At 38.5% G+C, this 72,089-nt stretch overlaps 2 protein-coding genes across 6 annotated transcripts; both read left to right on the top strand.

The window, feature by feature from the left end:
* Window positions 1-42,184: 42,184 nt before the first annotated feature.
* On the top strand, window positions 42,185-54,087 carry SLITRK2 (SLIT and NTRK like family member 2). 5 transcript variants are annotated; one of them, XM_021711705.1, is made up of 5 exons: window positions 42,185-42,389; window positions 44,933-44,995; window positions 46,310-46,363; window positions 46,481-46,624; window positions 46,871-54,087. In XM_021711705.1, exon 5 carries the CDS (start codon window positions 46,901-46,903, stop codon window positions 49,436-49,438), a length of 2,538 nt encoding a protein of 845 aa, XP_021567380.1. In that variant the 5' UTR covers window positions 42,185-42,389; window positions 44,933-44,995; window positions 46,310-46,363; window positions 46,481-46,624; window positions 46,871-46,900; the 3' UTR covers window positions 49,439-54,087. The 5 variants fall into 5 exon arrangements, with proteins under 5 accessions (XP_021567380.1, XP_008054955.1, XP_021567379.1 ...); XM_008056764.2 differs by having other exon boundaries at window positions 46,859-54,087; XM_021711704.1 differs by having other exon boundaries at window positions 45,812-46,363; window positions 46,859-54,087.
* TMEM257 (transmembrane protein 257) lies at window positions 52,146-54,212 on the top strand. Its single transcript, XM_008056762.2, is given in 3 exon segments — window positions 52,146-52,319; window positions 52,321-52,380; window positions 52,382-54,212. Coding segments are annotated over 3 exon segments (369 nt in total). The 3' UTR covers window positions 52,517-54,212.
* The last annotated feature ends 17,877 nt before the right edge of the window (window positions 54,213-72,089 follow it).

Here is a 72,089-nt window from a genome sequence, read left to right as displayed (position 1 = left end):
GCAATAGCCTCTAAGTCCTCGAGTAAAAGGAAAAGTTGCATGTCTCTCACTTTAAATCAAAAGATAGAAATGACGAAGCTTATTGAGGAAGAAATATCAAAAGCTGAGAGGCCAAAAGGCAGGCCTCTTGCACCAGTTAGCCAACTTATGACTGCAAGAGAAAAGTTCTTGAAGCAATTAAAATGCTACTCCAATGAACACACACAAATGATAAGAAAGTGAAACAGCCTTTTTATTAACATGGAGAAAATTTCAGTGGTCTGGATAGAAGATCAAACTAGTCATAATGTTTCCTTAAGCCAAAGCCTAATCCAGAGCAAGGCCCTAACTTTTAAAAATTTGATGAATGACTGCCAAGTGAGGGGGGGACATACTTCGTCTATAAGGGTACCCGATCTCAAACCAGGTGAAGCGGGGACCAAAGTGAGGCCCAGACTTTACCTATACAATGACCATTTGTATATATGATTCTGAATTGCACCCACACATCCTTAAAATTAAAAAATTAAAATAAATAAAAATAAAAATTATATGAATGCTAACAGGTGGGGAAGCTGCATAAGAAAAAGTTTAAAGCTCACAGAGGTGGTTTCAGGAGGTTTAAGAAAAGAAGCTGTCTCTAAAACAGGTGAGTGACAGGCAAGTGAGCAAAGCTTCATTTGTGTCTATAGCTGCTCCTCATCACAGCCATTACTGCCTGAGATCTGCCTTCTGTCAGGTCAGCGGAGAAAGTGCAAGGTGAAGCAGTAGCTTCTGATGTAAAAGTTGCAGCAAGTAATCCAGAAGATATAACTAACATCATGGATGATGGTGGCAAAACTATAAAACAGATTTTTCAATGCAGATGAAGATGCCATCTAGGACTTTCATAGACAGGAGTAGTTGAAGCCTGACTTCAAAACTTCAAAGGACAGGCTGACTCTCTTGTTAGGGGCTAATGCAACTGGTGACTTTAAATTGAAACCAATGCTCATTTACCATTCTGAAAATCTCAGGGCCCTGAAGAATTTTGCTAAATCTATATTGGCTATGTTCTATAAATGGGACAACAAAACCTGGATGACAGCACATCTGTTTACAGCATGGTTGAATGACTATTTTAAGTCCAACTGTTGAAACTTTGTTGCTCAGAACAAAAAGATTCCTCTCAAAATATTTCTGCTCATTGACAATGCACCTGGTAACCCAAGAGTTTTGATGAAAATGTACAAGGGGATTAATATTGTTTTCATGTTTGCCACACAACATTCATTCTTCAGCCATGGATCAAGGAGTAATTTAGACTTTCAAGTCTTATTATTTAAGAGATACATTTTGTGTCTACAGTTGCCATAGATAATAATTCCTCTAACACAGTGGTCCCCAAACCCTGGGACATGGACTGAGTAGCACAGCAGGAGGTGAGTGACAGGCAAGTGAGCAAAGCTTCATTTGTGTCTATAGCTGCTCCTCATCACAGCCATTACTGCCTGAGATCTGCCTTCTGTCAGGTCAGCGGAGGTATTATATTCTCATAGGAGCATGAACCCTGTTGTGAACTGTGCATGTGAGGGATCTAGGTTGTACACTCTTGATGAAAATCTAATGCCCGATGATCTGAGGTGGACCTGAGGCAGTGATGCTAGAGCTAGAGAGTGGCTGAAAATATAGATTAACATTATCAGTGAGGTTTGACTGCACATCCTCCCTTCTCCCCAGTCTGTGGAAAAATTGTCTTCCATGAAACTGGTCCCTGATGCCAAAAAGGCTGGAGACTGCTGCTCTAATGGACCTGCATAGAGAAAATTGAAATTTTTCTGGAAAAGATTTACTATTCTAGTTGCCATTAAAAGCATTCATGATTTGGGGGAGAAGGTCATAATATCCACAGTAACAGGAGTTTGAAAGAAGTTGACTCCAACCCTCATGGATGACCTTGGGTGATTCGACTTCAGTGGAGGAAGTCTGCAAATGTGGTGAAAATAGCAAGAAAACCAGAATTAGAAGTACAGCATGAAGATGTGACTGGATTGCTATAATTGCATGATAAAATTTTAGCAGATTAGGAGTTACTTCTTATGGATAAGCAAAGAAAGTGTTTAATTGTGATGGAATATACTCCTGGTGAAAATGCTGCAAACACTGTTGAAGTAACCACAAAGGATTTAGAATATTACATAAAGTTAGTTGACGATACAGCATCAAGTTTTGAGAAGATTGACTAAAATTTTGAAAGAGGTTCTACTGGGGGTAAAATGCTATCAAACAGCATCACTTGCTAAAAGGAAATCTTTCCTGAAAGAGAGCTGGGCACATGACAACACATTGATACCTGGTCTACTAACAGGGGGAGTGAGGGCCAGCTAGAAGCCCAAACTTCACCTGCTTTCATCCTACTTATGTAGCAAATCCTCACTTCTACCCCAGAACTCTAAAATAAATTTTAAAGAGTCAATTGATGTGGCAAACTTCATTGTTGTACTATTTTAAGAAATTGCCACAGCCACTCTAGCCTTCAGCAAATACCACAGTGATTAGTCAGCAGTCATCAACATGGAGGCAAGACCCTCCACCAGCAAAATTATTATGACTCATTACAAGCTTAGATGATAGCATGTTTTTGCAATAAGGTATTTTTAAATTAAGGAATGGACATTGTTTTTAAACATAGTGCTACTGCACACACACAATAAGCTACAGTATTGTGTAAACATAATTTTTATATACACTGAGAAAACAAAAAATTTGTTTGACTCCCTTTATTGTGATATTCATTTTATTGTGGCAGTCTGGAACCAGATCCCCAATATCTCCAATGTATACCGAATCACCTCACACCTGTTAGAATGACTTTTATCAACAAAAAAGAAAGCTAAGTATTGGCAAGGATGCAGAGAAAATAAAACTCTTGTACATTGGTGGTGGAAATGTAAACTAGCATATTAATCATGAAAAACAATATAAAGGCTCAAAAAAACCCAACTAAAAACAGAACTACCATATGATTCAGCAATCCCACTTTGGGGTCTATATCTAAAGAATTTTAAATCAATATACCAAAGGAATATCTCCACCCCCATGTTCACTGTGATATTATTCCTGGTAGTCAAGAGACGGGATCAACTTAAGTGTCCATCAATAGATGAATAAATAAAGAATATGTTATGTATATGCACAATGGAATACTATTCAGCTTTGGAAAAGAAGAAATTATTTCATTTGCAGAAACTTTGGATGAACTTGAGAATATTATGTTAAGTGACATAAGTCAGGTACAGAAAAACAAATGCCACATGATCTCACACTTGCAATCTAAAAAAGTTGGACTCATAGAAGTAGAGAGTAGAATGATGGTTACCAGAAGCTGGGGAAAAGATAACGGAAGAGAATGAAAAGTTATTGGTAAAAGGGTACAACGTTTCAGAGTGATAAAAGAAATAAGTTTTAAGAGCTGTTGCATAGCAGGGTGACTGCTATAGCTTGGATATGGTTTGTTTGACCCCTCCAAATCTCATGTTGAAATGTGATCCCCAATGTTAGAAGTGAAACCTAAGGGCAGGGGTTTTGGCCATGAGGGCAGATCTCTCATGAATGAATGGTTTGATGCCATCTTCCTGGTAATGAGTTCTCACTATACCAGTATCTGCGAGAACTGATGATTAAAAATAGTCTGCTTCCTCCTCCACCCTTTCTTCCTCTCTCACCTTATGATCTCCACACACATAGGCTCCCCTTCACCTTCTGCCATGAGTGGCCCTCTCCAGATGAAGATGTCCAATCTTGAACTTTTCTGGACATTATAGTTCTGAGCCAAATAACTTTTTTTAAATAACTTAATAATTGCCCAGCCTCAGGCAGTCTTTTCTAACAACATGAATGGACTAAGGCAGTGACTATAGTCGGGAATACATTGCATATTTCAGAATTGCTAAAAGTAAATTTCAAATGTCTTACCACATAAAATGATAAGTAAGTATGGTGATGGATACATTAATTAGTTTGATTTAATTACCCCTCATTGTTTACAGACAGCAAAACATCATGCTATACCCCATAATTTTAACAATTGTGATCTGTAAATTAAAATAATATTTAAGAATTTTTTGAAAAGTATTAAATTAAAATTAAACGGTTCTTACATATATCAGCCAAAAATATCTGATGCCTCACCAATTTTACATGTGTTGCTTCACTTTGGGAAATATTGGTATAATACAAAGTTCACAGACTCTAGAATGACACAGCACTCACTTCTAATTTCACCTTTGCCACTTCTTAGCTGTGTGACCTCAGGAAAATTACTACCTTGTTGAGTTCCACCATACATCAAGGTGCTGTACATGCAGAAAATGTTTCTTACCTTTTGTGGCTGCATAGAGGATGTTGGAAATACAAGTATGACATGAATTTCTGTCTTCATCAGGTTCACAATGTAATTAAGAATATAAACGCATTTGCATGTAACATTCTGTGACACATGCACAAATCTGTGATTTTTTTTTTTGCAATTTAGAGCATGAGAGACAGGAGTTTTTACAGTTTAGGCACAATGTGCTTTATTTCTCTGTAGATATGCTAGTACAAACTGGAACGTTTTCTTTTGAGTTAGTTTACAATTGTTCACATTTTTATTTTTTCAGGGTTCATTATTTGGATCATTTCCAAAAACATTTGAGACAGGTTAGAAGTTTAAAAAATGCAAATCTGGACTACCAGGGAATAAAATGGATCAGGAATTATTTAGAGTCAACATAGAGGGAAAACTCTACCAGACAGCTGAATCAAGCCAGTAACTATAGTTTTGCAATGAATGGGGTACGAAGATGTCTAGCAATAAAATTCCAAAGGGAAGAAAATGGTAGATCTTTTCTCTAGCCATTGTCTGAAGAAGGAAAGCACACACACCAGTCTACAGAAACAAGTTTTGTTTCTGTAGAAAAAAAATTCTGATGATATCATGTGAATCTCTGTGTAAGGGGCACTGAAGAGCACAGTAGGCAATATTTTCAACTGTGGTACTACATAAGACCCAGAAGCACTGTTCACAATAGGCCATTCTTGTCTGGACCTTTTAAAGAGCCAGGGGGCATAAGATTCCATCATAGCTGAAGGAAGGCATCTCCTTAGAGCAGAAAACGTAGTCTGAAGTATTAAGGCACCAAAACAGATTTGGGCAAATCTGCAGTGATGGACCTAGCAGAACCCAGAAATGACAATTTGCATACCTTTTATAGCATTTCATTCAAGTTGCAGCTGTTTTACTTCAGCCTGAGATATTTTGTGGTTACCTGAAATGAGCACCATCTATTTGAGAGATGAGATGTGCTAGATTACATGGTTATAATATGTGCTGTCCTTGACCTTACCCAGAATGTTACTATTGGTTCTTCCCTACAGGAGGATTCCACTTCTCATTTCACTGACATCAAACTTAGGCATGTAACTTGGTTTGATCATGCATTTTTAGCAATTAGACTCTGATAAGCATGCCAATTTGAGTGGTGAGCTAGTTATAACCCCAGAGAAGTAGGAGAGAGAGAGAAAAGACTGCTAACATTTTTTGAATATTGCCTGTGTTTGCCGGAAGCCACAACCCCTAAAGATGCAAAATGGAGGTTACCTGAAAATGGGAAAAACGCTGACTGGGAGCAGAGCCCCAGTGGGAAGTGGCCATGCTGGAGGCAGAGCCCCATGGATCCTATTGAAGGACTCCTTTTGGCCTTAAAGGAATGCATGCTTAGGCTTGAAAAACATTTCCCTTGATAAATAAAACAACTAGCTAGAATGTGCAAGGATGTGGAATTAGCAGTAGACCTATGTATGGAATTGCAAAAAAGGCTCAACAGCGAAAGTCTCCCCCCTGAAGGGACAAGGGAATGCAAAGTTTGAAACCTTTAGCTAAAAAGGAAAAACAAGTACTTCCTTATATCCTTTATAAGTAACAACATTGACAATTGTTATTGATGAGGAAGTGGGAAACTGAGACAGAGTATCTCCACAAACAGGTGTTTTTGGGAAAAACAAGTCACAGACATGCCTTTTGATTTAAGAAATATTATAGTTTAATTAGAGGGTTAAAATTAAAGTAAGGATTAGATAAATAGCAGTTATAATTAAAAGATAAATGTTTATTATAGATGTAGGTATTAGTTAAATAGAAGGAATAGGAAATAATTAAGTTTTAAGGTAAACTTAAAATTATATATACTTAATGTAGGTTTAAAATTAAATACATTTAGGATTCGAAGTAAGATTAATTTCATATATAAGTGTAGATTTAGACATAAGTTTTGTTTAGAAATATAAAATGTAAAATGGGTAGAATTAAGAAAATAGATTAGTAAAAGAAAAGAAATAGAATAGTGAAGGGAAGAGATTCAGTTGGCCTAAAGGTCACAGGATGTGGCTGATAAATTGGCAGCTGGTATTTTGTTACACCACTGGTAGCAGGAAGGAACAAAATGAAACTTGTAAAGGTCAACTTCCCCATAAACAAAAGAAAAAACATGATGTAAACATTTAATGTGCAACATTTTGTGGGTAGGGGGGGTCAGTAAAAAACTATATAAGCTTGTAAGAGTTGAATAAAAACTGGCAGAGTCTTGAACTCTCCCCAGGAAGAAGGATCCTGTTGTGTTCGTCTTTTCTTTTTGCCACTTCCCGATTCCCCTATCTCAAGCCCTGACTCTCTCCTGGAGCTGGACTCCAGCGTGTGTTGGTAGATCTTTTACATATATTATTTCACTTAATGTTCATGAAATCCTAGTTTTGCCCCATTTTACAAATACAATTCAAAGGGGCTAAATTACTCACAATCAAAGAGATAGTGAGTGATATACCTGAAATTTGAACCTAGATCAAACTGATTCCAAAGTCTATACTTTTTCCATCATACTCTTTCTACTGCAAGCTTTTCATTGCATAAGACAGGATGGATTGATGGCATAGACACAAATCATTATTTCAGGAACTGCTAGAGAAGTATTTAGAAGTCCCATCTTGCATTAAGTATCAAGAGAAAGGGATCAGGTTGTGAAGGATTATCCAACATGTTTATACATCTCTAATTTGGGCTTAATATTAATTTCATATTAACGATAGTTTATATTTTAGTCATAAAAATAGACATTTCTAGAAAGTGTGGAAGGTATGAAAAGCACAGGATCAATAAGGGTAACTGATCTCAAACTAGGCAAAGTGGAGACCAAAGGGAGTCCCCAACTTCACCTGTATGATGACCACTTGTGTACCTAATCGTGAATTGTACCCCACATCTTTAAAATAAAATTTACAAAAAGGAAATCACAGGTAAATGTTTATCAACTCTCTTGAAAATCAGGAATCTACAAATGTAGAAGCAGTAAAGGAAATATAAAATAAAAAAATTCAACTATATAAATATTAACTAAATGCTATATCTCAAGTGTAGCTTTTACATTTTGGCAGACACATTTATTTTGATGCATTCAGTAGTATTCCATTAGTGGGTAATCTCATATTTCGATTCATTCTTGTGAAAATACTACACTTCTAGGTTATGGTTTAGCAGTGTTTTTTTGATTTGTTTTGCACTTAGCTTTTTAACACCTTTGGAATATATTTCTGTAAGGCAAGTAAGGCAAATATCTAAATTGATCTTAATCATTTTTTCCTAAGGATTTAGTTTTCTCAGCATAATTAATGAGTGATGCAGCTCTTTCCTATTCCATTTTATGCGTAGTTTTGCATATTTTGATGGTTAATTTTATATGTCAACTTGACTGGGCCAGCATGAGCTGAACACAGTGAGCTAGGGAAAGAGTTGGGAATTGATGTTGTAGAGGCAGAGTATCCAGGTTATGTAGGAGTTTGTTTGTAAGTCTGGGTAAATAATTTGGATTTTATTCCAAGAAAATGGCAAGCCACCAAAGGATTTTAAGCATGGGATTGACATAATAAGAATTACCTTTTTAGAATATCACTCTGACTACTGTGGGTAAGTGAGACTATGGGGAATGGGAGCAGGAAGATGAGTTAAGAAAACTTTGTTTAAACATATTATTTATTTTTAAATGGTGGGGTACAGTTAAGGGTTAGGTATACAAATATGCATTGTGCACGGACCCTTGTTGATGAGGTGTGCCCCCACGTCCACAGACAGATATCAACTACCATTAACCCCATCTCCCTTCCCCTCCCTGCACCCCCCCATAGTTTCCCGCCACTGTCAATCCTTTTCTTATAGTATTACGATAGATGTTCAAGGTTCACTATATGAGTGAGAACATGTGATAATCAGATCTTTGTTTCTGTGAGATCACTCAGTATTCTAAACTCCAATTCCATCCAGTTTGCTGCAAAATTGATGATTTTGTTCTTTTTTATGGCTGTGTAATATTCCATTGTGTATTACAGATGCTGGAGAGGATGTGGTGAAAAGGGAGCACTTCTACACTGCTGGTGGAAGTGTAAACTAGTGCAACCTCTGTGGAAATCAGTGTGGCGATTCCTAAAAGCTCTAAAAATTGACCTTCCATATGACCCCGCATTCCCCCTACTGGAATATACCCTGAAGAACTCAAATCACTCTATAAAAAAGATATCTGCACATGTATGTTTATCGCAGCATTGTTCACAATAGCAAGATCATGGAACCAACCATGTTGTCCATCAAAAGAGGACTGGATTAAAAAGAAAACATTTTTTTTAAAGTTTAAGCAGAATATGATGGTGACTTAGACCAGGGTGATGGTGGAAGAAATAGGAGAAAGTGGACATATTCAGAAGCTATTTTGGAAACAGAGTTGAGAAGATTCGCTTATGAATTGAAAGCAGGGAGTTGAGGGACAAAAGAGAAATCAAGGATTATTCCAAGGCTTTTGGCTTGAAAAATTAGATACAATTTTCTGAGATATCAAAAGACTAGGAGAAGTGCAGGTTTAGAAGGAAATCAAAGGGTCTGTTTTTCATATGTTAGATTTGAGATGTCTATTTGGCATCCAGGCAGAGATACTGTGTAGGAATTGTATATGTCCTAATAAGCCAGAAGCTCAATGGAAATATCAAGGCTGGTGATATCATTTGAGGTCCTTGGACTGTTTGTTATTTAAAGTCATACAGTGAAATGGAATCACTTAGGAAGTGAGTATAGTAAGAACAGTAAAAGTAACTGAGGATTAAACCTTGGGACACTCCATTTTGTAGCAGTCTGATAGAAAAGGAGAAACCAGCAAAAAGAGGCTGAAAAGGATCAGCCAGTGAAGAAGAAGGAAAACAGAAGAGTGTGGTGTCATAGACACTTATAGAAGAAAATGTTTTATATAGGGAGTGGTCAAATATGCTTAGTGCTGCTGGGCGATTGCTAAGTGGAAGATAAGAAGGGATGATTGGATTTAAAAGCAATCTCAATGGAACAATAAAATATTTGATTTGCCTTTATGATTTATATGAATATAATCTGTGATTACAGACTATCAGAAGATGTTACTGGAGAATGCAACCATGTTTATAGTATTTGCCAACTTTGGTAATTTGTGATATGTTGTGTTTCTTAGTCTAAATAAATATTTTCTTTCATACCTAAATTTGTATTATTTTTCTTAAATGGATAAATTAAATTGTAAAAACTTCTGACTGTACAAACCCTGAGTGCATGCATGTATAGGGTAGATATATAGATATAGGTGTATACCATTTATTTCACAGATGAACACAAATTTGGTACTTTAGTCTAATTTAAAATTCTTAACTTACACCCTTTCCCCCTCTCAGCTCTGTGGTTGGTATTCTATTTTCTTCTTTAATTTTGAAGGAAACTAAATATTCTGATCTTTATCACAGTCTGATCTTGCACTTGTAGATGACTATTATTAGGTTCATTTGTTTGTTTTGGGTTTTGATGGGATATAGAGGCTTGATGACTAGAGAATTTTCTATTTGTGGCATTTGATATTTTACCTGATGTGAATCTGTTTTTATTAACTTTCCATATAACCTAGTGAATGCTCTTAGTTTCTAGATTTAATGTCTTCCTTGAAATCAGAAACATTTTTCCCATGTGTTTTTCTTCAATATTGCTTTGGTTTCATATGTCCTTACTTGTCCTCTGACTGCCTTTTATTCGCTGCATGTATCTATTGTACCTCTCCACCATATTTACTATCACTACTCTCATTATTTTTATCTCTCTTTTTCTCTGGGTTCTGAAGAGTTTCTCAAGTTTGTCATCTTATCCACTAATTCAATCTTCTGACATGTCAATTCAAATCACTACAATTCCACACAGTTATTTGTTCACTATGTTATTTATCTCTGAGTAGTCTTTCTTCTATGTCTATTTACACAAACAGCAAGGGGAAGTATGATAGGAACTTGAATTTGGGCAAGAAATAGAACAGAGTGCTAGCTCTGTATATTATATATATTCTCTCTTTTCTCAATCTTCTCAAGGAGATAGGTCTTAAAAGTTATCACTGAAATTAATTTTAATGTTGATAACATAATAAAACATTGAAAGGGGGCAGTTTTAGAGAACTTAACAACAGTTTTGGATTGGTAGTGCATTGGGACTCAAAGACAAGAAAAACGCTGGGGCTCTGTTTGGCCTTGGAACTTTGCTGCTTATCTACAAAGTCAGGCAAAAACTTTTTTTTTTTTGAGTTGGAGTCTCGCTCTGTCGCCCAGGCTGGAGTGCAGGGGCACGGTCACGGCCACCCCAGTATCGACCTGCTGGGCTCCCTCAATCCTTCTGCCTCAGCCTTCCAAGTAGTCAGAACAACAGGCTCTCACTGCCAGCCTGGCTAATTATTTTATTTTATTTTATTTTATTTTATTTTATTTTATTTTATTTATTGTAGTGATGAAGTCTCGCCAAGTTGCCTGGGCTGGTCTCGAACCTGCGGGCTCAGGCAATCCACTTGCCTCGGCCTTCCAAAGTGCTGGGATTACAGGCTGAGCCACCAAGCCCTGCAGCAAAAACTTTTTAAAAGGGAGAAAGTTCAGGAAGGAAAGAACTAAAGACTTTAGTCAGTACATGATTGCTTTTGTACCTCACCATAGTTTAGGGGTGTGAGAAGGCAGAAACGCCTAAAAGTGGAAGAAAATGAAGTCCAACCTCAGAAATCTAGGCATGGTACACAATGGGGAGCTGCTGAACGTATCTGAGCAGGGCATAACGTGAGCAGAGCTCTGCCCACAGAATATTCAGCTAGCACTAAGGAGAGCTCTGGGGACACATAAAAGATGACCTTAGTTAAGTTTGGATGAATGCTAAATAGTGCTGAAATATTTTGCTTAATACTTACCACCAGGCTAATCATATTTCGCTTGTTTCTATTTATCAAGTGTATTATGGTGTGAGAATAGGTTGAGTTTTGGAATGAGAACATGGTGGGAAGAAAAACACCGAAGGCTCCATGGAAAATAGAACAGTTGTTTGATTAATCTTCCAGATCCCAAGTTAAAAGAGGCAGAGTTAAAAGTAGTAGATTTTTTTCTCTCTCCTTTTTTCTTATACCAGAGCACCTCAAAATCTCTTAATAACTTGGAAAGTTGTCCCTTAAGAGGCAACATATGCAGTATCTGATGATTTTTACTTCATTTATTAGGATTTACTTGCTCCCATCTCTAAATGTGATCTCATTTGCCTTTGAATTAGTTTTTAATTTTCTGAATCTAATGTTTATGTTTCTTCCTTCTGCTTCCTTCTCTGTATCCTTTTATATAATCCTACTTGACATATCCCCTGGAATTCCTCTTTTCATTCACTCCCCTTTCTTTGTACCTCATAACCATGATCCTAAACTCATTTCACAGAGATAAACAGGTTTTCTCACAAGCCAAGAAAGGCTTGTTTTTGATTACTGAAAATGTCACTGATTCATTGCTTGAGTAATAGAAGTAACTGCCAAGAGAGAAGCCTTATAATGTTACCTTACTTTATGTTAAAAAGTTTTTTAGAATTTATTTATCATTGACATTCTTATTCTAGCATAAGAAAGAAGACATCTACCCTCTTAACAAATTTTAAGTGTATGGTACAGCATAGTTACCTATATGTACAAATAACTGAAACTTTATACCCATTGAACAGCAACAACTCCACATTTTACCTTACTTAAAAACAAATTGTTTAAAAACTGTCATTTCCAACATAGGCACAAACCTGTGTGCTTACCTCTTTCCCTTTCCAAGCCAAAATGAAAAGAATAACAAATTAATAATAATTTATGATAATATAATAATAATCATTTATATTGCCAATGGCCAGAGAATTAAGAACTCAGAAACAACAGGTGTCACAGAAGGCAGGAGTGAGAAAGACTGAAAGCAGGATGATTATCTTAGAAGGACAAAATTATGAACTTCGTAGCAACTTGGAAGGACTTAGAGTCTATAATATTCAGTGATCTATCACAGACACAAAGGACTGAGTACCACATGTTCTCACTCATAAGTGGACCTTGAATGATTATCATAAAACTATAAGAAAGGGATTGGCAGTAGTGGGAAACTGCCAGGGGAAGGAGAGACACATCTGATCAACAAGGATACCTGCGTGATGAACATTTGTATACCTAACCTTGAATTAAAATAAAATAAAATAAATCTAAAAACACCATCCACCCCACCCACCTTCTCTTCTGTAGATATCCAAGATATCAGGTGGATATTTACCTTCCAGGAAAACAAAAGAGGGTTCTTTAATGAAATTGAATGAATCACCTAGAGGAAACTGGTATGGGAGTTGGTGACCCAAAGCAAAACCCCCCATATTTGACATTTATGAATTTTAAAGCTTATTATTAATTTCTTATCAGCTTAACCTAAAATGAATGCTGCTAGTAACAAGCCAGAAATACTACAAAGAACTCACAATTTTTCTACTGCCTGTTTCTTACATAGGAATATGCAAGAAGGATCAGTAGAGAGTTGAGGAAAACCTGTGATATAACAAAGAATAATCAAGATCTGCAAATGGAAAAACGGTGATGTCAAAGGAAATAGAAATGATTCAAAGAACAGAAGGGGAGAAGGAAGAAGAGGAAGAGAAGAGAAGGAGAAGGAATGGGCTGGAGAGGAATAGCATCAACAACAGCAGTCATAGCCAGTATACTGTACTAAGTTTGTGAGGAGGTGGAAGCAGCAAAGAGACAAGTGTTTCACATCAAAAAAAAAAAGAATAAGATGTTATGAAATAGGTATGATTAAAGAACAAGAAAGAGTTCTTGAAGATCAAAACTATGATTGCTGAAATGAAAAATCTAATTAAAATATAATAATGGAAATTTCCTTCAAGACACAATAAAACTAGAAGAATAAAAATGGGAGGAAAATGTAATTTAAAAAAACAGGAGTCTCAATACAGGCAGTCTAACATCCAGCAGTCACATGTTCTGGAAAGACAGAACTGAAAATATGGATGGGATGAATTGATAGAAAAAACAAAAGAGAACGTCCGGGAGCTAAAGAATTTGAGTGTTCCAAATATAGGAGCCCAGTAAGTACCCAGCACAGAAAGTTAAAAGATCCACATCTCAACACATTATTGTACATTTCAGAACAGCCACGACAGTAAGAGTTCAAGAGAAAGCAATAGTTTGTCTACAAATAAATGATAAGAAGATCTACATTAAACTTTTCATCAGCAAAAGCAGATGCTAAAAACACAGGGACAATTTTTAAGTAAGAACCCTATATGCAGTGGAAATATTTCTCACAGGGCAGAAAACAGTAAAATAAATTTTCAAATATGCCAAAATTTATGTTCCTCCCAGACAGCTAACAGAGGATATATAAGGCAGAAAGCAGACAAAGAAAAACACTGAGGCCAACAAGCAATGCAATCAACCCAAGAAAGGAGTCAAGGGATGTCCCAGTATCGCAGCTGTTCAGCAGACCCACAAAATACTATCTTACAAGATCAGTAGTTCAGAAACACTGTTTAAAGTTGTTGGAATCAACAGTAAAGTTGTCACTCTAGCACTTAAACGTACAAAGGTAACCAAGAGAGGAACGAAAAAGAGTGAAAAGGTCATAACAGAGGAAGATTGGGAAACAGAAAGTAAAGACGTATAACATACAACCCAAATAAATCGAAAAACAATGTCATATACAGATTATTAGACATTTATTCGTAACTCAGAAGAAACAGTTAAAAGAGCTTAAAGGCACATCCCTCTGAGGAACAGGATTTACAGTTGAAAGAGGTAGAGGAAGAGAATGTTGCTTTTAATTTTAAGACTTGTATTTTTAAAAGAATCAAATCTATGTATATAGTACTTTGATACTCTATGTACATATTTTATATGTGATATATACACTATAATGCTTATATTCTTTTTTAATTATCAAAAACTTTAGGAAATGAAGCATAATGGCCTTTTAAAAAACACTGTGTAGAATTTGATATTAATATGGAATCAGATTATACAGAGGGAAATGTATTTGAACCTGTGGCTCATAACAGTGTAGGAGATGCTGGAGACAGAAATGAATTAAGAACATCCTCTGTTCTCAAGGAGCCTTCAAACCAAAAGGTGAAAAAAGTAAAGAATAGAGTAAGTTAATGCCCCATGGATGTGTGAAGAAATAAATGGGTAAATCTTTTGGGGATTTCTCAAAAGGTTTCATGCAGTCTAACATCAACACAGGCAGTCTAACATCCAGCAATTAGATGTTCTGGAAAGACAGAATTAAGAATACAAATGGAATGAACTGATAGAAGAAACAAAAGAGAACGTCCTGGAACTAAAGAACGTGAGTGTTCCAAATGTAGGAGCCCGGTAAATGCCCAGCACAGAAGATTAAAAGATCCACAGAAGAGAATTTTAACTGGACCTTGAACCAGAAAAAGGCTTTTGGACTTAAGTTATACACGTGATAAGGGATTAATATTCAATGTACTTAAGAAACTCAAATAACTTAATAGCAAGAAAACAAAGAACTGAATTAAAAATGGATAAAGAACTGAATAGACATTTCTTAAAAGAAGAGATACAAATGGCCAGCAGATATATGAGGTGTTCAACATCGCTAGTCATCATGGAAATGCAAATAAAAATCACAGTATCAACTTGCACCTGTTAGATAGATGTTATCAAAAGGACAAAAAATAATCGCTGGCAAAAATGTGGATAGAAGGGGACCCTTGTTCTTTGTTTGTAGCCATGTAAATTGGCACAGCCTTTATGGAACACAGTATGAAGCTTCCTCAAAAAATTCAAAATAGAACTACTATATAGTACAGCAACCCCACTGCCGGGCATATATTCGAAGGATATGAAATCAGTATTTCAGACAGATAGCACTTCCATGTTCATTGCAGCATTCTTCACAATAAGGAAGATACGGAGTCAACCTTACTGTCCATCAGCAGATGAATGGATAAAAATTCTGATATATATATATATGCATATATATATATATAATATATAAATGTTATTCAGCATTAAAAAGGAAATCATGTCAATTGCCATAACATGGATGAACCTGCAGAACGTTATGCTAAGTGAAATAAGCCAGACACAAAAAGACCAACACAGTACTGCATTATCTCATTTATTTCTGGAATAAAGTTGAACTCAAAAAGGCAGAGAGTAGGATAATGATTGTTAGGGTCTGAATAGTGGAATGAATGAGAAGATGTTGTCAAAGGGTACAAATTTCAGTTATGCATGATGAGTAAGTTCTGAAGCGCTAATGCACAGCACAGTGACTATAGTTAACAATACTGCGTTGTATACTTGAAATTTGCTCAGAGAGTAGATTTGAAGTGTTCTCTCTCTCAGAAAAGGTATTTATGTGAGGTGATGGATGTGTTAATTAACTTGACTGTGGTAATCATTGCATGATGTATACATATATCAAAACATCTCAACATATACTGTAAATTTATACAATTTTTATTTTATACCTCAGTAAAGCTGAGAAGAAAGGAAGTAAGAAGTATTTCTGTGTAGTAAACAGTTTTTCTGTTTATGTGCTGCTCTCTTATGCAAATACTAAAGTAGCTACAAGTGGAGAATATCTCATTGATTAATTTTAATTAAGTATTGATATTTTACAATTTATTGTTTATATTCAGTAAGGTAATACTGTGTAACTAAAAAATTCCATAAATGTGCAGAGTTTAAATCACTCCAAGCAGTATGTGGAAATAGAAAGAAAATGACTTTATAGAAAGTTGTAGAAAGAGCCTTTCTTGGTAGTATGCAGAATGGGAATAAAGTCAAACTGGCTTTATCTGTGTATCAAAAAAAATCATTATTAATAGGGAAAAGAGTGCTTTTTAAATTGAAGATTTCAGCTCAACTTACCTTTAAGATCTTTCTATTGACATTATTAGTTAGGAGTGTTTTATACCTTTGTGTTCAACAGACCAATATAATGGAGCAGTGGTAGGAAAATGGATGATGCTATGATGTTCATTCGTTAATATTAAATATCACAGCTTATATCTGTAATTATGATATTTAGAAAGGATATCACCAAAAAGGATGGGGCATAAATAACCACAAAAATCCATAGCATCAGTATTTTGCATGAACAAGAAAGAAGTCCCACAGAGCAACCACTGAGCTCCAGGAGAGCCTGATTGAAAGACCATTAGCTCAGATGATAATTATGCAATCAGATAGGTTAGCTGATAATTTGTGAAGAATGCTTAGGAAGCTCCTTAAACTAGAACAATTAACAAGGTTGGCTTCTTTTTGTCAAAGAGATAAAGCATGAAATACATTCCCACTAATAGATGATTTAAAAAAGAGATAAAGAGAAAGCTGGGCTTCAAATTTTAAAAGGTGATTTTAGCACACAGATCTATTATCTTCCTTGCCAAGGTCCTTTTGAAATTATTGAAAAGCTTTTGTTTTGTTTTGTTTGTTTGTTTTGGTTAGGGGGAGGAAAAGCTCTTGCAGTACCAAAGAAATCAGAAAGGCAACAGGTAGTAGACCAAAGATTTCAAAGAAACCCTGAATGGTAGAAAGCAGATGAGATGGAACAGATTAAGAAAACAAGAATTAAAACCCTAGCCCAAACAGTCAGGAGAAAAGTAATTTTTCTTGGGGCCCCGGAAGAAGCTCCAAGCAAATAGCTCAAGTGAAGAACTAAACCATGGAGCAACAACGAATGGAATGCAATTCAAGCTATATGGCAGAGCCAGCTGCCAGTTTCTTCTATTTCTTTCAGCATTCTGTGCCGGTGACCAGAACTCAGGCTTTCAAACTCCTGAGAACTCTTCAAATAAGGTGGGCAGCTTTCTTGAAGAGAGCTCTTGGTGCAGATACTAGTTCCTGAGAAAATAGAAAATTGGGGGGTAACTCTGATTCCTCATATGAAGCACTGAGGGACAAAAATAAATAAAAAGGCAAAACAAACAACAAAAGCTCCATTCAGAGTAAGATCTTTCTTTGGGGGCACTTTGGGGCTCTCTATATGTCAATGGAATCTTTGAAATCCAAGTAAAGGAAATGGGCAATTTAATCGCTGTGAGAATTAAGGTGCTGCAGAAAGTTTACTCTGTGCAGTAGAGGCTATGAGCGACTTAAGTAGCTAAGATGAGACTGAGAAATGGCTGGGAGAGGACTCAGCCTGGAGGGTCTGTCATATATTCTAGCTCAGTACACAGCCATACTCACAACAAGCACAGAGGACATATGGGTCAGGACCCAGTGGTGTGCAGTCTGAGTACTATTTATTATCTTTAGATTTGGAGTCTCCCTTCTCACCCCGCATCTTTGTCATCAAAAAGTTCAAGTATGCATTTTAAATATGTAATCATATAAAGAAAATATTATTCTTGCTCAAAATTTAGTTTGAACAGCACTGTGCTGAAGAATTCCTCTTATAATCTACTTTTCCTGATAATGAATGTGGTCCAATGACCTTTTTTTCTCCCTGAAGCACACTTTATTTCTGGAAATGCAGATAAAGCACCACACGGGGAATCTCAATCCGAATTTTTTTTTTCTTTAAGATAAGGAGTTCAGTAATCATGAGTTACCTGTCAGAGCACCTGCAAGCATTGGCAGCTCAGGGTTAAAGACTCAAAGAAGTAAACCTGAAGGTTGCTTTCTTCTCTCCTCTCTCTTGGCACTCCTCTAGGGAATGCACGCTTCTCTGGGGAATACAGGGAAGCTGAGGTGTTGAGATTTGATAGATAAGAAAAGCTTGTGGTTATTTATAAAAATCCACTTGTATAAAATAGCTTCTAGAGTGCTTGGGTGTGTGTATTTCCTTTGAGTTCTGCCTCTGCAGCTGCAGTTTAGCATAAAGGTGAGGAGCTAAATAACACACAAGCTGAATGTTTAGGTCAGCTGGCAATGGCCGGCCTTGCTTTTTCATAGATCTCTGCACACAAATAATTAAGTGCCGTATGAGTAATCCACAGAGCAAAGATCACTTCCAGCAATCATCAGGGACTGCTTTATGGGATGGAAGCTGGATTTGAAATGAACCTCTCACAATGAATAAATTTCAGTCCCCAGCATTCTCTTAACATAACAGTCAGTTGAAAAAGCCTACAGAATGCTTTATTCGAAGATATATTCAGTACTCATTGACTGATCTTCTTATGATTAAGGTAAATTTTCAGAAAATCCAAATGCCATTAGGAGTTAAAACTAAGGGAAAAAGTGAATGATCAATCGGGGTATCATTCTTTGAGTCAAAAGCAAGGTCTGCCTAGAAAATAATAGAATTGATTTCATTTGTTCCTGGAAAAATAGTTGGGAAGGTGATTCCAAAGTAGAATGATTTGTAATAAGTGGACAGCTTCCACAAGGAATAAAATAGAAGGGCTTGCACTATTTGGGGGAAAGTGGTTCTTGTCAATTGTCACTCCTGAGGACAGAAACACATTATGGCACTTTATTGATCACCATGAGCAAGAGAGATGGACCCATAGGGGAAGAAGAATCTGGTAATACTGACAGGCAAGGGAGATGAAATGAAGATGGCTCCAGGCAGTACTGGCCCCAGGTGGAGACTCACATAAGATTTATGGAGAATTTAACAGTTACAAGCTAAGAATAATCTAGGTGACAATTCAGGAAACAAGTATATAGAGTATGATTTCAACTACAATAAATATTACAGATGTAAAAATCTATCTCTCTGTCTGTCTGTTTATCTACCTGTCTGTCTGAGGGAAAGAGATGCCTACAAGATGGCTGAATTTCACAGGTGCCCCACAGTTTTGCAAACTAGTGGTGCTCTCAGATATCTGGGAAGATTGGGAATAAAAATTGCTGTAAGGTTAATTTAGTGGGACTACAAACAGGAAGGAAGGAAGAAGATTGTATCCTAAACCTGAGCAAAATAAGGGCTATCCAGATATTGCTACCGGTATAATGTTTGTGGGTATTAGGCTCTTTGACCCTCTGATATGGGAGAGTTAAGGGGCTTTCCAAATGCTATCAGTGGTTATTGAAATATTTCTCCCCCACCTTGTTGGCCCCTGGTATTGAGATAAGTAAACTAGATCAAACTGTGAACAACTGAGATGGACTAAGTCAGACTTTAGAATGACAATTCTGGTTCCTCGAATTTAAAAGCCTTAGTACTGGTTTGACATATTCAGAGAAAAAATGCTAAATGTTCAAGTTAATTTGCCTGAAGTCGTACTGTAAACCATTAAGAAGGAATTAATTAGAGATGCCCAGAAATTTTGCGGCTTTTTAGCTAATGATCATTATTTTTAGCTGGTACAAATATTAATTGAATTTTATTTTCATTTCAGTACTTAGTGTTTGAAGAATATCTCCAAACTGGTTTTCTTTCTGGCTACTGTGGTAAACACCATTGGATTCCTACCCAATAGCCATACCTGTCCCTTCTCCCTTGCCAGCCACAACCAAGGTTTTGTTTAATGCCTTTTGAATTGAAATGACCTTCCTTAGGATTCGTTGATGAGTTTTGATTGCCCTATAAGCCAAGAATAGTTGGTCTCATTCTTCTTGGTAAGTGATTGCCTTAGGGATGGGCAAGTAATATAATTCTGGCCAATGAGATTTTAGGGGAAATCTGCTGGAGGTTTCTGAAAGAAAAATAACCTACCAGAGAAATATACTTCTGAGTGTTAAATAAGCTAATATACAAGTGGAGTGGGACCAAAAAAACACCAGAATTATATTTTGGAGGGTGAGCCTATTGTAGTTCAGGCTTTCCCCACTAGGTTAAGTGTTCTAGGAATCCATCGGCATCAGTGTACCAGCTAGCATTGCTGTGAGAGGCTGTGTTTGGCTTCAGTGAAATTTTTTAGGGGGTGATTTATGAGTACACCTGCCCACACTATGCTGAGTGTTCAGCAGTTTTTGACCAAAAACATGACCCCTCATGTCTTACCCTCCCTGTTCACCTGATCTTGCCCTGAGTAACTTTTTTTGTCTCCCCAGATGAAAAAAGTCCTCGAAGGGAAACATTTTGCTGATGTGGAAGAGGTGAAACAAAAAAAACAGCAGAAGCACTGAAAGGCATCAAAATTGACAAGTTTTAAAACTGTGTTGAGCAGTGGAAAAAGCATCTTGACAGATGTGTTGCATCAAACAGAATACTTTCAGGGTGACTGAAGTTTAAACACATAAGAATAAATACATGATTTTTTACAAATAAATTATGGTTTTGGGGGGGTTTCCCCTGTATGTAAATCACTTAGGATAGTGCCAGTCACGTGAGCAATAATTCACCACCATCTAGGAACTCAGTAATTATTAGGTATTATTGTTGACATTGCTGTTGTTATTGTTAGGGCATGGCATCCTGGAGTAGCCATGGCATCCTAGATATTGTGTAAGATATATACACTATATTTCTATCGATGTAGCTAAGACAAACACTAATATACAATGAGTTGCTGCTTATGGAGGCACATAGCCACAGGATGAGTTTTGATAAGAGCTGAGATAAACAAGCACTTCAAAATTTTTCAACTGAAACATGCAAAACTGACTCAGAGCTAATGGAATGTAGGTACAGAGCAACAGTGATGAATACTATCCTAAGTCATGAAATCTGATGTCCCCTCAATAGGAAGAAGGAATTATCTAATAATCTTGCAGAACGTGTGTTATTTTGAAATAATTTTCCATTTGTTGACCTGTTCCAACCTTCCAAACCAAATCTTTTTACATGTGTAATGTACTATGTTATGTATTGACCACGTAGTAACAATAAGATTACAAGAACTGAAATTATATAATTGTATACTCTAGAAATTGAAAATCTCAAATTTAATGCAGAAACATTTCAATTTCCAGATAATTTTTATTTTCACTCACTTGTTGTTAATATGAATACTAATGGAAAGGTTTAGAAATACTGGTTATGCAGAAGACAAATGCCATGTCCTTTCTGAACCCTTAGTTAAGATGTGAAAGTATAAGTATGAATATTAAGTATTCTAGTTTTATATCTCATGCATATTTTCTAAAAATGCTTCTTAATGTTAACAAAACTAATTAATGAGCAAAAACATTTTTCAGCACCATAAAACAATGCCACACTAGTTCCACTAGCTCATGACTTGAAAGCTAAAACTCAAATTAAAATGTTAGGGAATTACATATATATGCACCTCAGTATTTGCAAATTTGAAGCTCTCGTCATTCGTTAAAAAAGAATCAACTTTTTATTATAAGAAAGTGAGAGGTGTTGCTGAGGTAGTTATTCCTCTAGGCAGAAGTTTAGACCAAATAATGCTTAAAAGGGTCTGAAATAGCCCACTTGCTACCTAGATACTAGGTGTTAGAATATTGGCTTAGCAGTTTCTTGTTTTGTGGAAGTCTTCCCACATAATTGTGTTTCACTTTCCACTTCTGTAAAATAAGATGCTGAACCAGAAGCTCTCTTCCAGATCTTCACAAAGTGTGGCAGGGACAAATACTTCGTTTTCACCACATAGTTTCATTTTTCTCCAGGGCACACAGAAAGACTACATTTTCCAGTCTGCCCTTACATGTAGGCAGGGCCATATGACCCAGTTCTGGCCAAGGGAGTGTAGTAGAAGTGACATATACCACTTCCAGCCGATCCCTGAACTGCTTCATGCAATCTTTCATAATCTTCCTCTCTTCTCCCATCTGTATAGGTGGAAGTAAAACAATCTAAGATGTTAGAAGAAGCCCAACCCCTAAGTTTATGACTGGGAGTAGAGCTTCCCAAGACAGAGTCCTAACCAGGAACACCAATATCACATTTGGTATAAATGAGAAATAAACCTATATTGAATTAAGGTACCGTAAATTTCAGGCTATATGCTACTGCCACAAGTGAGCATTAGCCTAACTAATACAAATATATATATAATACAAAGTCAGATCTACTGTCATAAACACTGATAGCAAAAGTTGAACACTGGCCAGGGTACCTCTCTTGGCTTTAATTTTGGCTCTAGGAATAAATAAGGTAAAATAATAGCACCAATGAAAAACAGTATCTGAATACTTTATAATACCTATTGAGGAATTTTAAAATGCTTTCTATCTTTTAAATCTTATAAGTTCTTATGAGCATGCAAGCAACTAGAGCAGTTTCTACTTTAAAATTGTGTCTTTGAGTTTAATAATATAGGTTGTCTTAAAATGTAAACTGCAATCCAAGAAGGGGGTTTGTGTGTGTGTGTGTGTATATATATAAATTTCTAGTAGGTCATATTCTTAAAAGTGATAAGATCTAACAAATGCAATATTCTGCCTTAAAGGTATTTATAAGTATCATTTTATATCATTTACAACATTTATTAAAATTAAAGTCTATAAAATAACTTTTAAATGATACTTTATTATCTCAGTGTTTACATAAAAAGAAATGGAAATACTAAGATTGACCAGTATTCATTGAATGACATAATATTCCAACCACTCACAAAGTAGTCCTCAAAAATCAACTAAGTCCAAAGCTGGGGGAAGAATAAATGAAGATTTAGTGTACTATCTCTCTTTATTTTTGTGCATATTTGAGCCCTTTTTGAAAAGAAAAAAATAAAAGATGTAGGACAGAATATAGACCCTCCCAAAGGTGTTCACGTTCTAATCTCCAGAATCTGTAAGTATGTTTGATTACATGACAAACAGGAATTACGGTTGTAGATGGAATTAGGGTTGCTAGCCACGTGATTTTGAGAAGAGGAGATTATCTTGGATTACCTGATTGGGTCCAATGCAATCACAAAGAGTCTAATGAACACAACAGGGAGGAAGAAGAGCGAGAATCAGGGAAAGGGATGCATTTCCAGATGCCAGGTTATAATGGTTCAGTTTGAGAATGATTGAACCAGCCCTTGTTGGCTTTAAAGGTGTTGGAAGGCACCATGGGCCAAGGAATACAGGTGGCTTCCAGAAACTGAAAAAGGCAAAGGAATGGATGCTGTCCTAGCACCACTGAAAGGAAGGCATCCCTGCCAATACCTTAATTTTAGCCCAATGAGACCCATTTTAGACCTGTGACTTCCTGTAAGACAATAAATTTGTGCTGTCTTAAGTCATTCAGTTTTTAGTCACAGGTTACAACAGCATTCAAAAACTAATACAAAAGGATATATATAACAGCCACTTGGAGAAAGGTCAAAACAATATGGTCCTTACCCTTAAGCTGCTTACCATCTGTGTGAAGAGACAAGGCTTACACAAGGAATGCCTAAGAGATAATAAAAGATGACACAGAGTTTATAGCTAAAGTGAGGGATACAGAGAGTATGTGCTCCTGGAATTCTGACCACATAAACAGACATAAATCATTGGGCCTGACTTGCTCTTAACAAGTTCTGTAGGTACAGAAGGATGGCATTGGAGAACTGCTGATTATCTGTCATTGCATTGTGCTGCAGGCCTGACATGCTACAAATGAGATCCCTGGCCCTCAGAACGGAGCCTGGGGTGATGGGTGGGTCTCATCTCCACAATAATATGCTGTCATAGAGAAAAGAATCACTGAGCACTGCAGCAAAAATAATGTTAGCCTCCTGGCCTCCTTAGGAAACATCTTCCCTCAAAAAAAGTCCGAGCTGAAGGTGTTGCCACAGCACCTGTGGAATTCATCTATATCATCACTCATTTCCTCATTCTAGTTCACCACTCCTTGTTTCCAGGCTAACTGATATAGCTATTCACCTTCTCCAAGCCCCTACAATTTGTCTCTGCACATGGAAACTCAGCAGTAGGAACTAGGATAACTTCACCTTTCTATGCCTTGAGTTCCTAATCTGTAAAATGTCAACGATCAAAGCACCTATCCAATAGGGTAATTGGATGTGAGGCTTAACTGAGATGCTGTAAGTAAAGTGCTTAGTACAGTGCCTGATAAGTTCTCAACCAAAGTGCACTATGATTGCTATCATTCATTAACACTAATTGATCATAAGTAGAGCAATTGTATGTCCAGTTTGCATGGGACATCCCAGCTTTACACTTCTATCCCACCTTAGTTATCAATAGCACCCCTATTCACTCACAGAAATGTCCTCAAATGCTACCTTAATAATGAGGAACAAGGCAAGAAGCAAATTATTTGGATTCAGTTATCATATTAGTACCAATAAAAAGCTGATTTACAGTAAAATGTCAGGTTCATCTTATTAAATTTTGTCTGCCTAAGGAGCAGGGTTGGTGCTAGAACCGGTGACAGGACTGAGTCTCTGCAGCAAGCCAAAATTATTGAAAAAGTCATGGGCAGGAGACTTAAGAGACGTTACATTCCTTTTCTCCTTGAACAATTTCTTTTTCATCCTCCCTAATCCAGGGAGAAAGCATGGATTAGAAAGAGCCAACTCTGCTGCCATTTGATTATTTCAAGTAGGCATTTTTGTCTGTCTCTCTAGAAAGAACAAAGTCAAATCCTTTTGATATTGAATTGCCTCGATGCTTTAAAGCACCAGAGCTGTGATTATGGTCTGAAAATAGCTCTTGACATAAAACAAAGATTAAAGATTCAGGTGAGTTTAGAGATGGGTTCTCCTTAGTTCTAAGGAGGTTAAAACCAGGGTTAGACCAAACAACAATGTATTACAAGGATAAGAAAAATAGTTATATCTGAGCATTTATTCTTTATAATGGCTTTTCCTTAGAACTATCTCTTTCAATATTTACATTCATGATTTTATCCTTCTCTCTCTCTCTTTCTCTCTCTCTCTCTCTCTATATATAGATAGATAGATAGATAGATTTATAGAGAGAGATATATATATTTTTATATAGAGAGAGATATATATTTATATATATGTATAAATATATAAATTAACAGAGAGTTCCAAAAAGTGTATACACAATTTAAGTATGACATTCACTCAAAAGTGGCATTAATCAAATGAATGCTAGCATCACTATGTGACAGGCAGGACAAAGAAAATGGCAGAAGCATGGTTGAGTGAATATCATATTACACATTGCTTCTGTAACTTAATTTAATTCAACTTTGACAAGTAATACATAGATAACATCTATTCAAATGTGTATACTTTTTTGCATATGTATAATCACTGCAGAAAATAATGTAAAAATAAAATATATGAAGTATGCGTGTTTATATGCTTAATGAAAAATCTGAAAGTATACACCTCTGGATAGTGAGAAAGGGGAGGTTGATGAGGTAAGTAAATTTTACATTTTTCTACATAGTCAATGAACTTCTGTATCATTTAACTTTTTTAACAATAAGCATGAGTCACTATTGTAATTAAAAACATTAATAGCAAAAATTATTTTGATTTTTATGTATAATTAGGTTGAAAAGGCATGCAAATAGTCTTTCTAGAACTATGCACTCATAGACAAAATTGCTGAACCAAAATATTAAGATTTTAAATTGACATTATACATTAATTGAATGGCCACATTACTAAGGGGAAATAGCCTCTTGAAGATATAATAACTCCACCTTGTAACATCCCTACTCAAAAAAACCATTCATTTCTTAAAACCTATGGAGTTGTGGCAAGCAGAATTTTAAAACGCCCTATTGGTATATAACCCCTGTATAATCCTTTCCCTTTAAGCTTGGGAGAAACTTGTGAGTGGGATAGAATTTCACTCATGTGAGTATGTGGGATGTTACAAGGCAAAGATGAAGAGACTTTGCAGATGTAATTAAGTTCCCTATTGAGTTGACTTTAAGTTCAAAAGGGAGATTTTCCTGGATGTGCCTCACCTAATCAGGTAAGCCCCTTAAAACAGAAACTAGAGTTCAGAGACAGGAGAAGCAGCAGGAAATATTCTTCTGTTGACTATGAAGAAGCAAAAAGGCTATTATATGCTGAGGGCCTCTCTTCTATAGCCTCAGGATACAGAATTCTGCCAATAACCAACAAGCTTGGAGAAAAAACCCATATCTCAGATGATACCACAGCCCTGACCAATACCTTAGTTGCACCCTGGTGAGACCCTGAGCAGATGACCCATCTAAGTGTACCTGGACTCCTGACCAATATAAACTGTGAGATAATAAGCGCTTGTTGTTTTAAAGTGCTACTTTTATGATAATTTTTTGCACCATAAGTGAACACTAATACGGAGATTAAGTCCACTTTCCTGTCTGGCACTCAAAACCCGTCTCCATGTTATTGTTTTTATAAAATTATCTTCTTCTGCTCTTTGTTCTCACCCAAGCCATCTATGTATACAGGGACTCTCATAAGTATGCAGTCACCCTCCACACGCTTGTTCATACCATCACATCAGGAAGAGATGGTACAGAGGAAAGGTTAAATTAATGGATAGGAAACCAGCACTGTCCACTAGAAATTTCTGTGAATATGGAAATATTCCATATCTGTGTTGTACACTATGAAACCACTAGCTACATGTGGCTGTTGAACACTTGAAATGTGATTAGTGCAACTAAGGAACTGAGTTTCATTTCTATTTCATTTTAATAATTTAAATTGAAATAGCTACCAGTGATTTCCAGATTTGACAGGGCAATTCTAGAGTCAGACCATCTAGGTCCAACTCCTAGCTTCACTACTTAGTTGTATTAGTTTTCTAATAATTTGGTCTGCCTCACAGGATGGTTGTGAGCCTTAAATAAGTTACTACTTGCAATGTACTCAAAAGAGTACCTTGTATAGAGTAAGTATTATATATGTTGGTCAAATAAATGAGTGGATTCTACCCTCCTTTTTCCCATCTAAATCCTAACCATTTATTCTTTAAACCCTAGAAATTCTCCCCTCTTCACATGAAATATTTTAGGATCACTCCAAACCACACAACACTTATTGGCTTCTACATTACTTTGACACCTAGTCATATGATGTCTTGAATTGTTATTTAAATATGTGTGGGTAAGCCGGGCTCGGTGGCTCAGCCTGTAATCCGGCGCCTTTGGGAGGCTGAGGTGAGTGAATTGCCTGAGCCCGCGGGTTCGAGACCCGCCTGAGCAGCAAGACCTCATCTCTACAATAAATCAAAAAATCAGCCGGGCGTGGTAGCGCATGCCTGTAATTCCGGCTACTCGGAAGACTGAGGCGGAAGGATCGCCGGGGCCCAGCAGGTCGAGGCTGTGGTGGCCGGGAGCGGCCACTGCACTCCAGTCTGGGCAACAGAGTGAGACTCCAACTCAAAAAAAAAAAAAAAAAAATATGTGTGGGTATATTTTTTGTCTTTCTCCAAGATTGAATGGGCTTCAATGGATATTACTATGTATCATGTTACTTTTGTGCCCCTCATAGTGCCAAATACAAATCAGTATACCTAAAACACACTCAGTATTTATTTGTTGACATTTGCATAAGACCTTGAATGGAGATGGAAGAGAAAGTAGAGACAATGACTAGATGTTGCTAATACTGTACATTTCTTAAACAACTAGGGTGTTACTAGGCTCAAAGTAATATAACATCCTAAAAAGACACACTGCCAAAGATTTTAGCTGTCAGGATCTGAGAGAAAGGGGGAAGTTTGGACCCTTGACTGAAAGGTTTGTAAAAGAAGATGAAGCTAGCCGGGCTCGGTGGCTCAGCCTGTAATCCCGCGCCTTTGGGAGGCTGAGGTGAGTGGATTGCCTGAGCCCGCGGGTTCGAGACCCGCCTGGGCAGTGAGACCTCATCTCTACAATAAATCAAAAAATCAGCTGGGCGTGGGAGCACATGCCTGTAATTCCGGCTACTCGGAAGGCTGAGGCGGAAGGATCGCCGGAGCCCAGCCGGTTGAGGCTGCGGTGGCCGGAAGCGGTCACTGCACTCCAGTCTGGGCAACAGAGTGAGACTCCAACTCAAAAAAAAAAAAAAAGAGGATGAAGCTGACTTTGTAAAGGAATTTGTATCCAGATAGTTCACAAACACTCCCCAAAAACATGCTTAGCTCATTATGCACCTAAAGAATATGTTATCATTGTATGCAATAAGCACTGGAGTTTTCTCAGAGGGCAGAGATCCAACCTTTTTCCTTGGAAGCTAGAAACAGTCAGTCTAAAGAGGCTTTGACTTTGCTGTAAGTGAACTTTTCTGTGAGCCCCTGGAAAAGCCACAAGACCCACTGAAAATTAGTCTTGATGGACCTGGACCCCGGCAGCTTCCTGTCTACTGTTTCTGCTCAGACTTTTATCTGGGCTTCATTTTGCCAAATCACTTGAAGTTGCTTTGCCTCCTGCCTAAGAGCAAGACTTGGTTCTATTTCTGTCTCCCCATCCACAAGTACCCCCATCATTTCTCTATGTAGCTACACCTCTAGCTTAAGTTCTGCCTATTCTATGACTTGTCTTGTCTCCAGGCAGCCTGACCATGTCTCATTCCTGCTTGAATCCAAGTCAACTTGCCAGGCTACAGTTTTGCCTACACCAAGCACACAACTCCAAGAGTTTCCCCAGAAGTGAGTCAATGGAGAATTATCTATAGCCATGTCTTTCTCAAGTCATAACAAGTCACTAGCTCAATTTTGTGCCACTATGCTTGTGACAAAGTGATAAAAAGGTTCCTCAAGGAGCTTACTTAAGCTCGTGATCTATTCTCTTTTGTAATCAACAAACTCTGTTTTTTGTATGGTTATAAATATGTTTCCTAATTTTAAGAAAAGCCAATGGACTTTTACTGCCGGGCATTCCCACTTACACTTGAGTGCATTTCTGCCTATAATCTTTAACTATCGAGTTGGTTAAGGAAGAAAAAAAGAAATACTAAACCTTTCATAGTAAAACAGTAGTAAAGTAGTAAAATGTAAATAAATTTAAGAAAAGCAGCATACTCAGCAACTGAAATAGTGCTCATCAGGAAGATCTCTCTGACTTTATTATCCATTACTAATGTAGCCTGTTATTTTTCCAGCATTTTTTTTCATTAGTAAGTCTGCATACAGTGTACTGTATTAGGAACACATACTCATTCTACTCATTCTAGAACATGGCAATAAAATTTGAATCATGAAACTTATTAGTAAATACCAGTGACTTTCAGTCATTTAATACTAGAAAGTTAAGTACAACATTCTCATTGTTATTTTGCATCATGATTCAAAAAAGGAATACAATTATAAAAAATAAGTCTAGTTTAACTATAAGTCATAAAGACTCCTCCCTTACATATTTTAAGCATAATTATGATTTTTAATATTCTGGAATTACAGAAATATTTGTATATTCTTTCTGGAAATGAATCCTATTGATCAGCAATTTACACAAGTTATAGCATAATCTGACTACCAAAATGTCACCAATTCATGTTAACTATAATGAAAACCAGTATGAACTGGCAAAAAAAAGTTAAAGAAATATATTTCCATTACAAGAATATAAAATAAGACAAACATCCAATTAACAAAGTATTGGAAAATTCTAAGCATTTTCCTCAGCTGGTGATGAAGATAATGCTGCCTCTTAGATGTGTTATGAGCAATAAATGAGATTATGTATATCGTGTGTCTTGCATTAGGACTAGAACAGGCATCCAACAGAAATAACGGTTGTATTATCATAGACCCTAGTGCCCCAAGTTTTTTAGCCTTTAAGGAGTCACCTTTCTTAAATAACTCAATAAAATAAAGCTTGAGACCTCATCCTAGCGACCATGAGTAATATAGAACCCTTCTGCATATTTTTAATGATTCCTGGGGAGTATAAATGTATCTGTTCTGCTTATTTTCTTGTGATATTTGGCTCCAATCTGCTGCTTCCAGTTTCTCTGGATCACTGCTGACTCTGGTCCATCTAATTACCATTAAGCCAAGTCACTCTAGCATTCAAAAACCTCTATCTGAACTTCACCTGCACAATGGTTACTTGCGTACCTAATCCTGATTTGTACCCTACATCTCTAAAATTAAAAATTAAAAAAAAAAAACCTGTCTGAATACAGAAGTAGAGTCCCTTCTTCCCCCTCAGCTAAGGTAGGGCAAACGTAACTCTGCAATCAGGTTGCAGCAGTTAACACATTGCACTGGAAATTTGAGAGTTTCATAAGAATGTTACAATCCAGAAAAGAAAATCTAGCTTAATATCAGATATTGCCACTTTCAAAACCCACAGAACATACCTCAATATGGAGATCCCTTGCAAGCCAGCTGCCAGGGTTTCTTTTCCCATCGTCTCTCTTTTCCCAGTTCCAATGCTCTTAAGCTTTTGTTCCCTGGAAGGCCAGAGAGAATGAAAATCCCTAGATACCCACAAGGGCTTGAATTCCCACCCCCCATCAAAAGTAAACTTTTGCATTATTAGAGTTAGTTAGCTTCCCACTCTGAATTATTTACACTTAGATTACTTCCAATATCAGAAGACAAAGAATAAGTACTTAACATACTTCTGCATGTCAATAAGGCTCACAAGTAATCCCTTCCAGAACAAAGAGAAAGGCACAGTCTCCCATTTTCACTTTTCCTGCCCCAGGAAACAAATTTCCTGCAATTTTTGAAAAGCAATTTTGTCCCTGCTACCAGTCATCAATGAATCAGAAATATTGAGGTTCTGTCTTGGACTACCTCACTACAATATGAGTAACATTAATAAGGTCTTGCTAGACAATTTTAATAAATGGATTTTTTAAAGATCATTTAAAATTAGTACATTAACTGTTTCTGTGCAAATAAGAGCTGCCAACTTTCAATTAAAAAGCAGTTGGTTTCTAAAGTAAGCCAACAATTACCTTGCAGATTTGTTGAGGGATTTTTTTAAAGATAGTACAAAGATAAACTTCAGCCCAGACCACATTCAAATGATAAAAAAAATTCAATTAATGAGCTTTTGCCAAACTTGTAAAGACAGACTTCATTTCTTCCTAATGCTAGCCCAATAACAACCCAGAGTGATTGTATTTAGATATGGTCACAGAATTCTTTAACAAAGGACTTATATAGTCTTAGGTTTATCCTGGGGTTTTTTTTTTTAATAGAAGAAAAAAATAGGCCTTGAGAGTTAGCTGCTCAAGTTTGCACAGCTATTAAGTGGCTTCTCTGCCAGGGTACATAGACATTTATTCTTAAAAGGCAAGATTTCTAGGATGGTATTGCTTTGGTGAGTTATATCTGTTTGGATTAAAGTCATCTGAATATAGAAGTTTAATTTTTATATTAAAAAAAGAATACCCACAGGAGGTAATTGAGAGCTGGTATGATGGTTCTACGTGGTTTTTAGGGATTCTGGCACCTTCTAGGAGTCTGTTCCACTACCCTTTAGTCTTTATGGTCCAAGATGGGGGAACAGTCTCAAAGAAGAGTAGAATAAAGTTATTCATCTTCCCTTTTGAGGGAGACTTCCCAGACGTCCCAACTGGCACTTTCACCCTCATTGGCCAGAACTTAGTCACATGGCCTTGCTTAGCTGCAAAGAAGTTTGTGAATTATAGCCTTTAATGTGGAGGACAAAGTGCTGGAATAAAAACAGAACTTCTTTGATTAAGCAAGCAAAGGAAAAGAGACACTACAAGGCTGCTAATAGGAGGGGGGATCCCCCCCAAACCCAGAATTTATTTATTTATTTATTTATTTATTTATTTATTTATTTATTTATTTTGAGTTGGAGTCTCACTCAGTCGCCCAGACTGGAGTGCAGTGGCCGCTCCCAGCCACCACAGCCTTGACCTGCAAGGCTCCGGCAATCCTTCCGCCTCAGCCTTCCAGGTAGCTGGAGCTACAGGCGTGCGCTACCACGCCCAGCTAATTTTTTTTTTTGATTTATTGTAGAGAAGAGGTCTCGCCAAGTTGCCCAGGCGGGTCTCGAACCCGCAGGCTCAGGCAATCCACTCACTTCAGCCTCCCAAGGCGTGGGATTACAGGCTGAGCCACCGAGCCTGGCTCCAGAATTTATTTATAAAAGTTGTGTATTTATTCTTACATGTTTAACCATCAGTCGCCTCTAAGTACTCTTTATTTGATGCAATACACCTATCCAGACGCCTTTTCCACAGCTCAAAACAGTTTTGAACTCATCAATTTTGATGCCTTTTAGTGCTTCTGCTGTTTTTTGTTTCACCGTTTCCACATCAGCAAAATCTTTCCCTCTGAGGACATTTTTTCAATCGGGGAAACAACAACAAAAATTTCTTCGGACAAGATCAGGTGAATAGGGAGGGTGGGGTATGGGGGTCATGACTTTTTTGGTCAAAAACTGCTAAATACTCAGTGTGGTGTTCTCATAAATCATCCATCGTGAAATGGGCAAAAGCATTGAAAGAATCTCAAAAAAAAAAAAAAATCACTGAAACCAAATGCAGCCTCTCACAACAGTGCTAGCTGGTACACTGATGCTGACGGGTTCTTAGAACACTTATCTAGCGGGGGAAGCCTGTACTACAAGGAGCCCACCCTCCCAAAAATAATTCCAGGTTTTTTTGGCTCTCCCACCCCTGTAATATAAAATCTGCCACAGTATCTTTTGCTAGTCTTCAAGTTCATCTTCTTTTGAAGACAACTTTATATTTACAAAGAATGACATTTGAATCTATTACTAGTGGCTCTAGGATTCAGGGAAATGGCATGTCCATACATGGTCTAGTTTTTGGTAGATTATACCTTACATAGCAGAAATCCAAGCTTAAATCTAAGCCATAGTAACCATAGGGAATCACAGAGGTCTGGGTATTTTTAGCTAACCAGTGGAGCATGCTTGCCAGAAGTCTATTTGTGTGAAGGACTAAGGAGATTCCTGCCAGTTTATCCCCCTTAAGTAAAAAGTCATCCATTTGCTGTTCTCATTTCTTTCATTTATTCAACAAATATTTATTGAGTATATTCTATATGCCAGTCATAACAATAAACACAATTTCTGCATACAGACCAATCTAGTGAGGGAGGTAGCCACTGAAAAAAGAACAAGAATGTAGCTTGTTTGTATTGGTGAAACAATTGGAAATGTCTTAGATGTCTATAAATAGAAGGATTAATAAATATAACTTGATATATTTATATGATGACTACTATGTAGCAGTTAAGCTGAATGAATTAAATGCCTATGTATCAACATGGAAAGTATTAAAAAAAGAGGTTAAAAATGGATACTAATATATATATTATTTTTCTCACAAAACAAGCTGCAGACAGCAGACTCTCTCACTGTTGTCCTGCCCATTACAACATATCTTTCCTTTAATAAATCTACCTTTCTTGATTATATATTTCTAAAAAAACCTTTTCTTGTCACTTTACATTCAGTGTTCTAAGTAGATGCCCTTTTCTCTTCTATAATGCAGACTCCTGTTCTTTCCCTCTCTCTTGGCATTTAGCAAACTTGGTTTGGTCTGTGTTCATAATTGGACTTACCAGTGAAGACTTCAGACTTTAGCCACCCGGTCCCAGGCAGTACTAGACATATTCTGAGGGTAGGTGGCCCTGGAAGAAAAAGAACACAAAAGACAGGAGTTGAGCTTGTTCAGGTTCTTCTCTCAAACTTACCAGGGAGGTTACTTCTCTCTTGTGGGGAGGAAGGGAGGGAGGGAGGGAGAAAGGGTAAAAGGGATGGAGGGATGGAGGGAAGGAAGGAGGGAGGAGGGAGGAAGAGAGAGAGAGATTCTCTTCCTATTATTTTTAGAAGGCAGTTAAAGGATACTTCTTACTCTGCGGACCAAGCTAAGGACACTGGGAGAACATGGTTCCCTTTTTACCTATTAAATGCCAGGCACAGTATGAAACATTTTGCATCTGTCTTCTATATTTCATGACAGTCCTTACTAGGTTAGTATAATTATCCAGACTTTACAAAAGAAAAAAGTGAGACACGGATAATTTAAGCAACTTGTTCACACCCATACTCACGTTCTTGGTAAGATGGTTGAGCCAGGATTCAAATCCAGTTCTGTTTGACTCCAAAGCCCATGCACTTTCTACTATCTGCACTTTGTACAAGTGAAGTCACCTAATTCCCCTTGAAAATAATTATAGTAATGTAAATGGGGCATAAAAATGTTACTAGTCCTTTGAACTTTCTTGGATAATTGGTGCCTGTCAATCACTTGTAGTTGGCTCAGTATTAGGTTATGCCAATGAAATGTCTTTTAACAAACATGAATTGTTTAATTTTAAGTTAATTCACCTTTGTAAGTCTGAGAGGTTAAGCTCCATTCTGCCTTGGGTGTGTACACACAGTACCTATTAGCAATTAAAATGAGTTACAAATGTGTCAAGAAGAGATCCTGCCTCTGAAATCCAGGTCAGCTTACTTGAAATGGATATATATCTTCCTCTTCTAAATGTTAATTAGATGTTCCATTTTATCTTCAAAAGTTTCTAGCAGAAATTTTCTTGAAGTTGACACTTATAGGTCAAGAGAGTTTCACCATAGTGTCTTCAGCCCCCATACTTCTGAAGCCTATTCTGAAGAGTTTACATAACTCTACTCAAAAATTTGAAATAAAGAAGAAAGCAAAGTGAAAAGAAAAAAAGAAAAAAACTATTATTGACTCTGGTCTCCATGCAATTTCCTCAAAATTATTCAGTAGACCTAGTAAATGATAGCAAGAAAAGTAAAGTACATCCAATTCCATTAAATTTGATATTTTAGCATCTATATGACAATAATAAAGTAAATCTTTTCGAGCTGAAAATCTGAAAAATCTAAAATCTGTGCTCATTTTTTTCAATTCAATAAGCATTTACCAAGCATTTTATCCCATTTTATGTAGTTTATCCCAAAGCACAAATAGCAATACACTTCTCATCAAAAGAATTTGAAAATAAAATAGTATCACTGAATGTGGCTTACCAACAAGGAATTTTTACAGGCTTATTGTAACATGGTTCATAAGCAGAGTGTGTTGTATTGTATTAAATTTTAATGCCGAACATGAATGAAAAAATATCATTCTAAAACTAAAGTATCAAAACATCAAACAATCAGGAAAGCATTTACATGAGAATTGGAAGACAAGTTTTACTCTTGGCTCTGCCTGTGTGACTGAATAATCCATTCACCTCTCTGAGCCTCAGTTTCCCTACCTATAAAATGAAGATGTTGGACTAGAATGAACCTTGCCATTTGCATCAGATTCCCTTGAGAGTCCTATAAAAATACCATTCCCAGACTCCACCTCCAGAAAAATTCCATTCAATGAGTCTGCAAGGATGTGAATGCTGGAGATAAACACAAACACAGTAAGGCACACTACATCTAGATCCACTTCCTGCTCTACCACTCTAATATTCTATGGGAAACTAAGTAAAAATAACAGTCACAATCACATTTTCTTGTAAGAATCTTCTATGTGGTATTGGCCCATTTCAAGTAATCGTTTTCTCAGAATATAAACTTCTGTTTGTGATGTTTGTAATTTTCATTGACAAAGATATCTAATTGTGAATGAGGGACTCCCCAAATTAGCTCCAAAAGAAAAAGAGAAGGAAGGGAGGAGGAAAGGGAGGAAGGAAAGGAAAGTAGATAGGGACATACATAAAGCACAAATCCTTAGGCTATCAGTGCTTTTATACTCAAAATAATCATTAACATTCTTCAAGTGGAAAATTCTTAAAGATGACTTATCACTTTGGTATGCTAATGAAAGATAACAATTGAACATGCAGAAAAGCAACTTTGTAAACTTGTAGAGTTTAATTGCAGATCACTTGCGCTATTCCTCTGTAGTTTAAAATCTTTCTACATAGAATTAGTTATATTACTATATCATGGCAGTTTTTATAAAAAATTAGTTAAGGTACCATTGCTTACTAATATCGGAAAGAGATCAAGAAGTTAGGTGATTTAACTTATTCTAAGTGTTATGGTCCATCAGTGTTCTCGGACTCTATTTTAGCTAAACCAGTTATTTGAAAATCAGTGGAGAAGCACACCTTGATGAAGCCAGGTGACCTGTGATCTATATCACCACTACAGCTCAAGAATGAGTTTTGTTAATAGCCATAACAAAGGTAACAAATCAGTAATTTTATTGGAGTCCAATACACCCCAATATTGTCAATGTAAATTATAATCAATCTGTCCAGACCCTTGAATAAATTATATGATATTTTAATTCCAAACAACTGGAATTTTATAGCAGGTACCCAGGCTTAACCAAAATGGTTATGTAATGTTTATTCATGTTCAGAAATAGAAGTTATTTTAAATTAAGTGATAATATTTTTTTAAATTGTAAGTCAAACATCAATTCATTAATTTGACAATTGACTTTCCTTGATGTGAACAGTAACCAATATTCACCATTTAGCAGTCATGTATACTTCTCCTAACATATTAGTATTTTTACTGAAAAATACATTAAAATAAATAAACTCAGTATATTAAAATTAAGTCAAATAAGTTGTCTAATTCAAATAGTGCCATTTCCTGACCTGTGACAACCAGATCTATATATAAAAAACTAAAGGATAAGCATACCGAATGCATTATCCTGTAGCAATGATGTGTAGCAAAAAAAAGAGTTTGCTTTTTTCTCCTTTCAAAATATTAATAAAATGACACTGACCTCCTACTGTACTTGTGTTGCTGTGGTGATACCCATGGAGGAAAAAATTGGTGACAATTATGCCTACAATATCTGTCATGGTTTCCTGAAGTTGCCCAAAAGTGATGCTTTTGAGATATTGCATATGGTTCCTCCACTCCAGATACACTTCACACCATGTTTCTGAGAGAACTTCAGGCATATTTAGGTTTTTTCTTTTTTTCTTTTTTTCTTTTCTCTCTTAATTTGTCTAGAAACCTAATAAAACCACAGGTAGATGCAAAGTTACTTAACATATGTCCTGGGGGCATTACGTTTGACTTAGAGGTGACCTCAAGTGAAATAATCAGGTGAATAGGGTTGTGTGGCAGGTGTCATTGTAATGCCACTTAGTAAACTGGCTGAGAGATGAAAAGCGGAAGGAAAAAGAAAGGAACTGATATCACATCTGAGTAATAAGTCATCAGGATTTGAGGTTAAAAAAAAATCTATTCTCCCCTCACTGATTTGCAATGATGTTTGAATGCTACATTCAACTATTACTTAGAAACGATTTTATTTACATTGTAGATCTTACCTCCCCTCTGAACTCACAATTTCTAAACCCTGCTTCATTTTGTACAAATTACAACTTCAGGGTAGATCAGGAATGTGTCATCCTTGCCATTTTTAAATATTAATAGACTAGTCCTCTTCACAAATGATGACATTTTAAAAAATCAGAAATACTTAATGCAAATCCTTAGTAGCTGCTCTTCTGGCTATAACTCTTTAGAACTGGGCATCTTGCATGCAGACATTTTTGAATGTTCTGGCAGAGTCAGCATTAAACTCTCTACCACAGCACATACTTTACCATATATTTATACTAGCCAAACATAAATACATAAATAAAATCAACAGAACTTAGTACAGAGGCTCAACTGCATTATACCATTCCAATAAAGTACAATGTCAAACCCAATAAATTTGCTTTCCTCCTGAACACATTAGGTTGTAACTCCAGACCAAAATATAACTTCCAGCTGCAGTGAGATTAATAAGCTAGAATGTGTCAGGATAAATGAAATACCCACTAAGGCTGTCCTAAGTCTTATCTGTAAAATCTGTGGCTTCTGCCATGTATATGTACTCCCAAGTTCAGTAATCTTAAATGTGGTTTTTACTGATAAATCACTGGACTCGAACAACAATGTGAGAGTTCTAGAACCTTTAGAGAACAGGTGCCATTGATAAATAGCACTTGATATAACTGGTTGAGCACCATAAGTTTTTCTATAACTTTGTACCATGTGCATTTTTTCTCCCTCTAGTTCTGTTATTCCCCTCCCCGCTACTGCCCCTTTTCTCTTTTCTGTCCTATTTTCCTTCCTTTTCTGCTCAATCCAGTGTGCCAGTGTTATTCAAACTGTGAGATGCAATCTAGTGAGCCACAGCCAGCCATTTAAAAAATCAACTACAATAGCATATTCCAGGGTGCAGGGCTATGACAAGGATAATATTGTTTCAGAAAAATCGCTTCTCAATCCTTGACTCTGCTCTGAGTCATGATGTAAAATATATTTCTTCCTGAGGAGCTACACCAGGATGCACTGCCTGCCTCCACTGATAGTACTTGGGGCATAAGAGGTGGCAGGTTGCAGAGTGTTGTAGTTTACAAAGCAGTGTATCAGGCAGCCTGGGATCCTGCTCTTGCTCTGTCACTGAGTCATAGTGTGCCTTATGCTCCTTCAGGTTGTTTACAGTGCTAAATAAAAGTAAGGTGTGTATACACATACACATATAATCTATGCACATATTTATGCTGCCAAGGATATTGCTAATCCTCCTACAATGCACATAACAGTCCACGACAAATAATCCTCTGGCCCAATATGTCAGTAGTGTCAAGGTAGAGCCCCGATATATACATGTCTCTGACAATTTCAAAAAATATTTGGAAAAGAATATGGAATTTTTAAAGTTTTCTTTTGAATGTTTGACATTACATAGCTCCAACTGGCATCATAAAATATTTTTCTAGCCCTGATTCTAATATCTATCTTACATTAAAATATTACTTTCTGACTAAAATCAACCATTTACCAATTAACCAAGATATGAGTACGAGTATGGGCAAGTTACTTGAATTTTCTGAGTCTCCCTTTCTTCTTTTGTAAAGTCTGGATAATTATACTTACCTAGTGAGGATTGGAGTGCGAAACATAGAAAACAAATATAAAATGTTTTATTTATTTTAAGAAGTTAGTTTAGGAATTTTTCAGTTTAAGATTACGCTGCACATATGTGCACCACATCACACAGTTTTCAAGTGGTCTGTATACACCTCATTCTTACTGACTCCACGTCGCAGGTGCCAGTTTTACACATTGTGAAACTGAAAGAGGTGCAGTGCCTGTTCTGGTCTCACTGTGAGGTAGTAGCAGGGGCAGGATTTGAACTCAGATTACGGGACTGCAAGGGCTTGGATATTTGTTTGATTGAAAGACAAACTGCTCTGTGTCCTAGCCCAGCACTATTCCAACTAAGCCAAAATGTCTGCCAAAATAATCAAAATAATTGAATTGAATTGAAAAATATCCACTCTTTCGATAGCATCAGGAACTAAAGTCTACAGTATCCTTTAAACTATAATTACTGGTATTAAGGGCATGTCCTCTTTATGTTGCAGTTCTTTATTTAGGAATTTGTTCTGTGGAACTCTTCTTTGAACTTTGGTTCAAGAGGGACAGAACTCACTGGAAATGCAGCACATCTGCCTTATAATTACTGACTTTGCACAGGGTTCCTACTTTGTCTTATTTTTTATGTTTTAAAACTTTCTAGTTCTGGATAGGTGTGGAGAAGGTGGAGAAACAACATTCTCAGGTAAGCTATGTACTAATGCATCATTTTAGAAGCATACACACTTTTCCCCCCATTCATCCTAGATGAAATTTCTGGTTTTCTTCTAATCTTAGAACAAAATTACAAAAACCCAGGCCAAATTAAATTTTATTTCTCTACTTTCCTACTATCATAGCAATCAGGGATCTCTAAGCTTTTTAATAACATGAACTGTACAACAGAGAATGACACAAAAATGTAGAGATACATTTACAATACTGCTACATGAATGAATTGATAATGTAATTTTTATTAATTAACAAAAATACATTAATGTGGGTGTTTTGGATGTTGTTATATTTGGAAATTTTCCCCTAACACAGAAACTTTTAGAAAAGTCAATATAAAGAAATCTTCAAATACATTGGCATATTTAAATTTTTCACACACTTCAAGCTCTCCTCTACTTTAATTATATATGTAAAAACCCTCATAGAAAGTTCTGTATTGCTCATCATTTGTGTGTGTGTGTGTGTGTCTGTGCATTCAGGGCACCCTTCGAAATAGCTACCCACCTACTTGAAAATTTTATGCTGACAAAAAGAAAAGTCTGCTCTTTTAAATTTTATCTTACTATCAGTGTGGCCCCATGTGGAAAGGCAGGTTGTTAAATGCTTTCTGAAGGCTGGTGAGCATGTTAGACTTGCTTACAAAGCTAATTAAAATTGATGCATGCCATATATTACATGTTTCTACTGGATCTAAATAAAATATCGGTTTTTATCATTGATGCCATGTTTCTCATCTAATCTGTATACAAGTTATTGCTTTTGTGTGTTCCTTTGACTAGAGACATACCACCCTTTTCAGTAAACTGTCTCCTTTTTGTCAGCATGACTGTCTCATTATTTCTGCGTTTGAATGGCCTCTTAGCTCTGTGTTTTGTGGTTGTTTATAGCACCCATTAAATAACTACATGAAAAGATGACACAGTCAGAAATGAGGTAAAGACAGAGAAGTAACAGTATTAACTGACCTCAGTCAGTAATAATAAGATGTGCCCAAGCTGCTGCTGTAGTTTGTAGCAAACAGCGCTTTGGATACTTTACACTAATGTGGATATTTTTTTTAAAAGAGCAATGTTTCTGAATATGTAACTGTAAATAGCCTGCTCATGTGCATATGTGAGAGTTATGTTATTTTGACATTGCTTATCTGAATGGTAGGAGAATTTCCAAAAGCCTTTCTCAAGAATGAAGTAAAAGGAACAGTAATGACCCTTAAAACCCCAGAGATATGATTCTAAGATAATTCTTTGGACTATTACCAAAGTGAACTCTGTACATGTTCATAATATAAGATTAGCCATAGTTTTCTTTTTAAAAGGTTCAGCATAGATTCCTTAGAAAACCATTATGAAAGAAAGCCAAGAAGAGAAGAAAGGAAGAGCACAAAAGAGTCCAGGGGTAAGGACAAGAATGAGGTGGAAGTCAATGCTGTGAGAACCTGGTTTCAGTGTGTGGGAAATAACCTTGAAAACAGACAAATCTCAGTGCAGATTCATTAGCCGAGAGGTAATTTTTGCTCTAATTTTGCACTCCTCTCCTCGTCTCCCTTTCTGTTCTTCCCTACAATCTTTTGGATATTCCAAAGGATGTGGGGCTTTACAGACTCAGTAGCGGGGATGAAAAGAACAGGGGGTGGTGACGATTTTAATTAAGGCCACTCGCCTCTAGGATTGAGGGGGAAATGCCTTGGTGTGATCAAACGAGCTCCCTTCTCGTGGCATAAATTAATAAAACTGCAACTTTATCTCGAATACTCTGGAAGAGTGAAGGAGAGGAATGCTTTTGGCGAAAACCTCACTTCCCTCTTGAACTACATTGCCTCTTTCGCCGAGTGCCTTCCTTTAATGGAATGACAACCACCTGGACTACTAATAAGAGGAAGAAGAAGGGAGGAAAAAGAAGGGAGGACGGCAAAAAGAACGCTCTAGCAGATTTAGGTAACGTTGTGAAGAACCAAAAGAATAAATGTTAAAACGGGAACTGGAACGCTTGCTTTGTGAAAACATTTGCACAAGTCTAGCTCAGCTCCATATTATATGGAAATTCCTTGTTTACCATCCTCGTAGGAGGTCCTTAAATATGTGCCTGGGAACTCCAATGATTGGGCGCCTACTAGTTAGGGGAAGCAGCGGTCCCGGAGGGTGTCCAGCTCGGACGCCTGGCTGCTCTTTCACTTATCTGTAACTTCCACCCAGTGGTCCTAGTCTCCCCTCGGCTATGGTACCGACCGAGTGCCATCCTTATTTCACTTGACCGACTCCGAGCAGCAGCCCACGGTAGAAGCTGCAAGGGCTGGGCAGAGTTCCAGGAGAGAGGGGCCGAGAGGCGTGAGCAGCGCTCCGCAGCGCTTGTCAAAGAAATGGAGCAGCGGCTCCTTTGTGGGCTGGTACATCCCCCTCCCGGGCGCACAGCGGGGACATTTGATCTGCAGGGTGATTGATAAGTGCGGGAGAGGGGCCGCTGTCCCTCCCACCTTCCCTCCTTCCCCTCTCCTCCCTCCCGCTCTGCTTCCCTCCTCCCTCTCGGCTCTCTCCCTCCTTGCCAGAAGCGTTGCCCGCTGGCGAGCCGAGCCGCTCCAGTGGGGATCTGCCTGCCCTGGGGGCGCCGCCCGCGTTCCCCGCCGAGCCCTCGCTCCCGGGCCGCTCCAGTCCCAGGCTGTGCCGGCTCCTGCGCCTCCCCGAGTCGCAGATGCTGCGGGCGTCTCCGGGAGAAGATCCGGGCTGCGCGCTCGCTCGGTAAGTTCTGAGCACTCGGGGACGCCGTGGCGGCGCGACCGGCCGGCTGGCTTCTCTCAGCCAGTGGCCTTTCCCGGCCGCCTCCCCTCGAGGGGGAGACGGGTGTGGGGAGGCTAGGCGCGATCCGCCGAGGGCTGCGCACTGGCGGCCGCCCTCTCTCCTCAATCCCCACCGAGGCTTGCTCGCCCCGGGACCGTCCGCGCGGGCGTGGTCGGGCTCCGCGCGTCGGCAAGCCCCGTGGCCAACGCTGCCTGGGGAAGTCCACGCACCTGGTGAGAGTTCCCGATCGCTAGCCGGCTTCAATCGGCTCGTGGTGCCCAAGCCCCGGGGCGAGGGCAGCGCGACTGGCCGTCGCGGCTGTACAACCGCGCGCGGGGCACTAGGGGTCTAGCAGCTAGGGGGAGGGAAAGGCAGGGCTGCGCTAGCAGCCAGTGCCAGGTTCCTGGCGACGGGGGACTCTCCAAGACCCCCGATCTCCGGGAGGAGTCCTTGCAAAATAGAATTCGATCGGGGCTGCGGGCGAGTGTACAGAGAAGGGGACTGTGGGCAGGCGGTGCCGGCTCTCGGGCCTGCCGGACTCCTCTTAACCCCCTCGTGGCCTGACGGGCGGCCGGGATGGAGGTGGGCTGCAAGCCCACTGGCACCCACCGCGTCCTGCGGAAGCTTTGGCGACGCCAGGCTGGAGCCAGGCTCTATTCGGTTAGAGTGCGAGTGAGACTGAGGCGACGGAGTCCTTGTTTAAGCCTCCCTCGCCTCCGCGAGAAGAGGGAGCGTTTGCCTTATTTTAGTGTCCGCCTCTGCCTCCCTTGGGCTCCGGGTTCACCCTGAACCTTTCCACCACCTTAAAAGCCCGCTTTCCCTTAGCGGGGTGTTGTGTCGGTTTCTCCCGAGACACTGGGGCCAATGAAACTTACTTAAAGTGCTTATCCGGTTTGAAGCTGATTTGTTCCTAATAACTATGTTTCTGAAAGCGGCTGTGAACGCTCAGGGACAGGCAGGAGACGAAGGTAGAGGTGGAAGGGTCAACCAAACCGTGTAGGAAGCTAACCAGGGAGGAAGACCCGCCACACCACCTCGGGCTCCTCTGTGTAGCTCTCCTGGGCTAGTTTACCACGCATTTCTCTGATTCTGTAAGTGTCCAGATTTCAAGAGTCCTCAGCCCCCCACCCTTCTCTCTCAATCTCTTTCTTCTTTCTCCCCCTCTTTGAAACTCCTAGGAAAATTAATGTCTTCAATGTCTTGAAGGAAATTACTGCATTTGAAAACTAAAACTAGTAGTTAATATTCACTTTAAAAATACAATTAAAAAACACATTTAGGAAAAATACCACTATCAATAGTTAAGTTCAGGTAGTTAGTTCTTTTCTAATTCATATTAAGCAGTAGTGTGTTTTTTGGAAAGCTGCTGGACTGGGACTCAGAATCCCTGGCTTCTGTTTGTAATTGTAGTTTCTTGAGCTTAAGTAAGTCAGCACTTCCCCTGGTTGAGGAATGACCTCATCTGTAAAATGAACCTGATTTCTAAGGTCTTGTCCAGTTCTCACATTGGCTTCTACAATAAAAATATCAACCTAATTAATAAATGTTTGTGGAATGAGTGACTGAATGAATAAACCTTATCTCTCTAGGAAATATGTACTTTTAATATTTGGAAATTCGTAGAAACAAATGTCCCCTTTGCTAGGAAAGGAAGCCTAATTGTGCTCACACTGCATCAGTCTGCTTACATCTACTGACGCAATTGCAATAGAGTGGTAGGTCATCCACAGGGCTGTCCCCTTCCTTCAGGACCCCTCAACTCAAGGTTGTCCTATGGCATAAAGAAAAATGTTGAGGCTCAAGAATGAAAGTATTTTGCTAAAGGCCAAGCAAAAATTATGGGGGGAAAAAGCTCCCGACGCCGGTCCAAAGCATTACTTGTAAGGAGAAGGAGGAGGAAGGGAGAACACTGAGAAAGATGCACAGAAGCGTACCAGAGCCACAGGTTGCCTTAGTGCCTGAGTTTATCAATTACCCCAACCCTTCTTGGGGAGGAAGATAAGTGGAACAATCCTAGGACCTAGGCTTAACCGGAAAGGAGGAAGGGAGAAGCAGAGGGCTTTCCATCCTCAAATGGCTCATTTTGTCTGTGTAGTTGTCTCTTATGCATTTGGCCAGGCAATGGGACATTGTGCTGACTCTCTAAAGCAGGTCTGAACTAAAGGGAAAGCAAGCTGGTGTTTGGTGGGACAGTCACATTGTTTGGTCAGTTCATCTTCCCATGGTATTTTACCCCGTCTTCTTCCTGACTCTTCTCCCTCCTTCCCACCAGAGGCAGCCCAAGGCCTTTCCAGGCACTAGCAGACATTATTCACACCTTGCAAATGGACTTCACTGTGCGAGACTCTTGGGTCCAGGGGGGCTGTAAGATAATTAAGGAGAAAAGACATAATGAAGGCAAAAAATCCAACACCTGACTTATCAGTGTTGCTCTGAAAAGGTTATTTGAATCCAAATTGGATGTCAGAGCTAGGAGGGCCACGTAAGTCTGCTCCCTTTTGCAGATGGAGACAGGAAGATGCAGAAACTAGTGACACACCTGGCAACTGAGCTAGAGGAGAACCCAGGCCAGCTGGGTCTCAGGTCTGGACTCCTTTTACCTCTCCTTACTTCTTAGGAGTCAGTCTTCCAGAACAGTCTTTCTCTGTTTTTTTCCAGTTCTCCTGCCCCTGCAGCCTGGAGGGCTCAACCACCCTTCCCTAGGCTCCCACTCCCAGCTGAAGCTCAGCCTGGCAGTGCTTTTCTGACACCCACTTCTCCTCTCCTTCCTCCAGGCAAAAAGCACACGTTTAAACCTCATTATCTGGCTAAGTATAAACTTCAGGGGGAGAAGGGGTTTGTTTTTGTTTATTTCGATCTGTAAACAAACGCTGAGCTGGCTTTCAGAGTCCAGGCATACATCTATTTGGCCGGTCACCACCCAGAAAGGAATTCTCTCGGCACTGAAGCGAGGCTCTGTATGTAAAGCATAAATCCCCTAAGAGAACTCCTCGCCCTCCTACACAGACACACTGGTGCGCACACACACCCCACTCTCCGCACTGAGAACATCTGAGCTAGGAGCTGGCAAGCGGGCACCAGTCCTGTAACAAAAAGGCACGCGCGCGCACACACACACACACACACACACACACACACACTCACACACTCACACACACGCACAAATCTTCTCCCGGGAGGGTCTGGACTTCTGCTTGGGAATCTAGGCTAAGACGCCCCTTGAATGAGCAGGTCACAGCTCATGTGCAACGTGTAGGTGCGGGCGGAAGGGGTAAGTAAAAGAGACCACTCAGAGGGGTCTGAGGAGTCCGGGAGGTGTCTGCCTCTTAGCGGGGCCCCTCCTTAAGAAACCCCCCTCCGGAGCTTCTCCCAGCGCCAGCCAGGTTGGAGGTAGAGTAGTTCCGAGCCAACTGACGCAGCCGGGAATTTAGCATTGCAAAGCCACTAGCAAGGAAGGAAAGCATCTGCCCCACCCTCCCCCACCGCGCGCCCTCGATCCTCTTCCCGCCCCCTCCCCCGTGACGTCACCCTAGCCCTGTCCCTGGGAGCCTGCAAAGCCTCTCAAATTCAAACTGCTAGACGCACTGCTGCCGCCGCCACCGGATTGGAAACGCGCGCCCAGGCTCCGCCGTCGCCGCCGCCCGCCGACCGGGCCGGCCCGCTCCCCGACCTCCCTACGCATTCGCACCCCAGCCCCTGGCGGCACAGCTGCCCTCCGCTCCAACTTTCCTCTTCCTCTCCTGCCTTCTGCTGGATTTTTAATTTCTGCTCACCCCCCCCCCCCCCACCACCACCACCAAATTAAAGCAACCAACAAAAAGCAGGGCATCCCCCCTGGAAGCGGCGTCTTCTTTTACCTTGCTCTCCCTCTCTTCCTGAAGATGCTAAACTCCTGGTGGACTGCAGAGGAGGGGGGTCCCGTCTTCTCCTGATGTGTGAGTACCCCCCACCCCGCGCTGTCTTTGCCATCTCCACCCCCGCCGCCAGTCCCCTGATTCCTGATTTTCCCACCCCCTTTTTGCGCAGTTAAAAAAAAAAAAAAAAAAGTAAAGCCATTTCTGCTGGGAACCCAAGACGGGCAAGCCGCCCGAGATCTCTTCGAGATACCCCAGGGGAGAAGGAGATGGGCTGGATTTAGTAGGACAACTCGGTTACTAAATGACTCCGGGGCTGGCTGCGACCTGCCGGGAAATCAGGTGCAAGCATATGTGTTCTGGGACGCGCGTGTGGGTGGGCTAGGGGGGTTGGGAAAGCGGGTAAGGAAAGGAGAGAAAAAACCGCTTTGAAAAACAGTGATTTCATTCTGCCGTGTTGCCCACCCCCTCATTCTCCCTCCCTCCCACTCCGCCTCCTGGCTTTGCCATTTTAATCGGGCTTCCTTGTTTCTTTCTTCCCTGCATCCCGCTTCCTCCTCTCGCCCCCCACCCAAGGTTTGCCTGTAGGTACCTGAGCTGACACCAAGGTGCCTAAAGATGCTGAGCGGCGTTTGGTTCCTCAGTGTGTTAACCGTGGCCGGGATCTTACAGACGGAGAGTCGCAAAACTGCCAAAGACATTTGCAAGATCCGCTGCCTGTGTGAGGAGAAGGAAAACGTACTGAATATTAACTGTGAAAACAAAGGATTTACAACTGTTAGCCTACTCCAGCCCCCCCAGTATCGAATCTATCAGCTTTTTCTCAATGGAAACCTCTTGACAAGACTATACCCAAACGAATTCGTCAATTACTCTAACGCGGTGACACTTCACCTAGGTAACAACGGGCTCGCGGAGATCCGAACAGGGGCATTCAGTGGCCTGAAAACCCTCAAGAGACTGCACCTCAACAACAACAAGCTCGAGGTGTTGAGAGAGGACACCTTCCTGGGCCTGGAGAGCCTGGAATACCTCCAGGCTGACTACAATTACATCAGTGCCATCGAGGCAGGGGCATTCAGCAAACTTAATAAGCTCAAAGTGCTCATCCTGAATGACAACCTCCTGCTGTCGCTGCCCAGCAATGTGTTCCGCTTCGTCCTGCTGACCCATTTAGACCTGAGGGGGAATAGGCTAAAAGTAATGCCTTTCGCTGGTGTCCTTGAACATATCGGAGGGATCATGGAGATTCAGCTGGAGGAAAACCCATGGAATTGCACTTGCGACTTACTTCCTCTCAAGGCTTGGCTGGACACCATAACTGTTTTTGTGGGAGAGATTGTCTGTGAAACTCCCTTTAGGTTACATGGGAAAGATGTGACACAACTGACCAGGCAAGACCTCTGTCCCAGAAAAAGTGCCAGTGACTCCAGTCAAAGGGGCAGCCATGCTGACACACACATCCAAAGGCTGTCACCTACAGTGAATCCTGCTCTCAACCCAACCAGGGCTCCAAAAGCCAGCCGGCCACCCAAAATGAGAAATCGTCCAACTCCCCGAGTGACTGTGTCAAAGGACAGGCAGAGCTTTGGACCAATCATGGTGTACCAAACCAAGTCCCCTGTGCCCCTCACCTGTCCCAGTAGCTGCGTCTGTACCTCTCAGAGCTCAGACAATGGTCTAAATGTAAACTGCCAAGAAAGGAAGTTCACTAATATCTCTGACCTGCAGCCCAAACCTACCAGTCCAAAGAAACTCTACCTAACAGGGAACTATCTTCAAACTGTCTATAAGAATGACCTCTTAGAATACAGTTCTTTGGATCTGTTGCATTTAGGAAATAACAGGATTGCAGTCATTCAGGAAGGTGCCTTCTCAAATCTGACCAGTTTACGCAGACTGTATCTGAATGGCAATTACCTTGAAGTGCTGTATCCTTCTATGTTTGATGGACTGCAGAGCTTGCAATATCTCTATTTAGAGTATAATGTCATTAAGGAAATTAAGCCGCTGACCTTTGATGCTTTGATTAACCTACAGCTACTCTTTCTGAATAACAATCTACTGCGGTCCTTACCTGATAATATATTTGGGGGCACAGCCCTCACCAGGCTGAATCTGAGAAACAACCATTTTTCTCATTTGCCTGTGAAAGGGGTCCTGGATCAGCTCCCGGCTTTTATCCAGATAGATCTGCAAGAGAACCCATGGGACTGCACCTGTGATATCATGGGACTAAAGGACTGGACAGAACATGCCAATTCCCCTGTCATCATCAATGAGGTGACCTGTGAATCTCCCGCTAAGCATGCAGGGGAGATACTGAAGTTTCTGGGGAGGGAAGCTATTTGTCCAGATAGTCCAAACTTGTCAGATGGAACCATCTTGTCAATGAATCACAACACAGACACACCTCGGTCGCTTAGTGTGTCTCCCAGTTCCTATCCTGAGCTACATACTGAAGTTCCACTTTCTGTCTTAATTTTAGGACTGCTTGTTGTTTTCATCTTATCAGTCTGTTTTGGGGCCGGTTTATTCGTCTTTGTCCTGAAACGCCGAAAGGGAGTGCCAAGTGTTCCCAGAAATGCCAACAACTTAGACGTAAGTTCCTTTCAATTACAGTATGGGTCCTACAACACCGAGACTCATGATAAAACAGATGGTCACGTCTATAATTATATCCCCCCACCTGTGGGTCAGATGTGCCAAAATCCCATCTACATGCAAAAGGAGGGAGACCCAGTAGCCTATTACCGAAACCTGCAAGAGTTCAGCTATGGCAACCTGGAGGAGAAAAAAGAAGAGCCAGCCACACTTCCTTACACAATAAGTGCCACTGAGCTGCTAGAAAAGCAGGCCACTCCAAGAGAGCCCGAGCTGCTGTATCAAAATATTGCTGAGCGAGCCAAGGAACTCCCCAGTGCAGGCCTAGTTCACTATAACTTTTGTACCTTACCTAAAAGGCAGTTCGCCCCTTCATATGAATCTCGACGCCAAAATCAAGACAGAATCAATAAAACCGTTTTATATGGAACTCCCAGGAAATGCTTTGTGGGGCAGTCAAAGCCCGACCACCCTTTACTGCAAGCTAAGCCGCAATCAGAACCAGACTACCTCGAAGTTCTGGAAAAACAAACTGCAATCAGTCAGCTGTGAAGGGAAATCATTTACAACCCCATGGCATCAAAGGATGCTGCTCCAAACTGTTGGAAGCATGGCATTCACTTTTGTGTTTGTTCTCTCTTTCCCAGCATTAATGGGGGACTTTGAAAATGTTTGGGAGATGGGATGAAGCAATGATATTGCTTTTGCAAGTTTTCCTTTAAATTATTTCTCTCTCGTTCTCCTCCCCTCCTTTTTTTTTCCTTTTCTTCTTAGGAACCATCAGCGAACATGAATGTTTCAACAGTGCATTTCTTCATATATTTTGCTTATGTTTTTGTTTCTTTTGTTTCTTCTTTTTTCCAGTGTGGGAGTGGAAAGAGGAGATTATAGTGAATGAAGAAACAATAGGCAAACTGTTCAAATGAAAATGGATATTTAGTGTATTTTGTAGAAGATCTCCAAAGATCTTTTGGGACTATAACTTCTTTTGTAAATAATGATATATGGTATTTCCGTCTTCAGTTGCCAAGTATAGCCACTGGGCATCAATTCTTTGTGTTAAAGTGCCTTCGCACTTTAAGTACATCACTTAAATGTTGCTTTTAGCTTTGATAAATTGAACATATTTTAATGTGTTGTATTTTTGAAATTGAAAACACTGTAAAATAGATCAATGTGTCAGCTATATTAAGTCAACTTACAGTGTGCTTGAGTTATAGAAACCAGCCTGTCATCAAATGATTCTAGTTCTAGGACTTTGTAGACGTAACTGTAAAATATTTTCTTTCCTCTGGGTTTGTTTTGAGTGATTTTATTTAAGTCAACTAAGGGGATTTAACAGTGGACTAGAGGTAATAAGCCGCCTCAGTTGGGATTAATAATTCATTAATAAAATATATTTAACCCCAAATCAGAGTGAATTGAACAATTAATACCCTTCCGTAAATCATTATTTTCCACTAACATGGTCAGTGTTTTAGATTATTTTCCTAATTAAGAGTACATTACACAAGTTGTAATATATTTTTTCTGCATTAAATTAGATATTTTTATATATTTAAATGAAAGAGCCTGTATTTCTAACTTTTTAATTGAAATTAATATTTTTTCTGCCTATTGAAACATTTTCTATAAACATACACCAGTAGAGGCCGCCACACACCTCATTTAACAAAGACATATGAGCCATGAAATACCTTGAAGAAAGACTTCAAAGGTGAGATTAAAACTTCCCAAGTAAGTTCTCTGCAAATTCAAGGCAGCAGAGAGAAAAATGTATACGTTACTTTCTATTTCTTTTAGGATCAAAGGTTAGACTAAGAAGCTTTCTAAATTTTCACATTTTCGGACAAAGAAACATTTTCCTTTTGAGTTTAATTGAAGCGTTAACGGTGTGCTGTCAAATCATATACTATTTGCATTTCCAAGCTGATTAATTTACCTAAACCAAGACAATGAGCATCTTTTTTCCTTCTGTCTTTTTTAGGCATGTGTTACTTGAATATTTTCTTGTCAGCTTGCGCAAGACTTTAATTTTGGTCTTCGCATTAAAGTGGTTTTAACTAACCAAGTTTATATAACATTTATGAAGCCTTATTAGCCTGTAAATAATTTTTAGATGCAGATATTATTGTGTGATTTAAACAAACAGCCCTTCTTTACAACAAAAAATAGTTTTGTTTTGTCTATTGTAAATCCTTATGCAACTGGAATGGTGATCTGCATATAAAGTAGTCCAGCTTTTCAATTCCTTATTAAAGCAAGTGATGGCGTCTGAAAGAAGCACACTGTTTCCTTTTCATAAATAGGTTACTGCACATAATAATCCTTTATTATCATGTGGAGATTGAAGTGGATCCTGATAACTTACTTTTAAAGCTTTAAAATGACTAATAGTGTATTGTCTGTCATTATAACCAATTCATGTGATAGACTTTCAATTAGAAATTACTTACATCCAAATTATTTGGGTTAATAAATAATAGTGGGAAATGGTTATTTTTTTTTTAAAAGAAAACAAAAGAAGGTAATTGTGTATATAAAAATGTAAAAGGCATTCAGGAAAAAAATGTCCCTTTAACAATCTAAAAATCTCAGAATATCTACATTGCAAGCTAACAACATGTTTACTCTTTGGTTAGAGATCATAATTCCTATTTATGATTCTTTGATCCTTTAGATCAAAGTTGCAATGGTAGGCTGAAATGATCTACAGGAAACTTAATGTATAGAGATTTTATACTTCACACAAGATGAGATAGACTATTATGCTTGCTGAACTTGGAGGTGGCTCCTGGAAACCACTTTGTCTTTGAGTGAAGTATTTATGCATAAAATAGTTTCAAAAATCCTCTTCTGGATGTTCTTATTTGGTGCAATGATAAATACAGAATACAGAGGTAGGTATTTTGGGAAGTGATTATGAAGGCAAATTAGCATATATATTCTGTTGAACAGTTTTTGGGCTTAAACTACACGGCTAGAGCTATTGATGTTGTGATTACACTTTGGTGTTTGTTCTTATTCTCCTGAAAGTAAAGTCACTCCTGTAAAATGCTATTGTCCATAAAAAAAAATAATTCATTAAGCTTACAAAAGATATCTTGATATTCATTTAGTTACATGATTTTAAACAGGCCTCTTGGAAGAACTCAAATTCATGAACTCTTTTGCCTAATAGTTACAGTTTAATTCCATATTCTCATGCTTTCTAGATTTGTACTTTATTTGCATTCGATTTTGAGATGAAATCATTTGAATGTGGCCTAGACTATTTTATTTAAAAGCCTAATACACCATATACTTTTAAGCTTTATTTTCTAATGCAATCATAAACACGTTACGTTTTATTAACTTACTAACATCTTCACTAACTATATTCTGTTTTGCTTTTTCTGCTCAAGCATTTTCAAACATATTTTATTTTAGGATTTTTTATTTTTATCTCCCACAGCTGGATTTTGCTATTTCACTTTTATTTCACATACAGCTTGTAAGGGGTGTGAGCATCAGCACAGCGAAATGACTCCAACCTACAGAATGCGGTCTCCCAGGGCCCTGCCTGGAACAGATCTGTATGTCTGGCCCTACAAATGGCAAATGGTAATTCCCTTATATTATAGCTCTTAATTAGTTCATTTCACCGTTTCTGAATATACCTGTGGTTAAATTTGTATTGAAACACTCAAAAGTACCACTCCTCAGTCTGGACACAATAGGTTCTGGACTTTGGTCAACCTGTGTGCCTTGTTAGTCCTCTCCAGTAATTGGTGAGTAAGGAAATGACCCTTCAATTTCCTCTTCTTTGTCCTCTGACCTCTAAGGTGACTTAATTTTTCTAAATGTTTCCAAGTCTTCAAGGGCTCGATATTTTATGAATTTTGCAAAAAGTGTGTAAGGAGTGAGAGAGAGGTTCTGTGATTTTTCAGATTCTGAAAATTCATTTTGATTGTACCTGCTCCAGAAACATACTGGATTGTATGCTAAAGTGAAGAGAGCCTTCCAGACAACCCTCCCAATCTATTTGTTTCTTCATTTATTCATTCAATAAATAGTTATTGAATGCTTGCTTCTTAAGTGCCAAGCTCTAGACAGTGTGCCGAGGGGGGCACAGAGATACGGTGGTCAGGATCTCTATCCTCCTAACCCCATCCCTTCACCTCCAACCCTAGTCCCTACCATCCACCCTCACCTGGTAAGGAGCTTAGTGTTAATAAAGGAGAACCTTACCTAAATGACAATCACCCAAAGTAAACAGGAGAAACAGTAACGCCACACAAGAGGTTAAATTTTTAAAGGTAATTCTGTGCAGTAAAGTATAAAACTGATATGTCATAGTCTAGTGACAGTGTAACCACTATTAACATCTCTAAAAGAAGAAATAAAATAAAATGAATTTCTGCAGAACATGGCCCAATATTATGGCCTGAAGATAGCTATATACTTGTGCTATCTAAAGATCTACTTTGTAAAGATGACTACCAAGGCTGTAAATACAAAACCACAAATGTACTTACATTTTCTGAAATAACCATGTTTTAGAGGCACTATTTACTTTATATTTCAGTGGCTTGAAAATAATATTTTGGCTTAAGTGTCTTCTACCAAGACAATGATGACACTTACCTTAATCCTGAGAGAAAATTAAATACTGTATATAGATGTACTTTGCTTCTCACAATGGTTGTGAAAAAGTCATGTTTAAATTGAAGTTTTGTAAGTCAAACTGTATTTTATGCATTAAGGAAGCTGCCATTTAAAGGAAACTTGTGAATCCTTTTATAAAGTATAAAACCATTTTATAATACAAATAATCATTCTCTAATTTATCTGTTTTGTATGTTTGGATTTTCAATATCGACTTTGCTTAAAACAGAGCCCACATGTGTAATAAGAATGTGTTTTGCCCAGGCTGCTTGTGCTACGAGTTTGTTGGTTGCTAAGGGCTTATATTTGAAAGTCTGCTGCAGTTTGGTGTGCATTGAGCTATCGAGAGATTCTATGATGGCACAGTAGCATTCCTGAACAGTGCGAGTACAACCTATTTCAACTCAATTGAACACAGGACTCTTCTGCTCAGCAGTGTCTCCTCTCTCAGACGTGGCCGTGTTTTAGTAGAGGGTAGAGTGACTCCTGTATTCATGTTCTATAAAGTGCTTAGAGTCACAGGTTTTATAATAAATATATGTTATGTAAACATATTGAACTGCATGTGTGTTGGAATTTTTTAGCAGTATTTTAGCTTGAAACTACTTGTACAAATGCTGTTAGATATAGTTGCAAATAATTGTTCTCAAGTTATTGAAATAAATGGCAAATGAAACAAGCTCTCGTGTAAATACACTTCTGTGCCAAATAGTGACACTGTTTCAAAAAATAGATGTCATATTTTGGGCTGTAAACAGGCTAAATGACATATTGGAAATGTGCCGGGCATGGTGGCTCATGCCTGTAATCGCAGCACTTTGAGAGGCTGAGGATCAAATGATATCGTGTTTTATTGGATAAACTGTTTACACAGTCATTTTATGCTATAGCTAGGTTTCAGTTAATAAATACATATTTACTAAAAATGAATATTTAAATCAGAAAAACTCTTCAGACTATGAAGAGGAAATAATGACAAAATATTGTGGGAACTGTCCTCTTTGCCTTGGTATGCTTACAAATTAAGGTTTGGATTCTTTATGTGATTATAATTTACTTGATTAAGTAAAATGAGCTTTTAAAAACACATAAGCTGAATAAAGGATATTGAAGAAACATCATTTATTATCAGACTTTAAAATTACAACAAAAAATTCAAATAGAGATGTCTCTATAAGAATTGAAAGTCTACTGATTCCCTATCTCCCGACTATACACACATCCACACGAAAGCCAACTTTTTTTAATTATAAAATTCTGTCCAGTACCATAAACGATTGATATAATAAATTTTTATTTTATAAAATAAGAAACAGACTGACATGTAAATGCAAGGAAGATAAATTATGAGTTTGTTGATGAAAGTGCTATCACAATATTCCTAGAGTTAGAACACACAATGTGAGAGAGAAAAAGAGAGTGGATTCGTTTCTTCCTGTGATTATAGTGATATTTTGGCAAAGTAACTTCTTTGACTATTTGTGTTTGATTAAACATTAGGATATATCCCTGCCAGGCATGCTCCATTCACAAATTATAACCAATAAAGGATTTGAGATTCCTATGTTGAACATGAAGACTTAAAACAAACTCTCATCTCTTAAGATTGCAAATATATTCAGTTTATTCATGTAGCCTGCATAGGGTAGCTGAAACCATTAGTACAGCCACATGTTAAAGTGTTTTGTTAAAGGATGAGATTTAGTGCTAGATTCTTTAAAAAAATCAGCTGGGACGAAATGGGAATAAAAGTAATGTACAGCTCTCTATTCCAAACACATATAATGTAAAATATTAAATTCATGATGTGTTGATACTGGAAAGAGAGCATCAAAATAGATTTTGTCATTTCTGAATGGGGACTGAAAATATACCTGATCACATTTCCCTGGGCAGTTGCTTTGTAATTAATTATATATCATTTTTGAAATTTTATTTTAAAATATTATTTTATGTTTGTTATCAACATTTACCATAAATAATATTTGAGCTAGTTGTCTGTCGGGTTGTAATCTGACATTTTTGGACATTTTGATCTTGACAGAATGTGGGCCACAACATTCAATCTAAGATAACTTCCTGCTCACAAAGTAACTGTTAGGCAGACAGGCTTGGTGAGAGGACTCTACTCTGGATAATCCTCTGTCAAATTCCTCACTTCTTAAGCTTCTTTTACTTTCATATTGTCAACACCTTGACAGTGTTTTGGAGCGTAATACCTAACTCTCTACTTAATATTTCTTTAATGAGTGAATGGATGGATGGATGAGGCTTGGTTCTCATACACACACTGAAGAAATGGTTGAAAACTGGAAGATCTAAGTTCAAAGCATAATTACAATGGATTATTAACTGTTTCAGGAAGTCTTAAACACATATTTAGTTTGAAAATTTTCAGAACTTATGAGACGCACATACAGAGACATACTCCATGAGGATGGCAGAGAGGTATGGTAACACAGTCAAGATCTAAAATTTATTTTATTCGAGCAGGCCCGATTTTAAGTGGTACTTGAGTCTGTCCATTGAACTCAATGATCTCATTCTAGAGTTAAAAGTAGCTTTATTGCTGAACTGTGAGATTACCTTTTTATTGATTTTTGGAATTGGGACATTCTGACTTGAGAGAAAATGTATCTCCTGATAAGCTTGAATGATGAAATCTTTCAGAGATTATCATTCAGTTCTTCCTATAGTTCTGTGTCTTTATTTGATTGTTTCTTAAGTCTTCCTTATAGGAGGGAAATTCTTTGGGTTCAAGAGCATATTAAATTGTATTTCTGTCAGAACACGGTTGTTTCATAAGGTCTAATTTACACAAAATTAGAACCTACAGGTGTTATTTTATGGTGTAGAGTCGTAGGTTATGAGGCTTTCATCTTAGTGTGGCTATAAAGCTATGAGGACAAGTAATGGTTATCATTGGGTCTCAGATTCCCCATCTGGGAATGGTTTTGGACTAGATAAACTCCATGGACACATCCATCTTTGGTACTCTATGATTCTAGGCTGCTTTGGGAATGGCTGCTTCACACAAAACAAAATCAGGCTTTGAGACAATTATTATTTGATAATAACAATTAAAATTATTTAAACCCCCTTATATTCCTTTTCTTTTCAGTCTTCTATTTAGCTATACTCATTTTATTTCTACAGAATTCAAATGCACCATTTGTCTTAGGTTAATCACCCTTCCTAAACTTCACTTAAAAAAATTAAACTATATTTTTTAATTCTTTGTAAATCACAACATCCTACTGGTTTTTGCTGGGAAGGTGTGCTGTGTTTTCCATTTATCTATTTTTCAGAGGAGTTGTCTTTTTGTTGATGAATTAATTTATTCTGTGTGATACTTAAGCAAATTAAACTAGGAATCTATTTCGGAAGATCACATGATCACATTTCAGGGAAAATAGTATTTTTCCCATTTAGTGTTTTTCATCATCCCACCCTTTGAGCCAACACTGCCAAGTTTCTTATCATCAGGAAAACTGATGGACCTTTGGACAACTCAGTTGAGCTTCAGAAATTCAATGATTCATTCCAGTGAGCAAAGCTCTTAATTGACAAGTGGTGTTTGGCCTCTTCCTGATAAACTTTAAGCATAGTTTTATTGCTACACCAATGTATGTCTATCTAGTCAAATAAATTTTAACTGGAAAGAAAGGAATAAAGTCCTCAATCTTGCAATATTTAACTAACATGATATTTTGCAAGAGTGGAAAAGAGGAAAAAAGCATCTATTCAAAAAGTTTATCTGCTTTCCAGAGGTTTCTGAGGGGCTTATTAAAAGCATTAGTAAATGAAATAAAAATCCAGCAACAGTTTGCTGTGTGTTTTCTTCTGTCATGTTACAAAAGGTTGTGAACAAGGAAATGTAAGTTACCCTTGTCCAAACCACCATCTTAAAAAATAAATTTAAAAGGATGCATTGAAATACTAAAGACTTATAGTGTGATTATATTTCAAATATTTAACTTGAAGTTTTAAAACAAAACATTTTATTTGCTATGTTGACCTCTGAAAAGCAAATACATTTCAAGCAATAATCGGTAATTTATGGGAGAGGTTTCTTGAAAGAACCTCATTAATTTTGAATTGCATGTATTCAGATTTTATTCTGTGCAAATTCATCAGGAAGTTGTTCAGTTCTACTATGAAAAGAGCTCAATTGTTCTGAAATTTTAAGAATAAGCTAATTCTTCTGCTCTTACAGACTAAAATGAAGGGAAGCTCTGTATGTATTGGTGCAGTTTATTTTTCAATGGAACTTTCTGAGTTGTCCTCTAGAGCAAAATCAAATATACAAGGATGAATATTTGTACAAGGTAAAGTCTTATAAAGAGAGGGGTAAATATGTGCTTTCTCAAATGATTTATAAGAGAAGGCCAGGAAATAGGGAGTTTTACAAATTCCTCTTGCCATGCCTCTTCAAGAAAATTCTTTCCCAAACTTTGATCCCTGACCAGGAGACAAATATTTTCACTTTGTGAATACAATTTTGAATTTTACTGGGTTCTGTTTTGCTTTGTTCTAAAATCACACTGGTTTTTATTTGCTGACTGAGGAGGATCTGAGGACAGTGGGTGGATCATCCAACAAAGGAGAAGAAGACCTGGCGATTTAGCCTCCATACTTCTGCTAACTTTCTGTGTGACACTGGACCAGTTCCTTTTTTTCTCTGAGCCTGTTTCTCATTGGATAAAGAAAGTAGCTAGATTTAGCTTTCCCACTCAAAAAACAAACAAACAAAAAAACAACAATTTAATGAAAATGAGCTTATCACTGGAGAAAACTGGAATCCACCTAATTCATTGAAAATAGTAAATCATTTTCAAACTTGACATATTATCATTAATAACAAATTATTTTCAACAAACCTCACACCTGTTCAGTGACACATCAGTGAACACATTTTGGCTAAAAGTTCTGACGTTCCCTTTTGCTTAAAAACAGCCCTCATGATTTTTTCCCTCATCCTTATTTCAGCTCTTAAATATAATAATTGTATAAATTCACTTACACAAAGAGTATGAGTAATTTCTGGTAGTCCTTATGTGGTAACAGATTGTCTCTAAAAATACAATTTATGGAGTGCTCACTGTGTGCTGAACACTCAAGCAGATGCTGTGCACATCTAAAACAAATCCACAAGTGTTCCTGTAGGCTGAGTATGTGCCCAGACTGGGGCAAGACTCTGGGGGGAAGACAGAAAACTCACTAGCCACTGCATCTACCTCAAGGACCTCTTGCAATGTTGGGGAGACATAAGATACACTCAAAATAAGACATGGTGCCTGCCCTCAAGGTATTTATAGTCAAATTGGCAAGAATTACTTGTCTTTGAAAAGGATATGGGAGTTCAGAATCAGAAAGGAAAGAGATCAGTACGCACTAGACTGGCATTATCTGAGAAGGCTGCTTGGAGCAGGCAGGGCACAAAATGAGCCTTGACTTGGAGAAAGGTTTGGGGAATCAGCAAGCTTGAAAATGTAAAGACAGGGATAAGCATCCATACACAGATCAGTGACGAGAATGCCACGATGGGCTGAACTTACCTCTTCATGGTTCTGAAAGCCAGAATAGGAAATTTGGAATTGGTTCCATAAATAGTGGATGGTTCTTCAAGCAAAACAAAAATTATAGAAGTATTAATATTTGCATGGGGGCTTATAAAGTATTTCACTTGCATTTCTAATGTTAAACCTTGCAATCACCACTTGAGATTGTTACATCTGTGTTACAATGAGGACACTGAGGTTTAGGAAGTTTCAGTGTTTGCTCCAGTGACCCAGTGACTATAGGGGGAGGCCAGTTCAGCAAGAGTCAGCACAGAGAAGTGTTCAAGAGCGGGCACTCTGGAGACAGCATGCCGAGATTTGAAACTCAGCTCTGCCATTCGCCAGCTGTGTGAACTTGAAGGCATTTAACTTCTCTGGGTCTCAGTTTTCTTACCTGAAACAAGGTGACAATTATTATATTTACCTCGCAGAGTGGTTATAAGGCTCAATGAGTTAATATTTGAAAAATAAAATGTATGTGTTGCCCATACAAAAAGTTGCAAAGGAATAATTAGAAACGAATTCTGACAGATTTTCTACCCACGTCCACTCCATCACTGAGTCTCACTAGATAAACAGAGAAGTAATGAATGGTCTGGCAGAGAGGAGAATGGAGTCCAGGAAGTTGCTGGACTAGGATAAGGAAGTGAACCCCTGCGATTTGGGAAATGGAGAGAAGACGAAGCCAAGAGACCCTGCTCCTATGTTCAACCACAGGCTGTTTTACAAACTGGGGGTACAGACTGATCTTTTCTTTTTCTTCTTTTCTTTCTGTATCTTTCTTTTTTTAATTTAACATTATATCTCAAAGATCTTTCCATATCAGCATAAACAGACCTATCACTTTTTAATAGCTGCATTGCCTTCCTTTCATCTTTTAATCTTTCTTTCTTTCTTTTACACACAATAATTGTGCATATTTATGGGGCACAGTGGAATGTTTTAACACATGTATACACTGTATAGTGATCAAATCAGGATAATTAGCATATCTATCACTTTAAACTTTAATTATTTCTTTGTGATGATAATATTTAAAATCTTCTCTTCCCGTTATCGTGAAATATATGCTGCATTGTTATTAGCTGTAGCCACTTTACTGTGTAACAGAACAACAGAACTTATTCTTCCTGTCTAATTGTAACTTTGTACCCACTGACCAACCTCTCCCGGTCCCTCCTTTCCCCCTACCCTTCCCAGCCTCTGGTAACCTCTACTTCTATGTGATCAACTTTTTTAGCTTCTACATATGAGTGAGAACATGTAATGTTTGTCTTCCTGTTCCTGGCTGATCTCACTTATCATGACCTCCATCCATGTTGCTACAATGACAGGATTTCATTCTGTTTTATGGTTAATATGGTATTCCATTGTAGTATATACTCCATTGATTATATGTCGCATTTTCTTTTTTGTTTTTGTTTTTGTTTTTCTTTTGAGTTGGAGTCTCACTCTGTCACCCAGGCTGAAGTGCAGTGGCATGCTCACAGCCGTCTCAGCTTTGACCTGTCGGGCTCAGGTGATCCTTCCATCTCAGCCTTCCAAGTAGCCAGAACTATAGGCACGTGCCACTATGCCCAGCTAATTTCTTCATTCATTGTAGAGATGAGGGCTCGCCAAGTTGCCCAGGTTGGTCTCGAACCCATGGGCTCAGGCAATCCTCTCACCTCAGCCTCCCAAAGTGCTGGGATTACATAGGCATGAGCCATCGCGCCCAGCCTGCAGTTTCTTATTTCATCTGTAGATGGGCACTTAGAATGACTCTTTATCTAAGCTATTGTGAATAGTTGCTTCAATAAACATTGGAGTGTAGATATCTCTTTGACATCTTTATTACTTTTCTTTTGGATGTATACCCAGCAGTGGAATTTTTGGATCATATGGAGGTTCTATTTCTAGTTTTTTGAAGAACCCCCATACTGTTTTTCATAGTGGCTGTACTAATTTACATTCCCAGAAACATTGCACAAGCTTTCCCCTTTCTCTGCATCTTCACCAGCATCTGCTATTTTCTGTCTTTGATAATAGCCATTCTAACTGGGGTAAGGTGAAATCTCATTGTGGTTTTGATTTGCATTCCCCCGATAATTAGAGATATTGAGTGTCTTTTCATGTACCTGTTGACCATTTCTGTTGAGAAATGTCTGTTTAGGTTTTTTTGGCCAGATAATTGTATTATTATTATTATTATTATTATTACTCATGAGCTGAGCCAGGTTGGTCATTTAGTAATACATCCATCTTTTATCATCAGCAAATTCTTACCATAATATTAATATGCTCTTTAAGAAAAGAAACAAGGCAAAATGAGTAAAGAGAAAGAAAACTGTTTTCTCCATGGATTCTTAAGGAAGAGAGTCTTGAAGGGATTTGGTTATGAGAGGAGAAACTTTGAGGCCACCTGAGAAAAAAATTTAGGCTTACCCAAGATTCACATAGGTCATTTGGGCCCTAGGTGGGCCAACTTCATGGGCGCACAACCTGTGTAGTCACACAGGGACTCACATTTAGAAATGTCTCACACTTGGTTTAATTCACTGCTTTACTTGTGGTTCTTGAGATTATTACTGACTTTTTGTTGTTGCTGTTGTTGTTGTTGTTGTTGTTGTTGTTTTTGAGTTGGAGTCTCACTCTGTCGCCCAGACTGGAGTGCAGTGGCCACTCCCGGCCACTGCAGCCTCAACCTGCTGGGCTCTGGCGATTCTTCCGCCTCAGTCTTCCGAGTAGCCGGAATTACAGGAGCGCACTACCACGCCTGGCTGATATTTTGATTTATTGTAGAGATGAGGTCTCGCTGCCCAGGCGGGTCTCGAACCTGCGGGCTCAGGCAATCCACTCACCTCAGTCTCCCAAAGGCACGGGATTACAGGCTGAGCCACCGAGCCCGGCTTATTACTGACTTTTAAACAAAGGATCCTACATTTTGATTTAGCACTAGGCCTCACAAATATGTAACCCATCCTGGGTCGATGGCACGGTGACTCAATTAACTTGCCACAGACTCCTCTAGTCTAAGGCCAATTTGTTTCTTTTTCATTTCTTTTTCTTTTTCTTTTCTTTTTTTTTGAGTGGGAGTCTCACTCTGCTGCCCAGGCTGGAGTGCAGTGGCATGCTCACGGCCACCGCAGCCTCTACTTGGTGGACTCCGGCGATCCTTCCGCCTCAGCCTTTCAAGTAGCTGGAACTACAGGCACGTGCTACCACTTTCGACTAGATTTTTGATTTATTGTAAAGACAAGTTCTCACCATGTTGATCAGGCTGGTCTCAAAACCCTGGTCTGAGGCAATCCTCTCACCTCAGCCTCCCAAAGTGCAGGGATTACCAGCTGAACCACCATGCCCAGCTAGATATGTTTCTAATAGGACCACTGCCTCGTGAACATTCTGCATCTTCTCATTTTTCTGACTACGTGTGTCTTACTATATTGTCCTCTCGGATGAGGTCTTGAACAAAATGGAAGTGTGGATGCTTCTTTTTTAATCACTTTTTATTCACATTAAACGCACTTTTTTTTAGCTAATTCAGAATGTGCATGTTTTAGAAAAATATAGGCATTCAGTGCTAAAGCAGCAGCAGTGGGGGAGGGAGAATGCAGTGTTTCTGTTCTGTGCACAGCCTGTTGTTATCTCAACAGTGTAGAACTGGTTGAGAGCAGTTGGATGATTTTGCAATGTGAGAAGAGCAATTTGGTTTTTGTAAGGCAGGTAAAAAACGGCATTGTATGATTTGAGGAAGCTTTGTAGGAAAGAAATTGTGTACTTTTTTAAAACTCCATTTACCTCAGTCACCTATGCTTTGGCCACAATAATAACTTCCAGTAGGGCCGAATTTTACACATCAGAACAGCCTTAAAAAGAAAGGAAAAAGAAGGGAGAAAAATTTTCTTCACTTCAGAATATAACGAAACAGAAGCATTTTGAGGAGAAGAGAACTTGGAAAAGTTGACACAGTAAGTTAGACCAGGGGTGGAAATGATGAAATTCTGATTGGCAGGATTAGATAGTTCAATTATATTCTATTGCTTCATTGTAAATACAATTGTTTCAAAAGCCTTTGAGAATTTCTATTAAATGGCACCCAGATAAGTTATCATAGTTATTCATAGCAAAACTCCTTAAATAGCAAACGAGGAAGGTCACATCATGACAGCATTGTAGGAGCAAAGACTCCCCCGACACCCATGCAAGGATTTCTATCAAGCATTAGTCAGTCACATTGGAGGAGCTCATAGGCAAAACCTCACAGCTGCCTTTGAAGCTGGCACATTTGAAACTCTGAGCCAAGGGACTGCATATCAGTCTTCTGTTTATATCTGACCTACAAACCATGGGTCTTGCTTAGAATGCAAATGAATGAGTCACGGGGACAACATTGCCTTTGATTGATGCATTTGGTTTTTTTGACCTGAAAGCACATCAGTTATTGAAGAGCTGTGTAAGCATTGGTGTGACTTAGGAAGTTCAGACTGTATGTTGGGCTCAATGCTAGGGACTTACATTCATTTCTTTTTCTCTTTAAGAATAGCACTCAGCACATTGCCTATTGATTTCTTAGTCTGTCAAAATCCCAATAGTGCCAAGTAGCCCAGAGGCCTGGGACCTGGAGGTGAGGCGGGCTCTATCACTGGGCTGGTTGCTTTGCTTCCTCAAGCATGGAAGGATGGATTCAGGCGCCAAAAGCTTCTCTCCTCGGGCTCTGGGACTGGTCAGATGGTTAGAGATTCAGAAAGCTTTGAATCTGATTTATATTCAACCACAGAAAGTTGCTGAATCACAGTAGAGAGCTTACTTGTGACTTACAAAACTTCTGTCATTATTTGGTTTGCTTTCATTTTGTTTTTTCCTAATAACTTTAATGTTATTAAATTCCATTCATGATTGCTACAATCAAACCAAGTAGTGATTATGAAAATAAACTTTAAGAGCTGGTTTGGTAAATAAGTACATAGGTCTCTGGCTTAATTCTTAAATACAGAAAAAAAAACACACTTTACATTCATTTTTAGTCATCCCTAGAACTGGCAGATTAAAAATTGCAATGTGGCTTTTTAAAAACATAACATATCTTATATTGCCAAAAGCTATTTTTTTCCATAAGTAGTAATGGCACCAAGGTCTCTCCAATTCTGTCATCTACATTGGACAAAAATGTTCCTAAAGCAAGTTGTGATTTAAAAATGCACAATTCTTTGGCTTACTTTAAACATTTCGCTATGATTTGAATAATACTAAAGTGAGCCTGTGAATTAAATTCTGGATGAAGAAATTCCAAGTTTTGTAAATGGAACGAGTATTTTTTACTTATAGCCAGCAATTTAGTTTTTAAAACACACTACCCCAAGATACTTGTTAATCTCACATGTTCTTCATAAAATAATGAAAATCAAGAACAATTAATATGAAAATATATTCCTTTTCATTTTCATAGAGGAGACCCAAAGTCTGCATGAAAGAACTTGTTTTTTGTTTTTTCTTTAATGGTAAACATTGGCAGGGGCATGTGGGGGAAGGGGATTGCAATATGAGTTATCACCTTACTGTTCCCAGGGATAAAGAAAAGAACTTTTCACTCCTAGCTATTATGCAACAAACCGTTTTTTCAACATTCTCATTCATAATGTTTTCTGGAGTGTAACGTCTGTCTTTAAAAGGTTTAAGCTAATGCCCACACATGCCTACTTAAAACTACTTTCCCATTTATTACATTTCCTTTTCCCAGACCTCTGGTAAACTTAAGAGGCCTCATTATACTATATGGAAATAAAGAGATTCTGAAACTGTTTTGAATGCTGACTAACGTCCATAGCAGGGGGAAATAATTAACTCATTAACTCATTCATTCATTCATGTAACAAACATTTATTAAACACTATGCAAAACTTCAGCTCTAATCCTCCAGGAGTTCACAATCAAGTGGTGCAGAAAGTCATGCATAAAGCAAATGCTAATGCAGAGTTGTAAATGCCGTGAAAGAAGGATACACAGAGTGTGTTGAGAATAGGGAGGGGGCAGTCACTAACTCAGGGTAGGGAGATTTTAGTAAAGTTCACTAGAGTTGGGCCTAAAGGGGTGAGTAAAGTGTGTTGACTACAAACGGTGAAAAAGAGAACAGATCAAAAAGCACAGACCTGTGCAAATGCATGGCTTGTTCTCGTTGCAGTGAGATAGCTGTTTGTAACTACACCCTAGGTTGCAAGGGGAACGTGGCAAAATTGTGACCGATAAGGCAGGCTGCAGCCAAATCGTGAAGGGCCTCAAATGCCACCCTAAGAAGATTGGAGGCAAGGTAGGTTTGAGATGGATAGTAACATGATCAAATCTGTATTTAGAAAAAACATTTTGGTGCCTTGGATAATAGACTAGGGTGGGGAGAAACCAGAGGTGGGAAGAATAATTTAGAAATCAGAACAGGAGCTAGAACAGCTGAAACTCAGAGTATGGAAGTCCTAATGAGAAAGGGAGGCAAGGAATCAAGAGAACCTGTCACAAATTATCTCTGCAAGATGAGGAAAGGGAAGGTTCAAATCCTTCTAAAATCTTGTGTATTTCTATCATACAAGATGCTCGCATTTATTAAAGTAAAACTTTGTATAATTAATAAAGTATCCACATAAAAAGTGTTTACTAAGTCCATATCCCCATCTGTGTGAAATTCCAAAGTACCTGTGAGAAGCAAGGATATTTTTACTTCTAAATATGCACTGAAGGTTTTATAGGTAAGTGCATGGCTTCAAAAAAAGGTTATACTTCTATTAGAAACACCTAAAAATGCCCCAATTAATGAATGTGCTAACAGTTCCTCCATATCATGAACACTAACTGATATCTTCTTTAGTATGGACATGTACGTGGTGATTATATGAACACACAAATGCTATACAGAATGTGGAAACTCTTCAGTACATGAATTTATGATAAACCTGCGATTATTTTTAGGGGGAAGGTCAATATAATTGAAATGTCAGTTATGTCTTACAGCCATAGCTGGAAAGCATTCAAGTAGAGAATTAAAATTTCGTTATAATTTTATTTTTTCTTAATATTCTTACTTAAAAGAGTTTGTGCATTTTATATTGAAGGAGGCTTTCCTAAAACCTTTAGGTCTATTATTATTGCTTTATTAAATAATTTCTACAATGTATTCATTATGCCATTAAATCAATATTCAAGTGCCTACAGTTTGCTAAGCTCTGGAATCCTGCAAGGATGTGGCAGGTGGGAGGTGACCCTTGTAAAGGTTAAGGGGTGTGGAAAACACTGCTGGGGAATATGTCCTTCTATGTTTGGTTTGAAATCCTGGCCATTCAGGCCACACAGCTCTCCCAAGAACTGACTTCATAATGATTAATTAATTCAACTGATATTTAGTGGATACTCTGTCTATGCTAGGCAATATGCCAGGTGCTGGACACATGGTAGTGAACAAAGTGAACAAATTTTCTGCCCTCATGGAGTTTACTATCACTTAGCACTTGAAGTGCAGTGTGCTGAGTGCTAAAGGGAAATTAACTCGAGACAAAAAGTTCCCAGGATATAATGGACACTTGACATTTGCATGCTTGGGGGTGTGTGTGTGTGTGCATGTGTGCGTGAGAGAGAGAGAGAGAGAGAGAGAGAGAGAGAGAGAGAGAGAGAGAGAGAGAGAGAGAGAGAGCCAGTGAGAGAGAAGTAATGATATAACTATCCCAGTTTTACCTAAATACTGTCACATCCTCTCAGTTATCCCTAAAAGAAACAATGAAGAAGAAACAGGACAGAGGGGAAAGAAATGTGCAAGTTTCACCTCCTCCCTGAAGTCTTCGCTGATTCCTCCAAATGAAAATGACTCCTTCATAATTATGCTTTTCAATTCTGGACCATTTCTTCCATTGATGGGCATATCCTTTCTTGACTCTTAAAGAAAGTCACACACAATAACAAGTCATTTCCTATTCCTACTTTTAGAAAAATCAGGGAATAATCTTTAAGATTTGTTCCTTCTAAATGCCCTTACAGAATAGATTTAGCAGAACGCTGTGTAAAGACTGAAAATATATGAGGACCATAACCTGTTCAAGCTTCATTTTCTTTGATTATTTATGCTCCATTGTCTTCACCTTTGCCTTCCATGTAATCAGCCTCATCCTGTGGCACGCTAGAAGATGCTGATTATATACAAGTCACAGGGTAATTTACCCTTTTGACCTTCCTTGAGCTCTTATAAATCTCTCCACTGTTGGGAGGCCAGGGTTTTGTTCTTCCCTCAGCAACAAAGGGCTGTTGCTTTATAAGCTGCCTCACACAGCAGCAGAAAGGAAACAGTGAAAACTGTGTGTAAGGCTGTCTGGGGGGAGGGGTGGCTGTGACCTTGGCCTTTCTGAGAATGTAGGGAAGAGGAACAGTTCCCATTTTCCCAGTGTTAGAGTCCTAATTATGCCAGAAGCGAAATTGGTGACAAATTGGAATGCAGTTATCAGTTGTGAGTGTAAAATGAAGAGGTTGGACCAGTTGATATCAAAGACTCCTTCTGACTCTCTCGTTCCAAAATTCTAAATATGTCTCAAGCATGATAACTTGAAGAGAAAATTGAATAGGACAATGAATTAGGCTTATGTGTGAGAAGCACCCTGGTGGATACAGCCATTCACAAATCACAGCTTTGGACAGCCTCTCCTGCATCCAGATGTCAAACAGGGGAGATTCAGTCTAAGTTGTCCTAAAGAAACATGGAGAGCCTAGCCATCATACTACCTAAAGCAGGGGTGCTCTGACCCTAGGTAGAAGGTATTCAGACAGAAAAATAATTTCAGCATTTGGTTTCTGTGAGCCTAGGAATCTTTCACCTTTGTAATCAAATAGCTGTTTACAAGACTCCTAATACCTAAGATACATGTGTGTGTGCTGGGGTGGGTTCTGAAAAGGATTTCTGAAGCCTCTTTGACAGTCTTATTCAGCAAGCTGATATCTTTTTTTTCCATTCCTGCTTAGGATAATGTTAGGTAGAGTTCCTTCTCTTTGTTTTCTATGATTAGTTAGCATCATCCTAATTGCTCTCATTACTTCTTTCTTTTATTTTCCTGTACTAATTTTAATACACAAAGGTGAATCCTCTTACAACTTAATCCATTCGTAAAACTTGAATGTGAAAGAAATATCATGAGCAACTGGGGTGTTTTATTCTTTTAACTGATTCAACATGGAAATATGCCCATCTTATTGCAAGTAATAATAACAAACAATTATATAGCACTTAATTTGTGCCATACAATATTCTAAGTTCTTTGCATGTACGAATTCATGCCATACTCACAGCCACACAATGAGTGAGCTTGTGTGTATGTGCATGTGTATGTGTGCTTGTGGGTGTTTCCCCCGTGTTGGTTTGTACTTGTAGTGATTACAGTGGCTTGTGTTTTATTTTTAGTTTGGAGTTGTGAGGAAAAAAAAAAAGGGGGGAGTGAGAGAGATAAAAATTCCCTTCCTTGGGAATTTATTACTCTCTTCTCTTATCATGGCACTTGGCCCAGGCTTGTCAACCCATTATGACCCAAAACCATTTTGGCAGTGCCAAGAGCCCAAGCAACCATGCTGCTAGGAGCAAGAGTAGTAGCAAGTACTATGTGCCCCTCAGAGTGCCAGTTTGCCTGATATGCAAGGTCCAGTGGGCCTCAACTGGTACAGAGCTTTCACTTTTCCCATTTTCAACTCCCTTAGGGAAATGCATGGTTGAGGGAGAGGCTCATCTTAGAGGACATGTCGAGAGTTGTTCCCCCCCAAGTGCCCGAGACAAGGTTCTCCCTGAAAGTCCTGCAATAGTCCAAATATTTACCCAGAATGTGTGAAGGCAATGCTGTCGTGGTACAGAACTTCAGGGCAGTCACAGACCACGCTATACGGTTCTGGAACAAAAAACTGAGCTTTTTGGTTTTTCTGGGAAGGGTTTCTGGCAATCTGCATAATGCCCTTGCTATGGTCTTACTAAAGCACTTTTTGAAAGCACTTCTATCAACACGACATTTATAAAAGCCAACATGCTTGATGATGTTTGAAATCCGTGGACAGAATATTAAAGCAGGCCCGAACAGTCACTAGGAAAGTGAGAGGAAACTCAACATTATTTTGTGAGACACTAATGATCTCTTATCTCTTATCTCTTTAGTGAGGGCTTTGGAAGATCAATTTGACTATCTAATTTACTCTGGCAACTGGAGCACGAAGACCTTGTCCTTCTGCCAGGGAGTAGCATGAAATGACAGTGGTTGTTTGTTCTAATGAGGTTTTTTTTATGATTATGATTGCATCCACCCACTCCACCCCCTGCCTGAGCATGAATGACTTTGGAGGATATAACAGACTTCACATATGCCACCGCTCCCCAGTGTCAACAGTGCAGCATAAACTACGGATGTTGCAAGATTCGGTGTATCTTCCTTTGGGCATGAATGTCTGTGGAGCCACTGTGTGTGAGCATGTTTTTAGTCCCCAAATCTTCTCATTCAGTGTCTGCTGAACTTTGTTGATAAGCCACACTGGAAAGGGAAGCTGGCATACAAGTGGTAGCATCTTGCAGGCAGCATTGTGACATTTACTTTTCCCTCACAGTACCCATAAAAATTCCAAGATTAAATTTGGTTTGCCTTTTATTTTTTCTGACACCCTATGCTGGATTTTCATTGCAGAGACTTTTTATGAGCACGTTGGACGTGGGAATGGGCTGCCAACAGATGAAATAAAAATACTTCCATCACTCTTCCTACCACCTCCAAGAAGTAGATGAAAATACTTGCAGGCCAGGGCTCAAATCTACATAGTATGTCAACTGGTATGCTTTCCTTAAATGCAACCAAAACACACAGGCACCGTATAGTCTGAAATTTTTGGTTACTTCAGAAGAAAGTAAATACATATTTTACTTTTCAGCAACAAAAGAGCAGAAATGTATTCAACATTGTCTTACTAATTTCAAATCATTGTAGAGAAATGTTTGTGTTTGCTAATGCTCGGTATAGACAGAAACACAGCATGCATGGAACTGGTTCCACGGGAGTCATTAAAAGGCATGCTGAGAATATGTGCTAAGAATAAGACACACTTCTTTGTGCCTATTCTTTGGTGAAACTCATTACAGAAAATGATTTCCAAGTCAAAGTTATGACATGTTCATTCCTCCGGTAAGAGAGGGGGTTGAATGTCAAGTGTCTTCCCTTTTTCTATCTTTCATGATTGCATCTTTAGCTGAGATGGCAGGAAGACATACTGGAAGCAGGCAGGCATGATGAGGTAGAACAGAATCAGGATGGAAAAAATCAGTCTAACATGTGATTGATCACCCTCATGGCTGTACAATTTATATCGCACATGACTGAATAGCATATCATGTTTATTTTATAAAAATTTATTTCTTTGTAATATGACATGATGGAAAAGAGGATTGAAGTTGGAAGACCTATGTTTAGATCTTGGTTTTGCCACTTTGTGATGTCGAGCAAATTCACCTCCTTGGGTTTGTTTTCTCAACTGGAAAATGGGCATAATAGTGGCACCTACCTTACAGAGTTATAAAGGTTACATTTATTTATATATGCCAAAGTGCCTAGTGTAGTGCTTGGCACTCAACAGGTGATTTGAAAGTTTTATGAAAGGTTTCTCAGTATAAGGAATGAGAATGTGAAAGCATCCAATGTCATGTGGTGTGCTTGACCCACTCATGAATGTGCTAGGCTATGGGATCAAGTTTAATATATTTGTTCCTAGAGCCATTGTCTCTCCAGCCAGGCTTTCTTTAACCTACAAAAGTAATTTCCTGCTTAGCCTTAGTGTTTTTCACATGAACACTATCCTTGCTATACACTTTTTACCTACTGTTAGAAGAACATGCATTTAGAGCAGTGGTTATCAGCTTTAGGGGCACATTAAAATCAAGTGGAAAACCTTAGATGCCCAGGTTTTACCCAGGGATTCTCACTCAACTTGTTCAGGATGGGTTTCTAGACAATTTGGGGTTTGGCATTTTTAATTAGTCCTAAGGCAATTTCAGTGTGCAGCCAAAGTCAAGAATTGCTGATTATCAGGGTTCTCTTTGTTCTCCTCCATCCCTGACCCTCCTCCAGTAATAGTGATGATGGGTTGCCTAAGTCAACCACAATCTCCTGCTTATTTCCTCTCAGTCCAGGACTTTGCACAGTGCCTGGCACATAGTAAATGTTCAATAAATATCTATTAAATAAATGAATGAATGAATGACTCACCCGTGGTATATGCTCACAAGGTTGCTGACTGGTATTAGTGAGCGATAAAGTAGAACTAGCATAGAATTAGGAGTCAGAGAACTTGCGTTTTGTTCTGATTCAGTCACAAGTTTGGTAGGTTTTCATGGTTAAATCACTTATCCACTTTAAGCCTCAGTTTCCCCCATGTCAAATGAGAGGAGTAGAATAGATGATGCTTAAGGGTCTTTATAGCTCTAACATTATTATTCTACGAGTCTATGAAAACCCATGGCACTAATAGCTATAGTTCTGCCACCCTCATAAAATGACATGTACACAGGGAAAGCGAATTTAATGAATCTTGTAAAAAGCACTTTCTGGAACTAGGGAAGCCATTTTCATAATGGAGCGGATTTAATGGACTTAGCTTGTAAAGAAGCAATTTAGTAGCTTCTGTCCATTTGGAACTGTTGTCCATACTAAGCAGAAATAAGGGAGAGAGGAACGAGTAATCCTTGAGCACTCACCTTGTCTCAGAGACTGAGTGTGGCCTCTGGAATCAGACTAACTGGATCTAACTGACTGCTTCCTAGCTGAGTGTCTTGGACATGTTCCTTGCGGTCTGCTAAAGATGAAATAAAATAACACATGTAAAGCACTTAGAACAGTGCCTGGAAAGTAGAAAGGACACAATAAATGCTAGGGAAAAAATAAGAACAAGACAAAATCTAAATTAAAACCTTCATCAGGCTAGTACTGTCTGTGTCCATATTCCAGTTGCAGAAACTGAAGCTCAGGGAAGTCAAA

The sequence above is a fragment of the Carlito syrichta genome, unplaced genomic scaffold (assembly GCF_000164805.1).
Source record: "Carlito syrichta isolate Samal-C Ts95f unplaced genomic scaffold, Tarsius_syrichta-2.0.1 Scaffold302495, whole genome shotgun sequence".
Taxonomy (NCBI): domain Eukaryota; kingdom Metazoa; phylum Chordata; class Mammalia; order Primates; family Tarsiidae; genus Carlito; species Carlito syrichta.
The sequence above is the reverse complement of the archived record's forward strand: the minus strand, read 5'-3'. Positions and strand labels throughout refer to the sequence as shown.

What these genes read in the sequence shown, in the direction of transcription:
- SLITRK2 (XM_021711705.1), top strand. Translation starts at nt 46,901, where the DNA reads ATGCTGAGCGGCGTTTGGTTCCTCAGTGTGTTAACCGTGGCCGGGATC.